At 42.9% G+C, this 72,089-nt stretch overlaps 1 protein-coding gene across 1 annotated transcript; it reads right to left on the reverse strand.

The window, feature by feature from the left end:
- Positions 1–28,119: 28,119 nt before the first annotated feature.
- Positions 28,120–34,973, reverse strand: BNC1 (basonuclin zinc finger protein 1). The gene is made up of 5 exons (XM_075006928.1): positions 34,965–34,973; positions 34,690–34,792; positions 34,300–34,535; positions 30,763–32,690; positions 28,120–28,801 (listed from the first exon to the last, which is right to left on the reverse strand). The coding sequence occupies exons 1-5, from the start codon at positions 34,971–34,973 to the stop codon at positions 28,120–28,122; spliced, it is 2,958 nt and encodes a 985-aa protein (XP_074863029.1).
- Between the last annotated feature and the right edge of the window lie 37,116 nt (positions 34,974–72,089).

Genomic DNA, 72,089 nt, shown 5'->3' on the forward strand with positions numbered 1-72,089 from the left:
GAATGGATGTAGACAAATTGAAGAGCGTTCAGCAGAGGGCAACAAAAATAATTCGGGGGCTGGGTCACATGACTTATGAAGAGAGGCTGAGGGAACTGGATTTATTTAATCTTCAGAAGAGAAGACTGAGGTGGGGATTTAATAGCAGCTTTCAATAGGTGCTGGCAATCTAGCCAGCTTTTCTATCCCTGTGCTAAATATGGAAGACCTGGTAAAATTACTCATTGGGTGTTCAACTGCAATCCATCAGAACTGTCTAGGACATACATTCAAATTAACATCAGGTTGGCTGAGGACCTGTTTGAAAGAAATACTGAGAAACTGGAGTCCTTTCATTTACCTGAATCTAGCTTGCCTGTGCAATATTACTTCACCCCCATTGAGAGTATGCATATGGTGCAGTCTTTAATTACATGATTATGCATGATTTTTTCCATATTGTCCTCCCCACTTTCTCACTCAGAGTGCAAGATGGATGGTGCTCACTGCATGGGCCGGTATTCAATAGCTCTTTTAGTTCTCATCAGTCAGCATGTGGCTCCATGCAGTATTCACTCCACACTCTCCAAACCCTGCACTGAATTCAGAATTATTCATTTCCTTATGAGTTTTTCTCTGATGCTTATCAATATCATACCTAAATGATTCTTACTCTGCACAAATGTAGTATCACAAAACCCCAGTTTTGAGATGATGGGGGTATTATCCCCATTTTACAGATGACAAACTGAGGCACATAGTGATCAAAGTCTACTACTTGATTCTTCAGAATATTTAGCATTATGGAGCACTTCATATATTCAAAGACTTCACTTGCAGGTCTGAGTGCTCTGCATGTCTGCCAACCAGATCTCATGGTCTCAGGTTAGGCACTCAGAACATGAAGAATACACAATTAGTTACACTTCTGAAAAGTTTGGCTTAAGTGACTTGGGCAGCATTAGATAAAAACTTGATGGCAGTTCTCCAGGGCAGCATTCCACTGCCTTACCCACGAGACCTTGCTCCTTCCTATCCCTACAATCCCATGCCTTATTCATTACACACATTCCAACATCTGCAACAAATGAACCATGGGTCCCAAACAACAGTCTCCAAGGGGTCTTTGGAAAAAGCAGCATGTGAGCATATAATTAAATACTGCCTCATAATGCACATGCACAAAGGGACTGAACTGAAGGTGCAGAGTCAACATTAATTCTGGCATTTTTTAACTTCTGACTATTTTGTGAAATGAATGCTCTTTTAATGTAATTTATTCTGACGGCAATAATTTTTAATAGGGCATTATCACTGTAAATTTGTTGAGACGCACATATCACAAACTGGTAGCTTTTGCTAATATACCCAGATCGAGTCACCTGTACTATTGGTATTAGCTTGTGGGATCGATTTTGTGCAGCCATTTTCTTTCCCTGCTTCCTTTCTTTTAACTTTCTGATTGGTAGAAGCATCATTCATTAGCATGTATCAGAAAGATAGCTGAGTTAGTCTGTATCTTCAAAAACAACAAGAAGTCCTGTGGCACCTTATAGACAAACAGATATTTTGGAGCATAAGCTTTCGTGGACGAAGACCTGCTTCATCTTTGCCCACAAATGCTTATGATCCAAAATATCTGTTCATCTCTAAGATGCCACAGGACTGATTGTTATTCATTAACATGAACATTTTCATCTGTCTTTGTAACACCGTTCGGCAGAACACCTCTTAAAGCAATCTCACCGACAGCCACATGACCCTCCACACGTGATGTTAGAAAGCCATAGTGCCTAAGAGAGAAAAACTGCAATAATGGTTTCTCCTCAGAAGAACATTTTTGTTAAATATGTCATCTAAAGCTGTGGAAATGTACTAGGTGAGAAAAAGGTTGAGAACTGACAGGACAAGCAATTTACTGCCAGATTCATGACACTTGCCCCATCATATGTTCCTCTCATAAATACTGTTAGAAAGGATTTCTCTACATACCTTATGGTAAATTCATCTAAGTGCTTTTCTGAGGGCATGTCTTCACTGCTGCAACCCGGGCAGGGTCGATCTCCCAGGGTTTGATTTCATGGGCCTAGTGGGGATACACAAAATTGTTGGCAGTCAACCCCTGTGCGCCTCAATATCAGAAGAAGTGAGGAAAGTCATTGGGGAGTTTCCCAACCTCCCTCTGTGAGAAGGGCCAGATAAGTCAGTTGGAGAAAAGTCATAGCTAGAATTGTGTAAATACAATCAACTTCAATGTCTAGTGTTGTCCTGGCCTAAATGTGATTGAATAAGTGAGTATGTCCTGAAGTGGACAGCAGTACAAATTTGTTTAAGAAGTGCTGTAACTTCCCTTTTATGTCACCCGACTGGCCAAATGAGAAGACGGGGCATTGGAAGAAATTGTGTGGTTCACTTATAGCCCCTCAAATTATCTTTGTCTCACTTAGACCGCTAAACTATATTCAGGACTAAAGGTCTGAGATTTCAGACTAACTCACCTGCATCCATTCCTAGGCCTCCAGCATCCTTCATCCGGTTCTGCACCTCATCCTTTGTCTAGCACCCAGTTCAAGCTGGCTTTGGATTTCGGTAGCTGCCACAATACAGATGTTGAATTACACTAATTAATGATGATAATTCCATCTGCTACCTGTTCCTTGAGCTTGTGTCATCGGTGTAAGTTTAATATAGCCAATATGGAATTGCTGGAATGAAATCTTGGCCCCGTTAACTTCACTGGGGCAAGGACTTCATCCCAATCTTTCCTTGTCAATCGTCTCCAAGCCCCCATGAGCTATTTTTGTGGACAAAACTCAATAACTCAAGCCTGTGACAAGGGTGTCATCCTCATCTCCTCCCATCCCCTTGCCTCATACATCCAGGCCTTGCCCAAATCTTGCTGCTCTTTAACATCTAACCTCTCTCTCCATCTGGTCCCTTATTTCTGAGTACTGTAACCTCCTCCCCTCTGATACATCACCTTCCTGTAGGGCACACAAACCACAGTTGCTGAGATCATCTTCCTCGCCCATTGTTGTGCTCACTACAGTCACCTCAGAATGGTTTCCCCATAACCACCACATCAAGGTTAAGCTTCTTGTGATGCTTTGCAAGGCCCTACATAGCTGTGCCGCTTTTCTAACCATTGATCTTATTGTGCTGCAGTCGCATGGTGTTTTCCTGTTTGCCAGCATCCTTTTTGTTCACTTCTCCCAGAATCATCTCAGGATTTTCTTCCACACTACCCCTCTAGTAATGGAATGTCCTTCCTCGTTTGCTCCTCAAAAGCAACACTTTAAATCCCTTTCAGAGGCATGGTTCTGCCACCACACTTGCTAGCCATGTCTATCTAGGGTTGAAGTATAGGGGACTATAGGGTGTATGAAGACTGGAATGTGAGCTGGAGGTTCATGGGGCAGGGAAATAACAGTGGATGGGAGTGTAAATTCACATGTATTACTAATAACAACCTACTATATATTTTAAAATGTGTCTGTTTATCTGTCAGTGCTACATTTGCTTAAGAGCTCCTCTTAAACCCAAAGAGCTACAACTATTACATTTGGTATGCAGCTTCCTCTTGCTGCCCCTGCAATTCCCCTACACAATTGGCCCTTTCCAAGACACTGGGGCCATGAACCCCGGCCCTGCCCCCCCATGTTGATGCTGGGGCCACAAAACCACCTCCCGCACCCCCAGCTCCCAAGCTGCTTTCCCCGGAGCTAGAGAAATGAGCTAGAGAAATGAGCCCCGGCCCTAGCTCCAGCACTGTTGCTGTGCCAAAGCCAGTGAAAAAATCTGTGGCCCCAGCCCCCCCCCCCCCCCCCAGCTGTGCTAGGGCCAGGGAAAAGAGCTGCAGCTCCAATCTGCCCCCACTCCCCCATTCTTACTCAGGAGGGGGAGGAAGAGGGGGGAGGGGACCCACCCCAGCAAGGACCCAGCCACAGCTTCTCCTGAAGTGTGGGAAGGTGCCTCCCCTCAGGAGCTCCAGCTGGAGCTGCAGAAGCCAGCCCAGTCCAGCCCTCCCCCTGGAGACAGTGGGACCAGGAACTGAGACCCAGACGCCGGCAAGAAAATGCCACAGACCAGCTTCACCTTCACTGCTGTGTCCACCCTGGTAAATTTCCCGAGCCCTCTCAACGCACTACCATAAGCCACCTGCTCCGTGACCCCCCCACCCCACACCGTGACCCCTGACCAAACTGTCTGCCCTCAGCCCCCTGCACCCTCCCCTCGCTCCACTGCCTTCCACCCCTGCCCTGAACCCCCTGTAACAAAACCTCTACTGTGACATGTGCACCGCCACCCTGTGCCCTGATCCTGTGACATATGGCAAACCCTCTGCCCTCATTCTCAGCCCCCCCTCCGCACCACACCAACCTCTCCCCGTCTACTAAGACCCGCTACTCTCCTAGCTCCTGCACAGCTCCATCCACATCCCCTGGCCACAGACTGCTCCCAACACTGCTTCTAAGCACCCCCTCAAACCTCTGCCCTCAGTACACCCCCACCTTCCCTCTATCACACTCCCCTCTGCCCTAAGCTGCCCCCACACCAAAACCTCAGCTGTGACATCTACCCCCTCCCCCGCCCAGACCCCCCTCACTCATACCAGATGCTGTGCTCTGAGTCCCCACCATCCTGCCCTCACTCCAGCACCCCCACTCCTTGTCCTGAGCCCCCCCCACACCCCACCCCTGCCCTCTCTTCTCCATCCCCATGCCCTACCCTCAGCCCCACCATCCAACATGCCCCCTGCCCTTATCCCCCACCCGGTGCCCCCACTGCAGCACCTTCCACCCCCTGCTCTGACCCCTCATCCTCCCTCCTATGCCACCCACCCCTACCATCAGCCCTCCCACACCCTGACACTCTCCTGTCCCCCTCTGTTCTTTCTCGCAAAAGTCAGAAAGACTGCAAATGTTGCTTACCAACAAGCCCTGTGTAATCTGTGAATCACTCTCCGACTTTTACTAATACAAATGTTTTTTTTCCTTCATTTTCCAAAAATACAGTTATTTGCATAAACCAGATACATTTTCCTTTCACTTTCAAGAGGAAAGAAATGCCTCACTTCGCTTAAATATCTGAGTGCCACTGGGTCAATTTGCTAGTTACTACAAATATGTAACTAACATGATATGAATCCATCCGCTCCCTGATTGCTTTTCTGTAGACTGTATCCCTTTCCGTTGCCTGTCATCCGACCTTGTCTTTCTACATTTGCACACTCTCCAGGGCAGGGATATTTTTAATATTTGGAAAGTTAGATTATTATAAATAATAATAAATAAATCATCATCATCATCAGGGCCACTGCACATACAAGCAAAGGACCAATGCACTCCAAGCCCTTTCCTGGGAGTGCATTGGTCCTGGGAGTGCAAGAATATGATGAGTTGAAGGTTACGAGCCCTGTGCTCTTCCCGGTTATGTCACTTTAACTCATTTGGAGACAATTCTCCCGCTCTACTCTGTGCTGGTTAGGCCTCAGCTGGAGTATTGTGTCCAGTTCTGGGCACTGCAGTTCAGGAAGGATGTGGAGAAATTGGAGAGGGTCCAGAGGAGAGCAACGAGAATGATCAAAGGTCTAGAGAACATGACCTATGAAGAAAGGCTGAAAGAATTGGGCTTGTTTTGTTTGGAAAAGAGAAGATTGAGGGGGGGACATGATAGCAGTTTTCAGGTATCTAAAAGGTGTCATAAGGCATTGGGAGGAACTTGTTCTTCCTTGCCTCTGAGGATAGAACAAGAGGCAATGGACTTAAATTGCAGAAGGGGAGGTTCAGGTTGGACATTAGGAAAAAGTTCCTAACTGTCAGGGTGATCAAACACTGGAATGAATTGCCAAGGGGGGGTGGTAGAATCTACATCACTGGAAATATTTAAGAAGAGGTTAGATAGATAGCTTTCAGGGATGGTCTAGAAAGTGCTTGGTCCTGCCATGAGGGTAGGGGGCTGGACTCGATGGCCTCTCGAGGTCCCTTCCAGTCCTACTCTTCTATGATTCCATAATAAAGTTGCTCCTGATTTACCTCAGTGTGAAGCAAGACAAACCCAAGTCACCTCTGTAATTGTTGAGCTGTTAGAATAGAAATGTTACTGAATAATGCATACACATTTGAATAGATTTTTCAGAGACACTATCACCAGTAGGAATTGTAGATGTTGCTGGAGAAGTGAAGGCATTACTTTTTAATTAGAATATGATGAGTTGGTGAGGACACGGCTTGCCATTAGCCGTGGGTCACTTGTTTAGTTCCTTTTTTCCTTCCTTGGTGCTGATCGTGGTTTTGTTTACAATTAGATGGAACCTTCCTTATCAAAGAGAAACATCGGCTCCAACCTTTCCAGAAAAGGTCCCAGGGCTGTAATGTTTCAGAATATGCAGCCGTCCAATACCCATCGTCAGCAAAGGACTTTGCAAGAGGCCGCCAGGCACACACATAAAATATTTAATCTAGTTACTATGAAGAAAGTCAAAGAGAATATTATGAAATGAAATGTTGGAGAGAATTGACAATGACAGACCTTGTAAAGCTACAGCTACACTGCAGCCCTGAAATAACACAACTGCACACCGTGTCTACATAGCCCATCACTTTCAGAGGGGGTATGTAAATCTGTGGGCTTGAAATTGCAGATAAGCCAGGGATTTAAATATCCCGCGTCTCATTTGCACATTCCTGGGAGGTGTGGCCTTCAAAATGGGGTCATTTAGAAAGTGAAAATGCTGTGTAGACGCCAGCACTTTGAAAGGAAACCCTGACTTTGAAATTCCCTTATTCCCAGTTGAATAAGGGTCTACTTTAGAAGCGCGAGCATCTACGTGGCAATTTCACTTTTGAAATCGCCCCACTTCGAGGGCCCCATCTTACTGAAATATGCAAATGAGGCATGGGATATTTAAATCTTCAGCTCATCTGCCATTTCCATCCTGTAGATTTACATACCCCCTCCAAAAGGGAGCGGGTATGTAGACACAGCCCAAGTGCAACCCAAAGAGCACCAAGCTATTTTGAAATAGCTTTTCTTGATCCATAGAACTATTTTGAAATAGGGCCATTGGAATCCATTATGGCTTATTTTGAAACAGTGCTATCCCATGTCTTAACACTGCCTATTACAAAATAGCAAGCTCGAAATAGGTGTTATTCCTGTCACTTTGAGGGTTACTAATTTCAAAATAACGCACCCACTACTTTGAAATTATTTCAAAATAGTGTATGCATAGTATAGATGACAACTCAGTGATTTTGAAATAACTGGGTAGTGTAGCCATAGCTTAATATGCTGGCGTTTACAAACTGTGCCCTCCCACTGGCACCAGTCCTGCAGGCTTGAGTTAGGCAAAGCTCCCATTGAAGTCTTCAGTGACAATTTTACCTCGCTGGACACTGAGTAAAAACTTCAGAACTGGGTTCAATGCTATTCCACTCCACATCTTTGTTTGTTATTTACTATCCTGCATCCACAGGAGTTGAAGGACCTTGTAAAGCCCAATCCAATGCAGGCTAAAATACAAGTGGATGGTCTCTCTTCCATAGCCTCTTATTCCATAGAACGCAACTCCCATTGACACGTCTCAGACTGCCCACACGGAAGAGAACAGAGGAACTGGATGTGTAGCACAGAGGGCACACAGGCTGCACCTATTAATTATCCCCACCTCCCCATATACTTCCACTATGAGTAGGGGGGTGGGCCTACTATAGTCTAGGGGTACATCTTCACTACAGGGAAGAATGATTTAGTGCTTCCCTACCAGGTGCGCTAAATCCAACTCCAGAAGATCAAATGTGCAGGGTTGACAGATGTTGAACCCAGTCCTGAAGTTAGGAGTAAAGGAGCGAACACTTCTTCAGTGGAGATGACATGGAAGTTTGAATAAAGATATGTCATCTACAGCTCAGTAATTAACACAGCTGGGATTGCGTACCTTAATTCAGCCTTCCGCTATGGTGTAGACCTGCCTTTGGGCTTCTCAGGCACCTCGGAGCAAAAACTGCCCTGTGTTGCAGCTTGCAGCAGAAAATATGCTCACTTTACATTCTTGTGCAGGAGAAGTCTCCTGAATCGTGTAAGTTGTGTAAGCTGAATTGTGTAAGCTGAGTTGGTTTATATTGCACATGAGCAGTTCCTCCCAGAGTACTTTCACACAATGCACAATCAACCCGTGGAACTCACTGAAAACAGGAATTTACAAGGTTGCCAAAGAGATTAGCCATATAGGCAGATAATAGGAGTATCTACAGGTTCAGCAAAGCACAGTCACCTTTTCAAAAGAGGAATAGAAACCCTTCTCCTGCCAGAAGAAACTCCCCTTGGAGGCACATTATTCCATAATTGAAAGCTATGGGGTTTCTTGTAACTTCCCCTGACAAGCATCTGGTATTGGACACAGTTAGAGTCAGAATACTAGATGTGATGAACCACTGGCCTGATTCATACTGACAGGTCTTCTGTTTCTCATTTAGAGGATGGTCCCTAAATATGCAAATCATGGCCAAGTTCATTTAAATTTCGTTTCCAAGGATAATAAAGTGGTAGTGAGCCCTAGCACAAGGGGCTGGGCTAAATGAGCTCTTGAGGTCTCTTTCATCTCTGTATTTCTGTGATTCCTGAAACATTTATCAAAAAGTTCTGGTTACTCCCCAAACCAGAAGCCTTATTTTTCAGCCCTTGCTCAGTAGTATTTTGTATTCTGTGGCTATACTAGTTCTCCTTTCAGTCAATGCTCGAACATACACAGCAGTCGGAAAAAATCCTATTCTGCATAGTATCCTCCTTCCCAGCAAAATGTCTTGACTCTGATTTTCTGTACCAAGAGAAGGATCATGATTATGCTGAATGAATTGGAACTTATGTCCATAGGACAGGGGACCATTTTAAAGATACAATACTGCTGCTGGGAATCAATTTCCTTCACATGCCAAAACTGATCAATCCAATACATTTAGCATTCCACAGATGTTATTTCTCAATGCATATAAAAGAGTGAATATGTGTCTAACCATTGCTGGAAGAGTGGATTTTCACTGTCCGTCAGCATCCTGCTTTCTGCCTCTTTTTTAGGATGCATAGATTGCAAACAATCATAGCTTAACCATCCAACCAAACTTTGCTTTAAGGCAAATAGCCCCACTTCCCAAGAAGTCTGTCCCACTGTATCAACCTCACTGAAACTTTAATGATTATTCTTTATACATGTAGCCACCAGCATGTTCTGCTTACAGTTCATTTCACACTATGGAGAATTGCTCTGGGTAAGGAGTGGATGTGATAACCAGTTTGGGAAAATGTGTTAAGATGTCATTTACTATATGGGCTGAAAATTACTGAGGAGGTCTTACTAGGGATGCTGTTTGGGCCTGATCCAGACCCCACCATTATCATGAGCATTTGGGGAAAATAATGAAATGCTGCTTTCATTTCTTCTCAGCAGAGATCCCTGGATCCCATTGTCATGAGACGAATAAAAGACTCTTTCAGACTGTAGCTACTGAACACTAACTAATCCCCAGGAGCAGAACTTGCTTCACTCTCATGAGCAAGGACTGCTTCGGAAAGAGGTTTCGAGACAATGCAGCATGTTCCCCTTTTTGTGATCCAATGGGGAAACCCAACAGGCCAAATCCTGCTCTCACCTGTCAGGCTGCACTGCCAGGAGAGGCTGGGGGCACCTTGCCAGCCATGCATCAGAAATTAAAAGCACTGAAGTAACAAGCAGACTCAGAAATCCGAAGAAGGAGGCATCCTGCTTTGCAGGCCACAGAAGCTCAGGGATGGAGATTGCAGATTATTTATCATTAGTTACTGCAGGTTGTAGTTCTGAAGTCACCCAGCACTTTCTGCAGATAGCAATATAATGCGCTAGCCAGCTAGAGGACTGGGCTCACCTTCTTCCAGTTAAACATATTCCTGGGAGTTGTGGTGTGTGCCCTCGAGCAAAATGGGGGGTGGGTCCCCTCAGGGGAGCATGACATTTCATAAGGGGCGCACAGCATGATCAGCTGCTGGGTCTCAGGGTCATCCATCCCATTAAAATGTTGAAATACGATACTGTTTTATTGTACATGTATTTACATTTATATACCAATTAATAAAGATTTTACATTCTACAGACTTATTTTTCTTACCTATGCCAAAAGGGCTTTTGTCCTTATGAATGTAAGTGAAATTTCTGTCAGTTTGGATTACATTAATGAGTGGGGTAGGGGGCTGCTAATTATAGGGACAAAAAGTGGGGACTGACCTAAAAAGTTTGCTCACCCCTGCCCATAGCAGTGGCCAGACTTCCCCTGAAATATGATGTGCTGCCGGGGTGAAACAGGGAAGTATATGCCTGCATACATGGTGGCTCACTAGCACACTACAGGCTTGGGTGTGTGAGTTTTTGCCACAAGCCAGGTGTGAGGTTTCTGTTGCCATGGGCCAATTCAAGCATAGGGTTACAGTAACATGGAAAAGCTAAAGGAAAGTCAATCCAGTCTAAACTGGAGCATTTACTTAGTTTGAACTCTGACAGAGAAAGGTCATGTGAAGACTGTTTCGAGAGCCTTCAATTAATCCTCCCTTGGCTTGTGACTTGGCTCCTCAGGAGGGCTTCCAAGCCCTTACAGCTCCGCTTGTAATTAGCAGGCACCTGAAGTTTCTTGTCGTACCCAACTGTTTCCAGCAGAGGTCTCTGCCTACTAAGAATTAAAGGGTGGTTGGAAGCACACAGGGCAAAAGTCCTGTTAAATCTTGCCTAGTCCGTCTTCCCAGGTTAAACAGCTTCTGTGAGTTGAATATAAATTTACCAGGAGAAGCAAACACAGGATTTCATGTCTGGAGGTGCCTGTAGTTTAAAGTCAGGAAACACTCTGCTAGGAAATAACACATCGCAGTTATCTGTTACATCCACTGTGACAGAGAAGCTCCCTCCTTGGGGATGGATGCATTACAGATGCATTGTGGCTAGGTTTGGGCCGGGCAATAGCGGCCACATGCTGTTGCAGGGAGAGAAAGCAACACACAACACGCAGTCTGGGGTTTGAATTTCCCCATTCTTTTTCGGTTCCCAGAGCAAATATTAAACTGTAAAGTTCACACTACTGGGTGTAAAGCAAACAGGCTCTTCCAAGGAAAACCAGCTACCCCTCCTTCTCAGGGGAGAAGCCAAACCCCACAACTGGGACAGGAGGAAGCTGTTGAGAAACAGGGATATGAAGGGAAACCTACGCAGCAGCTGGGCACCCAGAGCTGGCTCATGCCAGCTGAACTGGGCTAGTTGCACACATGTGTGACTTCTGGGAGGACCCTGCAAGGTGGGAGGGGGAATGCCTTTGTTCCAGCCCTGGCTTGTTGTTTGGCCATGAGCAAAGGCGTGGCATTCTGTGCCTCAGTTTACCCATCTATAAACTAGGGGTAATTCTACTCACTCATCTACTTCATGGAGTGATTGGGAGAGAGGCTGGAAACACCATTACACAGTTCCTCCTTTCTGTCTGATCACTGATTGCGCCTTGCTTCATCTCACTCTGCTGAGAAGTCCTAAGAACTTTGAAATGGAGGTGTTGACTGTCATTGCTGACAGCTTAGATAACATCTGTCAAGTGGCACCCCAGGGTCCTTTCCCATCCCACAGGGAGAGATTAATTGTCCCATTGTCAAGCCCTTTGCTAGCTATGCACCTCCAGGCCAGAGGCTGTGGTACACTGGTGTGCCATGAGAACTGTCCAAGTGTGCCATGAAATTTGTCAATTGCCCCTCACTGTGTCTCTTTGCAGAGCCACCATGAGGGGAACTGGCGACCCTGCAGGACCCTGTTTACATGGGGAGGAGTGCAGCTGACATGCTGCTTTCCAGCCCGAATGAGCTGGCAGGGAGCCTGCCCCTAGTCCTTTCTGTCACAAGAGGGAGGAAGTGCGGCAGGAGCTTGTTGGAACTGGGACATGGTTGAACTGACGTGTCTTGGCTCCAACAGGCTGGTGGGGAGGGAGATCCTGGTTGCAGTGGTTACTTGCTTACTCAACATCCCTAGCATGGCATTGAGCAGATTTTGTCTGCGCTCACTGTTTTAAATGGTGTAATCTGTGGTGGATTTGAAACATTAATGCATTTGATCCTTTATCTTGTTGTAATCGCTACTGTGTAGCAAAATTCTCTAGTTAGACTGTAAACACAGTAAATGCAAGTAAATGTGACATTTTTAAGCAATCAATTCAGCTGAAAAAAGTGGGTGTGACGTGGAATTGTTTGTCTCTTTGAAGTGTGCTGTGTTATTGAAAAGGCTGGGAACCACTGCACTGGGCTACAGCCTGGCATGCATGTAGTGGTACAGGACTCCTGTACTATGGTGAACCAGCTGTCCCGAGAGTCAGCAGCACAAGGAGGCAACTGGCCCAGGAGATGTCCAGCTGCAGGGAAACTGGAAACCTTGAGATCCTTTTGTTGAGTTGGGCTCACACATGGGTGGATTTAAAGTTGCTGAGGGCCTGTGCTCAGCTTCATTTAGGGCCCCCCTGGGGATCCAACCAAGAAAAAGAACATTCACTCTTCCTGCCCCTCACATTTTTCATGCTTTTTATTTCATCCTCCTCCTATATAATTAATAAGAAGTAAATGAAAATAAAGTCAGTTACAACTCGTTTTTGTAGTCTCTTTTTTCCCCCTGCAGAGCACTTGAAAGTTGCCAGGGGTCTTGGTAGACCACTTAATAATCTTTCCAAATATCATTTGTGTCATTAGCAAACTGTTGTGAACAGATTTGGATAAGAGCACCCTATTAAAAAAAAAACATAACTTTCTTCATGCCACCTGAATGGAGTTCTTGGAGCACAGTTTGAGAACTTCTAGTCTGGATCAAAACTTGTATTCGTGTTATGTGAACATGAAAAACGTAAAAATAAAATGTATAGCTGATGCCTGAATGGAAAAATAAAAGTTAACTTCTAGTGAAGAAGCTTATTTTCAGCTTGAAAAAAATATTCAGATACCTTTCTTTCTCTACTTTTTCTTTACAAATTCATCAGTTAAGTCATCGTAAATAATATTTTGTAAAGAAGCACATTCTATTGTCAATATTGCTAACTTTTCAAATGTTCCTGATTCATATTTCACAAATACTTCTAACTTGTTTCAATAAAGAAAAAGATTGTTCACCAGAAGCACCTGTGACAGGTATTTTTAAAAATATTTTCAAAAAGGTTTCCACATTTGGAAAAGTTGCCTCAAATTGTCTACACAAATCACCTGGTGCTCTTGAAGCATACACCTCATCATTTTCGATAAAATGAATGAAATGCTTCACTTCATCTTCAAAAAGATTTGTGTCTATGTTCTCTCAGTAGAATTCACTAAATTTCTTACAGTATTGGCTTTTAACCTCTTCACCCATACTTTTGTCAAAAACATGCAAAATAAATCAACAGTTTTGTTTAGAGATTCACCTCTATTCTGCAATTACACTATTATCGTGTCACACAGAGCAATGATAGTCTCAATATGATCTTCTCTTTCCCTTTTAAATTGATTTCATTATCTCTAGTTTGATTAAAAAATAACTTCCTTGGTTTTTTATGCTTCTCAGATATATCAGAGAACCTATATTTTTTGTTGACGTTAGTGCCTCTGCTTCCATATAACTATAGTACTTTCTAACTTCTAGAGCAAAACCTGTAACTGAGGCTAACAATTGCGCTGAGTTTAATAAATTTGTACCAAGTAGAGTACCCCACGAGTCAGTTCTGGGGCCAGCTTTGTTCAACTTCTGTATTAACAACCTGGATGAGGGGATGGGTTGCAGCCTCAGCAAATTTGTGGATGGCACTAAATTATCAGGAGAGGTTGATATGGTGGAGGACAGGAAGAGGGTCCAGGGAGACTTAGACAAATTGGAGGATTGAACCAAAGGAAAGCTGATGAAGTGCAACAAGGACAAGTGCAGAGTAGTCCTGCGCTTAGGATAGAGGAATCCCCAACACTCTACAGGTTGGGGATTGATGGGCTAAGCAGCAGTTCTGCCAAAAAGGATTTGGGATTACAGTGGATGAGAGGCCAGATACGAGTCAACAAATGTACCCTTATAGCCAAGAAGGCTAATGGCACAGCGGGGTGTATTAGTAGAAACACTGCCAGCAGATACAGGGAAGTGATTATCCCCCATTATTCGGCACTGGTGAGGCTGCATCCCGAGTACAGCATTCAGTTCTGGGCCACCCATTACAGAAAGGGTGTGAACGCACAGGAGAGAGTCCAGTGCAGGACGGAAATGATTTGGGGGCTGGAGCACAGGACCTATGAGGAGAGGCTGAGGGACTTGGGCTTATTTGGTCTATATAAGATTGAGGGAGGATTTGATAGCACCCTTCAATGACCTGAAGTGGAGTTTCAAAGAGGATGGAGAGAGGCTGTTCTCAGCGGTGACAGATGACAGAATAAGGAGCAATGGTCTCAAGTTGCAGTGGGGGAGGTCCAGGCTGGCTATTAGGAAAAATTATTTCACAAGGGCTGCATCTATACTACAAGCATCTGTCGACAGTAACATCTCACTTTCAGCGAGTGGAAGAGGAGGAGGGGATTTTAGACCTGATGACCTCCTGAAGTCTCTTCCAACTCTCAGATTCCATGATTCCATCAATTTTTGCAGTGATTTGCTGACAGTATTAATTCTTTGAAGTGAACAATTCCACAAAAATAGTAAAAACACAGTATCATATTTTTCCAACTTTTCTGCAAGGAAAGCAAGGATTTTGCTTGAGCTTTTGAACATGTTTTTTAGAACTTGATGTGGCTATGTCTAATCAGGTTCTCTTTATAACATCATAGCTCATTTCAAAGCCAAATCTGCATCTGCAAGAGCAGACTACCTGATGTCACAAATTATTTTGACTGTCAAATGTTTTTCATTTGCCTGTTCCAAGCACGATTGTGACATACTCCACTGATACATAGAAATCAGAAAAGGATATGTGTTTTGAAGAATGCAAAAATGTGTAGCTCCCTCACAAGATTCAGCTGTAGCATTAGAGTTTAAATGTAAGGAAAGGCTGGAGCATGGTATCAATAAAGCAGAGGGATTTACATTGTTCAGTCTTGCCTGCAGACCTGAATACTTTCCTACCATATTTGTAGCCTTATTAAAGCTCTGCCTGCGACAATTTTTGATGTACTAACCTAAATTTGCAATGGTTTCCAAAACCATTATGTCTATATATTTAGAAGTGGAGGATTTTAGTGAGTCAAAACAAAGCAATTCCTCTATAATTTCACCAATGTCAATCACCCATCTTAAAATTATTGCTCATTGGTCTACATATCTCATACCTGAATATTACCTGGCATTACTTCATCAGTGAATTGGTTTCTGAGCTGCTCTGCCATCAGAGTAATGAATTCGCTGTAAGTTTGGTGCGTTACAAAGGTGATCTTCTCTGAGCTACAATACTGATACATTTTCAAATGTTCAGTGAGAAAATTGTTAAATCCACTACGATATTCAAGGCAGGTGAAAAAATTACCTTTTTTGATTTGACACTGATGACTCCTCATGTCCTCTTAGAGGTCATCCCAAAGAAGACAGAAGTTTCACCATGGCAACAATGTATCTCAGCACTTTGCTTCAATAAGAACACTCCTTCTCAAACTGAGCAGGTAACAGAACGAATTCTTCTGGGTAATTTGCATCTTTGAACAAACTTACACACAGAATTAATATGAGAGTTGGAAGTTTCAGGATCAGCAATATCTCTTGCAACATTTCTCCAGTTAGAGTGCCCATCAACAAATGTTTGTTTTCCTTTACTAAAGTCAGGAAAAATTGCAAACATGACAGTAGACTGCCTTTGTGGCTTTAAAAAAAAATCAACCAATTATTCATTTCTGTGTTATCATTTTTCTTCATCCTCAGAAAATGGGACTCATGAAAACCTCTAAATTGCATTCATCCTACAACCTCATACTCTTTTCTCAGATTTTTCTTGTTATCTATGTTTTTGGGTTCATTTACTAAGAAATATTCTATCAGATCCAAAGAAATAGGTTTTGATCATAATGCAATATCTTCTGGATAGGTTTTTTCCCACATTACTTTGACAAAGTTACCAATATTTTCTTAGTTCCATTGCAACTTTGGTGTCCACCCATTCAACTTTTGTAATCGTCATGGTATCCGAACAACTCAGCAAGTGGTCAGATAATTGCAATGCTTCCTCACCCATACTTTTTGATGAATGTCCTCTATTCAATGTCAATATTTTTAAAATAAGATGACAAATCATGATTTCTCTGTGGTCTCAAAATGAGAGAGATATGCCCCACCAGTGGCACTAGTCTCATCTCTGGGAATGGGGTGAGACAGGTTCCTATGTGTATTAGCCTTAAGAAAGGGACTGCAAGAAGTGCCCTGTAGAAAGGGATTGCAGATCCTGTTCTGGCTCGTCCCCTCCCAGCTTCCCTGGAGCAATCCTGGTCCACAGTTCGAATGATCCCAAGCTGTAGTGCTTCTCCCTTCTGCCATCTCTGAAAATGAGAACTATTACTTATTAGCCACTGTATAGCCACTTTGGGGCAGTACGGTTCTACTCTCCCTCTTAGCTGGAAAAAATATATGAACCGTGGATTCCCCCCAGGAACCAATGTCAGCAGGGCTGCAGGCGTTACGTGAGAACAGAAGCTGGGACTGAAAGGATTCAGCAGCCGAAATTCCCAGTCATATGTGATCCTGCACTTTCAGCTGTATATTGCAAATAGTCAAATTTCCAGAGGAACATCACCAACCCAATGTGTTGAAAGGGGTAAGTTATGAGTCAAAGACAATGCCCTGGTCAGAATTTTTAGAGCTACATACATTAAAACTTTTCAGTACTTCAGAACTTGCAAACAAAGAAGACTCATGCATATGGCACCTGCCACAGATTCGTTCTAATTCTGTTATTATTTAGCTGTTTTACAATTCTGTGAATGTGATTAATTCAGTTACATGCAGGTGTGTATTCATGGTTTGCAACCAATTAGCGGGTGTTACACCAGAAGTCACTGGCAATTTCATGCATGGATAAGTTGTACAGACAGAACCGAAAAATAAGTCTCTCTAAAGCTATTAAAAGATACTTGGTACTTTAAAACAAGGACAGTGAGATTTTTCAGAGCAAGGGGCTAACGGGAAATGTATAGGGCTTGACTCTGCACATGTAAGTATCTTTATCTACACCATAGTATACTGGGCTTGATTAAGGATCACTTGCATCAGGAGGAGGTTGCAGCAGCTGGATTTTCACCATTAATCAATGCCCATAATTACTGAACAACATCAATAGCAAAATAAACAGAGCGATTCAAATTTGTCAGTGTAATCAAATTATAAGGGTGGTGGTGGAGGAATATAAGGTTGCATACAACTGTACATCTAAACAAGCTTCGTTACTTAAATTGTGATGTATTGTGAGATTGGTAACACTCTGTATGCTAAATATTGCAAAGGTGCCCCTCCCACTAACACTGATAAGGGTACGTCATTTTCACCACTTTGAATCCTCCTTCCCAGCAGGCTCTGAAAAAGTTCTTATGACTTACACAGGTGCAACCACTGCTGGAATACTGCGTCCGCAATTCAAGAGGAATGGCAATAAATTGGAGAGGTGTCAGGGAAGAGTCACTAGAATGAGTAAGGGATTAGAAAATGAGTCATATAATAATAAACATAAATAGCTCAATGGATTCAGCCTACCCAAGAGAAGGTTAAGGGGTGACTTGATTTCAGTCTGTAAATACCTACATGTGAAAAATATTTAATAATGTGATCTTCAGTCTATGAGATAGAGACATAATGTGGCTGGAAATGGACTCTTGGCAGATTTGTGATTTTTAACATTGAGTGTAATTAAACTTTGGAACAAGGTTATGATTTTTCAATACTGGCAATTTTAAAATCAAAGATTGGATGTTTACTAAAAGGTCTGCTCCGGGAATTATTTTTGGGAAGTCCATGGTCTGTGCTATACAGAAGGTCAGACTAGGTGATCATAAATGTTCCCTCTGGCCTTGGAACCTATGAGTCATTGAAATGTGACAAATTACATATTAGAAAACAAATATTGCTGTAGAGAGGTGGTATTGGACGCTGATTAGAACAAAGGACTAGGCAACAGGGATCAGACTTGTAAAGGTATTTAAGTGCATAAAGATGCAGCTAGAATCATAGAATTGGAAGGGATCTTGAGGAGGTCAAGTCCAGCCCCCTACTCAGAGCAGGGCCAATCCCAGCTAAATCATCCCAGTCAAGATGGGACTTAAAAACTTCTAGGGATGGAGATTCTACCACTTCTCTCGGTAACCCATTCCAGCGCTTCACCACCCTCCTGGTGAAATGGTCTTTTCCTATACAATCCAGATAGGTGCTCAGTGCCAATTTCAAGATGTCTAGGTGCCTAATTCCCATTGATTTACGCACCTTGCTGCTTTTGAAAATCATATTAGGAACTTATCTGCAGCTTTAAACATCTAAATTTCCTTAAAAATTATTCCCCAGCAAACCGAGAGGATCCACAATTTCAAAATTCCCCATATATTTCTATAAATAGATGGATTTCCATACACAACAGATGATTATATTAATATAGGAAAATATTTTCTCTACCCTGAAAGTTTTCATAATATGCTCTGAGGGTTTTGGCTTATTTGCAGATAACTACATAAATAACTAGGATTTTTTATAAACCAGTAACATTTACCAAAATACATATGCAAATACCTTGAAAAGCTAAGATGCAAACTGAAAAAATCCAGCAAACTCAAATCATAAGAGTGTAACTTGGCTGCACTGTCCACCCATAAAGAGCCCCCCTTCCCACTTGCCAGCTCTGGGAATATGGGCATTAGAGTCACAAAGCTTATGGCCAGAAGGAACCATGTGATCATCTTTTTGACCTCCCACATATCACAGGCCACTAAATACCACTCAGTAATGGAAAAAGCAAAGTACTCTCTTACCTGCCTGCTGTATCTTATTGGGAATCAACAGGATCCCTTCACATTGGTAGTGGCTCCCTTATTCAAGGAGAGATCTTACCTTTAGACATAACCCCAGGGTGTGTGGATAATGCTGAGCCACCTGATGTCAGCTTAGTGGGAGGTCCGAGAGACACCATGCCTTGGGGAGCTCCCTAATCTGCAGGGATACCATACTCAACTTCACTGGCTGGTGCAGGGAGGACAGGGCAGAATTTGCCTGGAAATGTTTACTCATGCTGGCTGCTCCAGGTTTACCAGCACAGGTCATTAGTTGTACGTCTGTTGCATCTTTTACAAGAACCAATGCTCTTCGCTGCAATAAGTGACTCACAATGAAATATGATCCTTCACAAATGGAGAAAAATGTAGGGAACCCAGGGGGTCCTGTGGCGAGATGCTGTGGCCTCACCCTGACTCAGAAGCAGAGGAGACCACTCAGAGACCCTGGCGGGTGGGCTCACAGCCAGAACACCTGTGCCCGACCCCTCAGAGGGTGGCTCCTGGGGCCAGAAGGCTAGGGGCAGGGTTCGAGGCTCATTAAAGGCCTGACCTCCAAGCAGGGCGGAGGGCTCTGACCAGGCTCCTGGGTGCCAGGACTGGGGAACCTGCCACCAACTGGCCCACCGGTGAGAGCTGACCCCCAGCAGCTGAGACCAGCCTAGGCAGCCACCGCCAAGCCTGCCGTTGGGCCACTACCCCGACTTCCCGATCTACCTGGGCCCTCGCGCCTGTGGCAGTCCCCCTCCCCTGAGGCCCTGCCTGGACCAGAGAGACTGCCTGTGGCTAATTACCCTGGGGTTCCAGAGGAGCACGGTCCTGGAGTCCTGCCTGACACCCACAGCACTGAGGCCTCCAACAGTCTGGAGCCCATGGTCCTGACATGGGTGGGCGAATTGAACAACGTGGAGATGTCCAACTGGCCGGACCTACCAAGGGCTATCTTCCTGGAGGAGACCCACCAGCCTAGACTGGTGGACCAAGCCGACTGGTACCCAGCGCCGATAGAGGTCGAGGTAGGAAGTGGCCCGGGGAATGCTTCCCCTGAGCCCATGGTGGTGTGTTGCAGCCTGGATCCCCACTACCAAGCTCAGGGTGAGAGCAATCATTAGGGGCCTCGGGCTGGGGCGCAGTGGAGTGGGAGGTCCTGCATTCCCCTACCTCCCCTCCTTGGAGGGGCAGCCTCTCGCCTCTCCTAAGCCACCCCGTTTGGTGGCTAGTTGTTTGCCTGCTGCCCCACCCTGAACTGAGGGCTGGGCTTCCTAACTGTGCTTACCTGCTGCCCTGCCCTGCCCCAAGGGCCAGGCCTCCAACTGTGTGTTTGCCTGCTGCCAGCCCCGAAATGAGGGCTGGGCTCCCTAACTGTGAGCTTGCCTTGAGCCGTCCCTTAAAGGGGACAAGGACCCAGGGTTGCCCAGTTGCAGAGGAGGCAAGCTGTGGTGCCCATTCCACCGAGTTAATAGGCACTTTTCGCAGACAAGGACAGCGCCATTGTCTGCGCTTAAAATAATTTCTTCGTGTGCTTCTCAGAGGCTTCAGTCCAAAATTAAGCAGTTACTTTGAGCCCTTTTTCAGCCTTGAGAGAAAAGCTGGAGCTTTCTACGGACCAATTGGTTGAAGATAGCTGAAGTCATGGACAGGAAGTACAGAGAGCTACAGTGTAAGCCTTTATGATATAGGTAAACATCTGGAAGTCTCCACAAAGAGATCAGATATGTTGGTGATGGGACCACATAGCTGGAATGAATTAAATTTTTTCATCCCATGCTCATTGCTATGGTGTGTAAATGTACAATACTGTAAAAATGAAGAGAGTCTAAAATATGGCCATTTTAAACAAGTATGGATGTACATATGCATTGAAGAACAAGGATAAGGCAAAGGAAGATAACAACTGCTTGTGATGCAATGCTCTGGAAATCTCTCTTCTACCATTTGGAATTGGAGCCCTGACACGACCTGTCTTGCTTTGTTCATATGTAGTCAGGTGAGTGCAGTTTATGTGACTGCCGGGACCAACCAAAGCGAGGGCCAGAAGGGCCATTTGGCCTTGGCCTCAAGCTCAAAGTGGGTCTTAAAAGCTATGTCTACACTAGAGAATTTTGATAACAACCTCACGAAGTGTCCACACTAAAAATTTGTTCTGTCAACAGTAAATTGACAGAACTCAGCACTTTTGTCAACAGCTTTCTGCCTGTTCCCCAAGAGGGGGAACACCCTTCTCGACAGTATCTGTTCACCAAAAAAGCAGTGTGGACACTCTGGGGGTCACTCAGTTAGCAGACAAGTCTTGCGGGACACTGGGCAGCCCTGTCTGCTGAGCTTCCAGCTGGTCGTTGTGTTGAGAGAGCAGGCGGGTATTCTGTAAACTAGAACCAGTTAAGTAAGAATCAAGCAGGTACTCTCAATTCTATTTGTGACCCAGTGCTCATCCTCCTGGTCAGTGGGGCTGACAGCCACCACAGGCCCTGGGGCAAGGTGTGGATTGCCCCAACTCTGTGCCCTCAAAAAGGGCAGGGCCAAGGGGGGAAGAGGCAGGGCCAAGGGCAGACAGACCTTAGCACCACTCAAAACACAGTTTGCCCTCATCCCCCTCCCCTGCCCTCAGAGCAGCACCAAGTGGTGCTCTAGTGCCAATTCAAAGAGTCCTAGAGCTGCCGCCCCTTCGACCTGCCAGGCCCAATGCAAATTTCCCCTTTGCCCCTCTTTCCGGCAGGCCTGCCTCAGGCCTTTGAGAGGCTGCAGGCCCAGAACCCTGGGGAGTTCTCTTTCCAGTTGTCTTGTTTCACTTGAGGATACTTTTTGTATATTGCATGAAACACTTTAATCTTGATTTGAAATGCCTTCAGACTCCTTTTGATGTTGTCATGAGTCCACGTGCTTGCTCACTCTGTTTATAAGTTTGTAGAGCTGATTTTTTAAAGGATAAATGGTAGTTGCAAGAGGAATAATTTTGGTGCTTGAGAAATGCCTGTACAGCTAATGACTGCAATTCATTGATGATTAGAATTTCAATTGCAAGTACAAAAGGGGAAGCTGATTGAAGATCAGAATGGGATTCTCTTTTCTCCCCTGTGCAACTGGCCAGGTACCTTATAGGGTATTTGATTTTCCTTTAAAAATCTGTTAACAGCTGGAATACCAGACTAGGTGATAGTAGAAGTCGGTTCTATTCAGGCATGTTCGGTAGGGGTTTCCGATGGGCACTTGTCTGCACACTGGTTCCACATTAGGGAGTACACATGCTGATAATAGAGCACGTGCTGGTGATCTTCTACCCTTATTATGTATTTTCGGTACATATTTACGACGTTATTAAAATGCAGGATTTCAAATTGTCTTTGGCATGTTTTAGTAAAAGGCTCTGCAGACTTCTCAAGGTTTGTGACATGAATTTGAATGCAAAAAACACATGCTTGATTTCCCCTGAGCGTTGTTAACAGTTATTACTGACCTGGAAATGATATCACTTTCCTTTATCTTGTATGAGTATTTTTTGTCTGGATTGTACCAGATGTGCAGTACTTGAACACATCCATAACACATGCAGTTACTTTGCAGTTATTTATTTTCATGGTGCAGCTCCAAACACAGCTACATTCATCTGCATGGTGTGTTTGGGCTTGTATGCTTAAAATGACTGACAAATCCAGTAACACACACTGCATGGTAACAAATCCATCACCATCTAGGCACTACACAGGTGTCTGTCTTGTGAACTTCACCACAACAGTGGCAATAGAACTTAGATCTTCCTTCTCCCAGGACATAGGCACTGACCATAGGATGGGAAAGAGAATCTCTATTAGCTGACAAAGAAAGTAAGGCCTGATGTGGGCAGCTCTGAAAGCACATAATGGAGATACACATCACATCTCCTAGAGCTGGACAGGCCCTTGGGAGGTCATCTAGTCCAGTCCCCTCCTGCCCGGGCCATGCACCAACCCTGGCATCTATTTACCCCAGTCCCTAAACGGCCTCCTCAAGGACTGAGCTCACAATCCTGGGTTTAGCAGGCCAATGCTCAAACCACTGAGCTATCCCTGCCTGTCTGCCCCCTACAACTTTGAGTGAAGATGTAGGGCTGGAACCCTGAGCCCTGCTGCTGGAACCCTGGGCTACCTCAGCATTCAGGTTTACTGGTCAATTGGACACAACCAGCCCTGATTCCTCCCCTACTCAGAACACTGACATACACATGTGGGTGCTCAGCTCATTACACTGTTATAGGCACAGCAGAAAGATTAACAAACTGTACCAACTGCTGCCTCGTAAAACTGTAACACGACAAAATTATTTAACTGTAAGTTTAACGGCATGATGGGAAGGGCTGGTAAGGTAAGATCAAACTTTCATTCCTGCTTTTAGTTTTCCCACTAATTTCCCCTGATAGACCCACTATTTAAATACTATATCCAGCACACCAAATCCCCGCCCCCCAAGCCAGTATCACTGGCGCCCCTCTCCCTCACATTTCTGCCATTAGTCTGAGTCACTATAGGGGCTCGTCTGCATACTTGGCTCAATCTAATTCTTGACCTTCCTCCCCACCCCTCCACTCTCTGATTTGCTCACCTTGATTATCTTTTTCTGATTTGTCCTCCTTGCTTACTGTTTTTGGTTCTCTGTGCCTTAAATATTGAGTCTGTTCTGGTCTGGCTATGGTCTGAAGAAGTGGGTCTGTCCCACGAAAGCTCACCTAATAAACTATTTTGCTAGTCTTTAAAGTGCTACTTGACTGCTTTGATAGTGTATAGACTAGCAGGGCTTCCTCTTTGTTACTACCTCTTACTTCAGTTACTCAATGCAATTTTAAGTAGTATTGATGTAAGACCCTAAAAACAAGGAGCATCCTCCCCGCCCCACCTACACATTTTTCCAGAACTTCTGAATCTGGGCCTCTTCCTAAGGGAAATTCTGGTTATGCCTTTGTTGACAGATAGGTGCAGAGTGTTTCTCCTTTTCACAACACTGTATTGAAGACTCAGGAAAGACATGTCTGTCACCACGGCCAGAGGTTTGTTGCAGTTCTTGGGCCAGACTCTCAAGGAGTAACTTCAGCTGAACCACACCAACAGGAGATCCCGTCTACTTACTCAGCAAGGACTTTCGCTGGCTCCTCCTATGTACACCAGGGCAGGTCCACACTTACCGGGAGATCAGCACTGCAGCAATGAAGTCCCCAGGGCTTGATTTGGCAAATCTAGTAAAGACTCATTAAATCAGCCCCCAGTTGCTCTTCTCATTGACTCCAATACTCCACTGGAGCAAGAATCAAAAGGGGAAGTTGATGGGAGAATTTCTGTTGATCCACAGCGGAGACCCCAATGCGACTCAACCTAAGGCATGTTGACAACAGCTACACTATTCATATAGCTGGAGTTGCATAGTTTAAGTCAACATTGGAGTACAGACCTGCCCTTTGGGTGCACACACTGTCGCAGCTGCACCTACTAATATCAGGAATTATTAAACCCTCCCACTCCCCCTCAAAATAAAAGCCCCTCCCTTTCTCTAAGCAAATCAGCTGTTCCAACTTAAAGCTTGGCCATGCAGTAGTTTTCCTGAATGCTGCCTCCTCGCGAATCCCAGAGTAGTGACAAGATCTAGTTTAAGTAATTAGAGGCAATAACACAATGGAACAGATCCAGAGGAAGGAGTATTTGTGTTGTAAAGTCTAGTATGTCTAGGCCCAGTCAATTCCCATGTCAAGCTTTGATCCAGCAAATGTTTACAACACATTTCTCTTTCCCTTTGAGCAATCACACTAAAATAAAGAAGACTACTTATGTGTAAATTTAATCATGTTTGTAAACATTTGCAGGATTGATTGAGCCCTAGTTCAGTGGAAGGATTTCCATTGATTGAGGGGTTACTTTTGAGTCAGGCCCCAAAAGAGCAATAGCAATGTATAACTTCTATGAAACTGTGTGAACAAGCCCCTAAAATACTACGACTATGTCTTGCCATGATGTTGTTTCCCTGAATTCCCTGCTAATAAGGTAATAAGGAATGCCAGCAGTTCTAAGCACGATATATTTCTAAAATAGAAAGACAGCCGTTTTCTTAGCACACGGGCAACGTGCATCAGGTGGCATGCGAACACGATTCATCCCCAGATTTGGTCCACTGGGTGGATCATTAGCTTCCCCTGCCAGGTACCTACAAGGAATGTGATCTGAACACTGCTCCATGCCCCCCAGCAATGGCAGTGTGGAAACTAAGTGGTCACATCTACATGGGCAGCCTCTGTCAACAAAGGTCACTATCAACAGAGAAATCTCGGCAGTACCTCTGTCGACATATCACATCTACACATAAAAGCGGATCAAGAGAGCAAACAGCTCTGTCGACAGCAGCCAGACTGCCCTACCATGTGCCAACAGAACGGCCGACCAGAACCTCTGCAAACAGGGCTGCTCAGGGAATTGGAAGCCCTCTCTGCCGACAGAAGTGTCTATATGGGCACTCTGATAAACCTGACTGGGAACAGGGATATCGCTGCCAACTAAAGAGCTGAGTTTTGTCGACAGAAGCTGCCCATGTAGATGTGGCCACTGAGTTTAAGAATTTAGGCAATCTTTCATCTTGTCAAAACTGTGAGAGTAAACAACAAAGAGTCTCAAGAAATATAAAAGCTTTTCTCATGTATAAATATTTAAGGTAAAGGCCAAAATATTGAATTCAAACAACATTCAGTGCTGAGTGCTTTACCTCCACGTACTGTAGATGCAACAATATTTAAACAAATTGCACATTACAGGATGAAAAATCAATATATAATCTGGTAACAATTACCTTGTCACTTATAATGGCTCGTTAAAGTAATTGGGCTTCCTTTTTGTGGTAGCAGTTACAACAACTGTCAAACCAAGGTTCTTTTAGCTGAGAGACTATTTTTAAACAACCCTGTAAACACAAAGTGGCAGAATGATAATTTTCTAGTTACAGAAACCTATTTGCTTTGAATCAAAGACATTATCATATGTTTTTATTAACACGTACAAAATTTTTAGGGTATACAAATTAAGTTACCATTTGGGAAATGGTGACAAACTAAATAACCAGGCATTACAGTATTCATTTACATCACACTTGGTTTCAAACAGATCCTTAATGATTAAGCCAACATATCAAATAGTTGCTAATAAGTCATTTGTGCCATCAGAAGACCGGGCGGAGGGTGTCTTTTGTAGCATTCAAAATTATACCATTGGTTTTTTTTTAAGCTAAAATTCCCATCCACATTAATTCCTGCTTAAAAATTGAGGGCACAATCTGGTCCCAGCCTAGCAACATTTTTTCCTAACTGCTTCAAGCCCAAATTGTTTTAATATCACAGAAATCTACCGTAAATATAAAATAAGATTACTGTACACAACATATGAAACCCATTTTCAGCAAGCACAAACATGTACAACACTGCAAATGTCACTTTTTTTCCTTGTGTGCATACACAACCAGATTTTCAAAAGAATTAATGAAATATTTAGTTCACTTTAGCTTCCTTTGTACAATATAAAATGGTTACAATACCATAGTATATTTTAGAATAAGTTAAACATCAAGACATATGGCAATAACTTTGCACCAGTCTTTCTAAAACCTAAATCCAGAAATTCAGTCAAATCTTGTTCAGTCACAAAAATGAATAAAGACCAAGATCCAGATTAGTCCTAGAAACCACAAATACTCTAAACACTTTGGTATATTATGTACAAACTGTGCTGTCATCATCACGCTTGCCTACTACAATTCATGAAAACTTGACTCAAAATGAAAAAGCTTGCCATTTTTTCGAAGTGTTTTTTAAAGCCTGCTTTAGCCTTTCTGCTATTGAAAAATGATTCAGTAAAGCACATCGTTGTACCACATATACACATACAGCCTTAGTATGACATAACTACAAATTAAATATTATCAAAGTGTTTTCTTAAATACAATGCAAATTAGTCTTTTTAAGTGCATAGAACATAATGCAGAATACTGTTAATTACAGTGACAGGTATAAGGACATTAAATATTTTAACTGATCTCAAGCAAGGTTCTAATATCAAAAAAGTGTGTGAATCAGAATAAATGCACTCTTTTTCTTACTGTTACACAGATCAGTGTGTTCTTCCCATAGATGAGGAAAAAACCCAAACAAACAAACAATCAAACAAACAACAAATCAACCAGACTGCCTACTGCAGATATTTTAAACTTTTTCCCTCACATTTGAAAAAAAAATATAACTTTAAAATTATAAATAATTTGGAAGAGTTTCCACCAATATTCCATTTTTTCTGAAAGTAGAGGTCAAAATGTATTAAAATAGAGGATTTACTTTTTTTCTGCTTCTTAGATGTGTTTGCTGCTGTTTGGGAACCAATACACTTAACTTTCTTCTGCTGATAGATATCATGATTTCTCAGATTTCACCAAGACACTCTCTTGAATGGAAATAAGTATTTCTTGTTCTAAATCTAGTTCTGGTCTACTCTCAAAGGGCCAGAAAATGCAAGCATTGTCTAAGTACAATTCCCACAAAATCAAAGAATGAGGACTATAGAATTTGTAGAGGATTTGCATCTCATTCTACATTCTTCTAAAATTTGCATTTTGGCTTTTGAAATTCAGTGAAAACTGAACTGAAAACAACCATAATTTAATACTGCAAGTGAGTTTTGGACAATGGCCTAAGGAATGAAATGACAGTCTTCAACGCCTCAACCCAAGACCCCTCCCCCATATTTATTGACACCCTAGAAAACTAATCCCATTTAACATGTAAACACAACAGAATCCATGAAATCGAAGTTTTCTACTTTGAACTTCAATATCAAAAAGGACTTCAATTAACGGTGCCACACTCACCCCAATGCAAATACTGATTTCTTTTCCATAAAAAAATTGATGTTTGATGTTATTTAACATCAAACAAAATAATGGTTTAAAGATGGTGGCACTACATTTTGCTCAGTGAATGTGCAAAGCATCTGTGTAATTGAGAGAAAAATTTGACCCCATATGTTAATGGAGCTTGTTTCACATGAAATGGGGTGTTTTTTTTGTTTTGTTTTTTGTGTTTTGTTTTAAAAATTATTTCAATTACTTTATCTGAAATGATTTACTTTTAGTAAAAAGTCAATAGAGATTAGTATGATGTTACTGGAGGCTCTTTGGTGATCTGGTTAAACTTCTGTGTAAGTTGGGATTCTGACTATGCCTATTTCGACTACGAACAGAGGAAAACATTGTGTTGCAACCTGGGACTTTACATTTGTGGAGCTGGCGGAGATGCACAGTTTTGTAATGAGCCCTGTAGGTGCCTTTATTACTGTAATTTTTTTGGCATATATGACAAGTTATTGGCAAACTGGAAGGTAAACTTGTAAAACTTGGATTCACCTTCTCCATTACAGTACAGTCCTGGTAGAGCTCCTCACTGGATATTAGGCTTGGTCCTTCACAGCTTTCATCACTGTCCTCCAAAGGTATGGTGCATTCTTCATTTCCTCCATCAGAATCCCAAGAGGAATGGGCACTGCTCTCAGATTTAATGCTGGAAGTAGTGCTTAAATCCAGAACGGCACCATCATTCATCGGATCATACCCATAATTCTCAGAACAGGGTTCTCTGATTTTGCTCAGTGGAAAAACCAAGCTGCCTGCTCTGTTCATTCCTTTGAAGATAACAGAAGTCTGTTCAACATGTTTTAAAGACACATCTTGACAAACCTCCTTAGCCAGGTCTTTTAAGAGGTATGTTGCGTTGAAATGGTTGTCCTTGAATTCCAGTGTCTCTTTGGTCAGAAGCTTATGATGAAGATTTAAATTTGAACTATGTCTAGAAGAACAAAGAGAAGCTTAGCAAAAATGATTTTTTCATCAATACCAAACATCAACTCTTTGAAAACTATTAATTAGCAAACAGTACCCAATATTTGGTAGCCAGTGTGAAATGCATATGATTAATCAGGTGCCACTAGAACATTAAAAGAGATAATTCATACATTGGGATAGGTCTTTGGCTTGACTTAGATTATTCTCACTTGTTCCTGTGTGAATCGAAAATAACTTCCTGGAAGTCAGCAGCCCAGATACTCTCCTACGCTTCACTCACATACCAGACCTAATGCGGGCTTAGTGGGGTTACAGAATAGCCTGGATGACCTCTTCCTGAAGGACTCACATATCAAGAATGGATTGGGTAATGTTAGATGAGCTGGATAGTTGACTATGAACCTATGTCCCCACAGAACAAAGAAGTGAGAGAGACTGGCAACTGGACCTGTTCCACAGTCAGAAAACATAGGGCTCAAGCTGCTGAAGACTGCTTCCTTCTACCGTCAAACAGGTGCTGTGCTGCAGATGCACCCCTTATGCATGTGTCTCCCCGACGAGCTCACTTCTGCATTCAACAGAATGCTTTGCTATGTCCACAACACAATTTTCAAACAGGCATCACTTTGCTCAATATAAATCAACTTTCTTGATGTACAGGCAGTCATTGCTATTTTTCACTCATACCCTTATCTAACAAAAAATGGCTGCAGGGGCGTCATCCAGACTAACAAGGAAAAAGCTTTAAACAGACAGTTTCCTCGAAAATGACAGTCTCACAGCAGAATATGGAGTTCTGGTATCTTGTGTCACTACACATTCCATCCAGGCAGACTTTCTACAATCTGGGCCTACAGCCTGAGTTACAGCAGTGCTACACAGTGGTACCAATCCAATGAGTCAAGGTCATAATCTTTAATTATTTTCTCAGAGGGATACCTGTATTAGTCTGTATCTGCAAAAACAGCAAGGAGTCCCAAGGTACCTTAAAGCTAACAGATTTATTTGGGCATAAGCTTTCATGAATAAAAACAACTTTTTACCCACAAAAACGTATGCCTAAATAAATCTGTTAGTCTTTAAGGTGCCACAGGACTCCTGGTAATTGTTAAATATGTTACCACATACCATATCTCAATAAACTATACAAAACTGAGGATTTCAAAATTACAGTTAAGTGGCTCATATGGAGCATTTTCAATTCTTGTTTTTTCTGTTAACTTATGCATATGTGGCCTGAAATCTATGGATTTACCATGGCTTAGAACAGAAGTAGCATCAGTAACTTGGGCCCATGGCTTCACCTTTTGGCTAAGACCAAGCATGAGCTTGTTATTAAAGACAGTATTATAACACACACACACACACAAAGGGTAGTTAACATTGCATGTTCACCTTTAACGTTTGCATATACTGATATTGTAATGTGCAATATTAATTTTGCAGTAGCTCGAGAGAAAAATCCCACTGTTCTCCATATTTTTTTACTCCCCACTTGGTTTAAAATCTTCCAGTGAGACTTTAGTCGTATAAAGCAAGGACAGAGTGAAAACTGAGCAAAGTTATCATAATTTAGCCCCCTATTTTTTGCATTTATAAAAACACTGAGATACGCAAAAGTACATATTAAACCCACAAATCCCCAAGTGTGTATCCTGGAAAATGGTTGAATTCACAAATGCGTGGCTTTTCACTGATATTCTAAAGTAGTTTTTCAGGTACTGCAATCTTTGTCAGTTATGAAATTTTCAAGGGTTTACTTAAATCCTTGTAGTCTAGTGGAAAGAAATATTTCTTTCAATGGATTTTCATTCTGTGAACACGCTGATAAATTATCATACCCGTTATAGAGAGAAACACAAAAAAATTCTGCAGCTCCATATTCTACAAACACTTATTTAAATTTCAGATTAGGTCCTCATTATGAGGGTAAAATAAAGAGAACTCTGCTTATAGTTGTCTTACCTGTCTCGACTTCTACGAGAAGGGAAAGCAGCATTACAGCCCTCAACTGTGCAAATATGCATTTCTTTCAGATGTACATTTTTATAATGCATTTTTACACTGTAAGGGTTTTTAAATGTCTTCTTACAGATGTCACAATGAAAGCGGCTTTCTGCCTTCTGAATCCCTAGTACTTGTTGGCTGATATGATCCATATCTTTAGAGTCTTCTAAGCAAGGAACAGCAGCAGCCCTGCTTGAGAAAGCACTGAAAAGGCCCCCAGTTAGCAAGTGGTGGTGTAATTCAGCGCAATCGTTATTAGGAATCCTGTGCTTTGGCTGCTCTTTAATATAAAGAGAGGATGTAGTCACTGGTTTTATAACATCACTGTGTTGTTGTTTGGGATCTTCACACACAATTTCACTGGAAGCTATTTTTAATGCTTGCTTTTCTTCTGGCTTAACCTGTCTCTTAGAGTGATCAAATTCATTTTCAGAGGGTTCCTTGATGTATTTGTTATTTGGCTCAATGACAGAATCAAAATATTTTGGGCCCTCTATCCCAGAGAGAGAGTTCCATGAATTACCTGAATGGGGGTGCTCTTCCACCCTGGCGCTCATCTGCTTTTCTATCCTATGCTCACTGGTTTCCACCTCTCCATCACTTACCACCTGCAGAGGTGTATCGTCATCGGAGCTGGCAAGGCTGCTGTTCTCATTCACTGTTTCAACAGCTTCTTTCTCTATTTTGATGGGCATGCTTGATTTCCGGGATTTCTTCTTGGGTAGCGCATCAAAAGGCAATGCGTTAGCCACCAGCTGCTCAGGTACTGATGAAGAAATGAGAGGTAGAGACGGGAGTATGCCTGGAGTGTTAGCAAGCTCAGCTGGTGTGACTGGACTGCGATAAAAAGGAAGAACTGGCTGAACTGTCTTTAAGTTTGGAAAGAGAACACCGTTCTGTCCAATACTGGGAAAACTGGGTTGTACCTTTGAATCCACACATGAGCTGACATAGCTGGTAATGGGTCTGCTATCAGGGGTTAAAATGGTAAAGTCTGTCTTTTTAATATCTTCAGGCCCAGCGACAGTCAAACCATTCCTCAGGTCTTTATCTCTGTTGTTTCTGTTCATTGGCATATGGAGTCTCGGGTTGGGGTTTGCACTATGACGATTTCGACTACGCAAAGAGCTAAATACCATATTGCAGCCTTCAATTGTGCATTTGTGTTTGATCTTCAGATGCACGGCATTATAGTGGATCTTCAGCGTTCCTTTGTCATAAAACGTCTTTTCACAGGCAGTGCAGAAAACGCGTCCTTTCCTTGGCCCAATGCCATTTTTTTCAGATGATTTCACTTTATTTTCTGGAGATACTGGTGTCCTTTCAAGCTTTGTTACAGTATTATGTGAACTAGAATCACTTAAAGGGGCATCATCTTCAGTTTTAGTCGTGCCATCTGGGCTATTCATGTGCCTCTCATTTTCAACTTGAAAGGAAGAAGAACTGGAAGTTACGACACTGCTTTCAGAAAATAGTATCTGAACATCTTGTTTCGTTTCCCTGCTGCAGTCTTGACTTTGGTCAAGCAAATATCTTTCTGATGGTGAACCTATTAAAGGTGGAGGCACTGGACTGAAAAACTGGAAAGGCAGCACAAAAGCCATATTATTTACAATGTTCTCAAAGTGATGAATGTTGGCAGGGCTCATTTTGTCCATGGATGAAGAAAGACTAGGGCTTCTTTGATTGCAACTTTCAATAAATGCCCTAATATCCAAATTAGTTGTTGTCGTAGGTACTATAATGGACTGCCCTTGTTTCTCCTGAATTGCCATTAGCTCTACAATGGATTTAGTCTCTCCAAAACGAAGAAACTGCTGCAGAGTAGCCAGTTCTTCTTCATTAGTCATTATGCTCCAGTGATCCAGCACCTTTCCTGAAGCATCCTAAAACAAAGCATATTTAAAAGAGTGATACATTCATTTAAACATATTGGAGACTGCCCTTTCTCAGGGATCAGAAATTCTTCTCTAGCAAGTTTGTAAAATTACTCTACTTACAGACAGTTTGATGGCAATTTTGTGATATTGTCTTTTGAGTTTCAACACAGTGGTGATTTTATTTCTTTCTGAACTAATAGTAATGTTGTCTAACAAGCTATTTTGTAGTTTTTCACAAAAATTAAGACGCGTGGAATCTGAACAACACTTAGCAACATGTGAGTACAAAGAGTGGTGATGGACCAATCAGACCAATATTTAGCTCCACATTTAAGTCAAGTATTCTTCCACTGCAGGTTTAATAATCTTCCAAGCAACTAAGATCAGAGAACAAATGAACCTGTATTGATCTATCGCCAGTGTTCAGAGAGCACAGCTGTAATTACACTAGAGTGTTGGAGTTCTTTCAAACTCCAGCTATGCCTAAATCTTCCCAATAACTACAATAAATATTTTATCACAGAACATGTATTTGATGGCCTACTGAGATTCTTCACAGTGCATGTAAGAGTTTCTAAGATGATGAACGTACCATCATAAATTTTTCATGTGCAAGAGGTTCAAGGTAATTGATTCCATATTTTTAATCCTAACACTAAAAAGCAAGATTATCAAGACCATTAAATATTGATTTGTGTCATAATATAAGATCATAATGCTACTTTACATAAAAAATAATTTCCAGACAGTATTTTCTGTGTAAGCACCCAGGGCCAACTTCATCATTGGTTTAGCTCCACTTCAGTGTAGCTTCCACTGAAGTCATTGGAATTGCACTGCAGAAGAATATAGGCCATGGTGTTTAAATGTTGACAGGTTAACTTGTAAATGCCTTACCCTACAGTGCAAAATTAAAATAAAATTCATTGTTAAACAATACTTTCGGTCAGTTCCTGAGGCCTTTACTTAGACTGCTATTGAATTCCTTCCCCACAGGCTGGTAAATTTCAAGACACACACACACACACACACAGGAATAATAACTAAATAAAAACCGACTCGTGGCCCTGCTCTTACAATAGTAAACTTGTAGGCTGTTTCTACACGTCCAGCTTCTTCCAGAAGTGGTACACTGATGAGCCATCTGGAAGATGATAATGAGGTGTGCATGCAAATTTTCTGTGCCTCATTAGCATATCGGCACGTGGTTCAGAGTCCAGAAGAAGCTTTTCTGAACTCCAAAGTACACGTGCAGACGCACGGCCCGTGGAGGGTTTCCTTCCAGAAGATCCCTGTGGGCCACGCATCTGCATGTGTACTTTGGAGTCCAGAAGAGCTTCTTCCAGACTCTGAACCACGTGCTGATATGCTACTAAGTTCTAGAAAATTTGCATCCACACCTCATTAGCATCTTCCAGAGAGCTCATTAGCTTGCCACTTCTGGAAGAAGAGGCATGTGTAGATGCAGCCCTAAAGTCTACGGTTGACTAAGTTCCCACTGAATTCAACTAAAAATAGATGACACAATGTGGTCCACAGGTACCAAGATTAAACTGAAGGGCATTGCTTTGATCAACTATTTTTTTCTGTATCAAGGAGGCTTTCACTATAATACCTGTAGCACGTATCCACGTATATAATCCTGCAGCGTCCAATCCAGTGCATGGAGAATCTGTATTACCTCTTCTTGCTTCAGGACACTGAAGAGACGATCTAGGAGGATTTTGAGCCGGACAGGAATGGCTTGGGTTCCATACAGCATGAGGCTACTGATATCAAAGACCACATTAGATTGCACTATCTCTACCTGGCTTGTTGGATACAGGTTGGGGATCCTTAATTTGCTTAGGGCTGGAAATAAAAGTAAAAGAAAGTAGAAAATACATGAGTGACAAGAGTTATACAAAACTGAGTGTGATGTGTATTAAAAAAAATCAAAGAGTTGAAATACTATGATGAGGAGAACCATGCAAGAACTATGACAGATTTACAAAAGGAATATTACCATGCGCTACCCATCCATGTCGGCACTGGTTACACTGTCGTTGGTTTATTTTTCCAGGCTTGAAACACAGACAGCTACAGTTCACCAGAGTGCATCGGATAGCCTGGAAATTATCAAAACAGGTTAACTGGTCACAAACAACATCTGGAGCATGAGCACTAAATTTATATATTCATACAGACTTTTTAATGAGGTATAAATACATATGAATAATGCATATAGATCAGGAATGAATACACATATCCATCTAGCCAGGTGGATATCCCAATTACCACTTCAGCCATGCTAGTTAACAGGGCTGCTGCTGTCCACTGGCATTGCTGGTCATCCTCTAAGGCAGCAAAATATTAAGCTGGTTGGTGAGTAGCAGCAGAACTTCTAGTTCTGTCCCTACATGTGTCAAATAACTTAAATGCACCCTTAAAGTAAATTCTTGTTGTCCATGAGAAAACTGCTATGTCTACCTGAAGCTTGCAATCCATTTTTCAGTAGACTTTGAAAAGAGAAATGACAACAGGAAGATAAAAAGTTCTGTTCCCTGATATTATACCACTGGGCCAATAATGGATTTTTTGATTTAAAAAAAAAATCATTTGATTCAAATGAGAAATTTAGTTTAGACCATTTAAAAATATGTTTGACTTATAAAATTAAAAGAAATTCTAATATGAAAATGTATTTTAAGCCAAACTGACATCATTTTTAAAATGTCAAGACATTTTTTGATTTTTCTAATTTTAACCACAACAATTAGGCAAAACTGAAGTGAACTTGAGAAAAGTTTCAATGTCACAGAAATTGCATACATTTGCCAAAAAGAAAAACAAAGTTTTAGTGAAAACATTTCACCAATTCTAGGAGAAAGTTAATAATATTTAGTGCAATCCAGTGCATCATATAAAGAATATAAGTTGCTCTACAGAGCATCTTTAAGATCAAGGGATAAAAGTTATCTCAGGCAGGGATTATTTAGCAGTATCCAAATGGCAGATGTACTCTCTCAGGGGCAAAAAAGTTCTTCATTCCACTCTCAGTAACAACACTGCAATTTAGAATAAATAAGTATTACAAATCCTCATTGATAGAGCTATAGTGGCTGCATTTTGTTTATTCCAAGTATTTGGATTGGACAGGCTTGATTAATATTAGGCAACGTAAGCAAAATTTTTCACTGTTATAGGAGAAAAAGCACAGATTAGTAAACTGCTGCACAGTTTAATGGGTGTGCCCCTTCACTTTCACTGGAGTTATCTATGAAACAAATCCTACGTAGTATTCTGATACTCATATGCAACGGGCCAATGGAGCTGTGTTTCCTGGAACACGTACTTCCCTCTGTACAGATACATCTTGTGCAGGAAGTGAACAGACAACTTTGAGGTCCTGGTTAAATCTCCACAGGGAATGCTACAGAGCATAGCATTTGTACGACCAAGTACTTCTTAGCTCCGTAATTCTCAGTACAGCACTTAGTAGCCTGAATATACTTTTTACATGAATGAAATATTTATTAAGGAGGAGTTAACATGAAGGAATTCATGTAGCAGAAAGTGCATTGGAATATAAAACACTTCATAGTGACTGGATCTAATCTAGACCATGGCTGAGTTATTTTTTTAAATGTTGTATGCAGTAAATGCAGAATATATACATTAAATCAAAATAAAAAAGCAGTCATGTAGCTCTTTAAAGACTAACAAAACAATTTATTAGGTGATGAGCTTTCGTGGGACAGACCCACTTCTTCAAATCATAGCCTTACTGTTCTGGTACGGCTATGATCTGAAGAAGTGGGTCTGTCCCATGAAAGCTCATCACCTAATAAATTATTTTGTTAAGTCTTTAAAGAGCTACATGACTGCTTTTTTGTTTAGGTAGAATACAGACTTATATGGCTACCTCTCTGTCACTATAAAAGCAAAATAAGTTAGTATGAAATAAAAAAGAAGGAAACAGTTATCCTGATGTCGTACATCAAAACAGGGCATTAAGAGCTGCAGCCAGAGACACAGGGAACGGGAAGAGATTTATGAAGTTTTCACAGCTCTTTTAAAGCATGTTCTGATTTTGGTTTGGGATACGGCTTCTTTAACACTGAATCGGAAGATGAACAGCCTTTCCCTGCAACACAGAAAAATGCAGCTCTTCCTTACAATGACTTGTGGAAATCTCTTGATCCCTGTCTCTCACTCCAATTACAGCCCTCCAGATGTATGTATATTATGCTCGCAGGCCGCATTTCTTATTGCTGTTTTCAAAAAAGGCATCCCAAGGATTGCACACGTGGATTCATGTGGATGACGATTTTGAAACATTTTCAGCGTTTCCTAGTTGAAAGTGCTTCCTTTAGAATTCTTTACATGCATATAGTGATTAAGTGGATTTTTCCGCAGGCTTCTAAAACAGTGTTAAAAGTTCAAGGCAGTTTTCTTTCAACCTATTGAACTTCCAATAAGTCTGGCATTCAGTGGCCAAACTTTCTAATCAGTTCTCCTTTCTTGCTCCACTTTTCAAGAGACCCATGCCTGAGAAAATATGCAGACTGAAAAGCAATCACTTTCACAGGGCTATTTCACACAACATCTGCATCTCAAGCCACCATCCTGTGAAGATATATAGACAAAATTACTTATGTACAAAACTCTTTGCAGGACTGGGGCCTTGGGTACACCTCATCATGGAGGAGCTATTTGTGGCCATCCTCCCCACTTGAATGGCCCCTACAGCCTGGAACTATGCCAGCCACCTATGCTGAATATTTGTGCCCTTCAGCGGATACCAGAGACTGCTCTGGGTTCTTCAAACTTTAATAAATACAGCAAGTTCCAATTTTGCCTATTATATGGTCATAAATGGCCAGCAGATGGAGAGGATGAAGAGACCAAATACTTCAGCATGTCAGAGCCTGAGACAGAGCTCTTTGCCCTGTGTATTTCTCCAGCCATTGAGTCTCTTGGAAAGGAGAGAACCCTACCTTAGAAGTTCACATCTGGGGCACTTTAGGACACATCTTACCTCACAAGATCAGTGAGCATGCAAACACCTAGGTTCTAGTGACTACAAGGTGAGATTCATTCTCATCTTTAGATCTGGAACAAGTGGCAACATGGCCATTCAGCCGACAATCATTTTTTTTTCTTAATCCCTTAAAGAAGCCATCAAGATAAATTTTGAGAGCTCTGTAAAATCGTAACAAAACACATCAGCCCAGGAGGCATTTTGAACTGCTTCACTTTAGTGCATGATATATTTTGCCTTAGAAGCAGAAATATTTTACAGGAGAGTAAAAAGCCATACATTTCTTTTACAAAGCTCGGCTGACGACTCATTTCCATCATGAGATGTCAAACTATAAAGTGTGGTTCAATTCTTCTACCTCACTGGGCCATAATACACTGCAACTTGCATAGATTTCACCTTCTTCCACAATGCTGTTCTGTGATTCCCCTAAATTAGATCAGGATTTCACATATGTTTCTGTAGCAGCCCCTCCAAACAGCATCACAGCGCTACTACTTGTGCTGCGAGAAATAACACAGAGATGTACAATAAAAACTGCTATCATTATGGTAAGTTAATTGAGGTTATTTCACAAGCTTTCACATTCTTTTTTCTTCTATTGTATTCTATATGCCATCGATCTCTAACTGTTTTTCAATTCTTTTTATACGTAGTTAACTAAGATAAGGGCATGTAATACTGCAGTTCATAGGTTGCAATATTAAATGCCCTCATCTTAGTTAACTTCATATACGTATAACTACATATACACATACCTTTCGTGTTTAGTGCATGAATCTGTTTCGTTTGCCCTCTTGTCTTTACTATGCATATACATATCTCATAGAACTGGAAGAGACCTCGAGAGGTCACAGAGTCCAGTTCCCTGCCCTCTGGGCAGGACCAAGCACCCTCCCTGACAGGTTTTCTTTTCTTTCCTTCTTTTTTTTTTCCCCCTATTTGCCCCAGACCCCTAAGTTGCCTCCTCAAGGATTGAACTCTACCCTGTGTTCACAAGGCCAATGCTCAAATCACTGAGCTGGTATGTTGTGAACGAGACACAAGAAGTCATTCTTCCGCTCTACTCTGCACTGGTTAGGCCTCAGTTGGAGTATTGTGTCCAGTTCTGGGCGCCGCATTTCAAGAAAGGTGCGGAGAAATTGGAAGGGTCCAGAAAAGAGCAACAAGAATGATCGAAGGTCTAGAGAACATGACCTATGAAGAAAGGCTGAAGGAATTGGGCTTGTTTAGTTTGGAAAAAAGAAGATTGCAGGTGGGGGGGACATGATAGCGCTTTTCAGGTATCTAAAAGGGTGTCATAAGGAGGAGGGAGAAAACTTGTTCTTCTTGGCCTCTGAGGCTAGGACAAGGAGCAATGGGCTTAAACTGCAGCAAGGGAGGTTTAGATTAGGCATTAGGAAAAAGTTCCTAACTGTCAGGCTGGTCAAACCCTGGAATAAATTGCCTAGGGAGGTTGAATAGTAACAGAGAGGAAGCTGTGCTAGTCTATACACTATCAAAACAAAAAGCAGTCAAGTAGCACTTTAAAGACTAGCAAAATAGTTTATTAGGTGAGCTTTCATGGGACAGACCCACTTCCTCAGACCATGGCCAGACCAGAGACTAGGGAGGTTGTGGAATTTCCTTCTCTGGAGATATTTAAGAACAGGTTAGATAAATGTCTATCAGGATGGTCTAGACAGTACTTCGTCCTGCCATGAGGGCAGGGGGCTGGAGTCGATGACCTCTCAAGGTCCCTTCCAGTCCTAGCATTCTATGATTCTATATGTAATATGTTTTCAAGGAAAAAAAACTGGAAAAAGGAGGCCATACCTACTTACATACATGTAAAAATAATTAGAAGGGGGAATATAACCCCTCCCTCCAAATTAATAATATATTTTCAAAAATCCAGCTATTGACGCTTCTTGGAAACACACTTAGATGTGGCTAGCTCATGAATTTGTTCTTTGTCCAAGAGCATTCTTAAACCAGGTTTTTCTAAATTCACTTTCTTATATTCCTAATATTGATAGGAATATTGGTAATATTGATAGGACCCACCCAGAACAAGATGGCACCTCTGAAATCCAAATCTGGTGAAGTCATCACTGACAAAGCCAAACAGATGGAGTGCTGGATCGAGCACTACTCCGAGCTGTACTCACATGAGAACATTGTGGTCGACTCAGCTCTCGATGCCGTCGAACTCCTACCAGTAATGGATGAACTGGATCAGGAACCAACTGTGGATGAACTGAAGAAAGCCATTGACAACATTGCAGTAGGAAAGGCTCCGGGCCAGGATGGTATACCACCAGAGGTAATCAAGTGTGCCACAGACACTCTCCTGGAACTCCTGCATGAGCTACCCTGCCTGTGCTGGAGAGAGGGAGAGGTTCCACAGGACATGCGCAACGCTAACATCATAACCTTGTATAAGAACAAAGGAGACAGAAGCGACTGCAACAATTACCGTGGAATCTCCCTCCTAAGCATCACTGGTAAACTGTTCACTTGCGTCATCCTCGGCAGACTCCAGAAGATTGCTGAGAGGGTGTATCCTGAATCACAGTGCGGATTCCGCGCAGCAAGATCTACCGTCAACATGGTCTTCTCTCTGAGGCAGCTGCAGGAGAAATGCAGGGAGCAGAGGAAGCTACTCTATATTGCCTTCATCGACCTAAACAAGGCCTTCGACTTGGTCAGCAGGGGTGGACTGTTCAAACTGCTCCACAAGATAGGTTGTCCGTCATGGTTACTCAAGATGATCCAGTCTTTCCACAAAGACATGAGAGGAACTGTCCAGTATGATGGCACGTTATTGGACGCTTTCAGCATCAGGAGCGGCGTCAAACAAGGACGCGTCCTTGCTCCGACATTGTTCGGGATCTTCTTTGCACTCCTCCTTAAACACGCCTTTGGATCTTCAACAGAGGGCATCTTTTTGCACACAAGATCTGATGGGAAACTGTTCAATCTTGCAAGGCTGAAAGCTAAATCTAAGGTGCAGGAAGTCCTTATCGGAGATATGCCGTTCACAGATGACGCTGCTGTCGTGTCACACACAGAAGACCAGCTTCAGAAGCTGCTGGATCGGTTCTCCAAAGCTTGCAAGGACTTTGGGTTCTCCATCAGCCTAAAGAAGACAAATGTACTTGCTCAGGACATTGCTGAACCTCCATCAATCAGCATTGACAACTATACGTTAGAGGTCGTCCACGAGTTCGTTTACCTCAGGTCCACCATTACTGACACCCTGTCCTTGGAGACTGAGCTAAATAGGAGGATCGGTAAAGCAGCCACAACTCTGTCCAGACTCAGTGAGAGAGTGTGGAATAACAACAAGCTGTACACTCACACCAAAATGCAAGTCTACAGAGCCTGCATCCTCAGCACCCTCCTTTACGGCAGTGAGACTTGGACCCTGTACGCCCGCCAGGAAAAGAGGCTGAACGTCTTCCACTTGCGCTGCCTCAGGCGCATCCTTCAAATATCGTGGAAGGACAGTGTGTCCAACACTACCGTCCCTGAGCAAGCTGGAATCCCAACTATGCACACCCTCCTCAGGCAGCGGTGGCTCCGCTGGCTTGGCCACGTCCACAGAATGAATGATGGAAGGATCCCAAAAGACATCCTGTATGGCGAACTAGCCTCTGGCAAAAGACCTCCCGGATGCCCCCAGCTGCGCTACAAAGGTGTTTGCAAGAGAGACCTCAGGGAAGTAGACATCAAGCCAGACAGCTGGGAGGAGCTGGCAGACGATTGCAGGAGATGGAGGCAGGAACTATACAAGGGCCTTCAGAAGGGCGAGCTGAGGATCAGACAGCTAGCAAAGGAGAAGCGAGCCCACAGAAAGCACAGCAAGGACCTGCCAGACACCCATTACATATGCAACAGATGCAGCAAGGACTGTCACTCTCGTGTGGGTCTTCACAGTCACAGCCAACGCTGCAAATGAGGATGCCAAACGGAACTACGAAGGGCGTGTTCCATAGTCTACATAGACTGAAGGATGCTACTACTCATATTGATACAAAAATCACAGAATGGCATGACCTGGATTTTTTGGACATTTCTTTCACCATCTTTAAAAGGGCTTTCCAGTGAGGAATCTGACTATGGCCCAATGATAGTGTTCCCTCATCACCTGCTCCAGAAGGGAGAATGCCTCCAATCAGACACCCCATAATACCTCTGGGGTACAGAGGTGGTCTGGCAAGGTGATGATTCATTGGACACCCTGACCTTATAAGTAGAGTGAAGGATTGCAGAAAAGGCAGGATTCTTGTGCAAAAAGAAAGTTGATTGGGGCAAGGAAGTCTTGTGAGGGAAGTCCTGAGGGAGGACAGAGAGAAGCTGGCAACCTTGATGCAAGCCTGGAGAGAGGCAGAAGGACCTTATGGTTTATGGTTGATTGGAGCTTAATTAAGGTTGTCAAGTGTCTCATTTTCAATCAGAACACCTGGTCAAAAAGGGACCCTGGAGGCTCTGGTCATCACTGCCAACCAGGCCCTTAGAAGTCCAGTCAGCAGTACTGCAGGGCTAAGGCAGGCTCCCTGCCTACCATCGCTCTGGCTCCTATGTGTAGGAGCAGCCGGGGATGCCACACAGTGTCCCCACCATGAGATCCAGCTTTGTACCCAATGGGAGCTGTGCTGCCTGTGGAAAGGGCGACACACAGAACCTGAGGGTCACGTCTCTGCTTAGGAGCACAGGGGTGAGGGGGAAGGACAGGACAACAAGCCACTGCTTCCAGGAGCTGCTTGAAGTAAGCACTGTCCACAGCCTGGACCTTGATCCCCTCCCAAGCCCTACCCCCAACTCCGATCCCCCTTTTTACCAGCTTGAGCACCTTCCTGCACCCAAATGCCTTACTCCCAGCCTCACCCTAGAGCCACACCCCCAGCCAGATTCCTCACCTCCTCCTGCACCTGAATCCTTAGACAGTGCAGTGAAAATGAATGAGCATGGGAGAGCGAGGGACAGTGGGATAGGGGAAGGAATGAGTGGGGGCAGCACCTCAGAGAAAGGGCAGGGCAAGCGCATGGCCTTGGAGGAGGAGTGGGGCAGGGAATGGGGTAAGAATGTTCGGTTTTGGGTGAGTAGAAAGCTGGCAAACCTAGACTTATTATATTGGACTTTGGATATCCTGGAAGGGGATGGGAGTGGAGAAATCAGCAGGCTATTCAAAAGAACACAAACATTAAGGAGAGGTAGGTGCAGAACAGAGTAAGTAGCCAAAGGGGACAATGAGTTGCAGATCAGTGGCATGCCATGCCCAGACTGCCAAGGAGCACTACATAAATGAGAAGGAATAGAGACAGGCCTCAGCTGTGCACGCACATAAATGCTCAGTGTGCTGGCAAATGCAAAGAAAAAAAGAGAAAAATGACACATTTGTATTGCAGTTATTCTAGTCTTTGAATTATATGTAAATACATGAGGTACTGCATTTTCGGAAAGGCGATTTTTCAAGCTGTTTCCTTTAATTTGAAATGTTAAAAATGTAGTTTCCAAATTTATGAATAATATATTTGGTCTCACTTTCTGCTTAAGGAGTGTTCTATAGATTGTTCCTTTTACTTCTCCACGCCAACAGACTGTGTACGAATGACCCATTCCAACTTCCTCTGGGCACTTTTCCATATAACTTCTAAATATCTACAGCGAAGAGCAAGATGTAATATGGTCAATTAGATTTTAACCTGATTCAACCAAGATTCAAGATCTCAAAAATTTTTCAATCATTATTCAACCTAGTAAAGAAATTTATGGACACTGTATTAAGATTAGTTCTAAATTTACAAATGTTAACAAAGTTTAATGACCAAATAATTAACTAAAGATCTAGAATGATACACTGTAATTTTATAAAGGAACAAATAATTACAGGGCTTTAGAATATTTTTGATATATATTTGCTTGATATGCTTTGTTATCTCACCAACCAGAATACACACAGGGAATTTCTATCTGTAGAACAAAAAATAACTTTCTACATTTTATACATGCAAAAATTCAGAATCCTAATTAGAGAATTGGAAGCGCAGCTGGAAATTAAAAGGGAAAAATAAGTGTCATCCTTTCACTCAGATCTCTTAATATTTTGTTCCCTTTTTCCAGACATACAGAAGATGTTTAAAGTCTTCTGGTCTTATCAAGGGTATTATCGTTGCTTTCCAGTTACTCCCTATTTCCTAATCTCATACTTTTCAGAATTATCATCACCCACACAGATACTTTTATAACTAGTATTGAAGATTTAGCACCAAATTTGTACCTGGTTATATCAGCACAACTGCGACGAAGTCCACAGACTCCCTATATTCAGGAAAGGTATAAATTTTTTAACAAACTGAATATTCAAAAGCTAGCTAACAACTTATCACTGAAATGGCAGAGATCATTGCCAAAACAAGTTAACAGACTCCTGACATGGCTTTGATTATGCTTTGTGAGGCTACACTCATGCTCTCTTTTCATACTTCAGCCTTCAGCCTCCATCGTTAAAGAAAGGCACAAAATAACAAGTTCATCTTGATACTCAGCAAACACCTAAGATTTGTTTCCTGAAGTAAATACTAGTTGTTTGTGGGCTCTGAGATCACCTTGCCATAGGGGTGAGTTTAAATGGCTCGAAAATTATAGGCATAAAAACATATTGGTGTGTATGTGTGTGTAGTTGAGAGGAGAATTTTTGTTTCTGAAGTCCAATTGCATATTCAGAATTAAAAGCTAAAACAAACCTAATTCAATGAGCTGCATGGCTGAGGGACAGATTCCCAGCCCAACCAACCAGGCTACCTGCAGTGGGTCATAGTTGCTTGTGTAGGCATAGGGAAAAATAGCAGAATGGAGGTTTCTCATTTTCCCATACAAGTTAGCCGCCCTCGGGGATCTCTAGAATGCACAGAATGCCACCACCATAGTTTAAATCCTTCTTAGGGAAGCTGTGGACATCCATCAAAAGAGATCTTGTCTTTGGCATAGAGCTGTTTGGGGAGCTCTAGACCATGGGTGTCCAACCTTTTGGCTTGCCTGGGCCGCACTGAGTGAAGAGGAATTGTCTTGGGCCGCATATAAAATATATAATATAGTTAATGTATATAAATCACATAATAATGTTAAAAGTTTACGATCTTGTGGGGCCGCATTACTAGCTGTCCAGGGCCGCATGCAGCCCGCAGGCTGGACACGCCTGCTCTAGACTTTGAGTCTGTATCGTCACTACTATCATCACCCAGATCGTGAACAAAATGGTGTGGCAGATGAAGCGCCAAACCTTACACGCCATCCATATCACCTGGTGCCGCGGATTAGTAATTTGCTCCCTTAGTTTACAGCCGTGGTTCTCAAACTTTTTGGCCTGTGGGCCACCCTGCTCAATGCAAACTTTTCAGTGGACCACCAGCCAACCACCCACGATGAAAAAATGCATTTGATTGTCTCTAAATACCTTCAATACTAAATTACTCATATTAAGTTACAGGAGCATGAGAACACATACAGGTTGGTTAGATAAGGGGGCATATATTTAGGTCTTATTGGGTACCTCATGTCAGTTTACCTAACTTTGTTTTAAATCAAGCAAAACATTAATTTAGGTCCAAAAACAGGTTTCAATATCATCTTTATTCATGGGAGGGATAGGGAGTCACTGACAACCAGGGAAAAAATAAGTTGGGGAACCACACAAAAGGGAGATGCAAAAACCAACCCCCCAACCTGCACTGATGTGGACCCCAGGAAACACCTCATTCCCCTTATGCTCCAGCCCCACAGCAGGTAGGGGGAGGAGGACCAAGGTTCAGGGCTTCCCAAAGGCCCAATGAACTCTGCTGGGGTCCTAGGGCTAATAGATTTTGTGGGTCCCCCAGGCTCTGGGGTGAGGCCAAAAAAGAGGGTTTCAGTGCGTGTAAGCATGCTGCTGGGGAGCAGGATAGAGATGGGGGTGCAGAGTCTGGTCAGAAGGTGAGATGCAAGAGGGGGCTGGAATGGGGGGGTGCAGGGCTTTGAGAGGGCCCCCGAGGGTGATTACTTGGGTCCGTCTCCTCATTGCTCCAAGTCACCACTCCCTGCTGCTCCCAGTGGCTGCAATTCTGGCCAATGAGAGCAGTGGGGAAAAGCCTCTTGTGAGTGGTTTCCTGAGTGGCTGTTCTCCAGCCAGGGGGAGTGGGAGTGACAGTGTGTGGAGCTGCTTCCTCCCACTGCCAGCCAGATCTGACCCATGAGGTTTGGGGCTCTCCCCACTCACAGGTGGAAGCTGTAACTCCAAACTTGCAAGGCGTGTATGTGCGGGGGTGGAGTGCCAGCATGGGCTCCTCATCTGGGGATCTGGGGGGGTTGAGCCCTGAGCTCATGGCCTACTTGCAAGGCAGCTGCAGACCACTGGTAGTCCACAGACTGCACTTCGAGAGCCACTGGTCTAAAGGGAGGTTCTTGGTGGTTTTTGCATGAACTTTCCCTAACGTGAAAGAAACTTTCAACATGTGAAATATGAATTTCAGGTGCAGTCTCCTGTGCACCCTGTGCAAGGGTCTCCCAGCCACTGGACACAATCTCCCAGAAGAAAATCCCACGAGCTCTCTGGAACATTCTGTGGAGCTGGGCTCCATGGTGCACAGGACATGCACATGGTAAGTGGCAGTGAACTGAAAGTTCCCCAAATTCTGTGCAATAGAACCTCACCAGTTGCACTGTAAGAGCGACCTCTGTACCTGTGGAGGAGGGGCTGATGCTTACAACAGAGATATGGGCTGGCCACTTAATAATTTAGCATCTTTTTGTTCTCCCTGTGGCTAAAATTTGAAGGGTGTCAGACAGGTTGTACCACACAAAACAGGGATTCTCTGGCCCAGCAGGACCACAAATGTTACTGGAGCAGAGAGCCCTGGGTTGGGAGTTAATTAGGCTAAGGGCCCAGGAGCCCACCAACAGCGGGCCTGGCAGCCTTGTGCAGAGCAGTCTGGCAGGGGCTGTGCCCCCAGGGCTGAGGCCACTTTGGCAGCACAGCCAGGGCAGCATTGGCCACCCAGCAGAGGCTCAAGCTGGCACCCTCAGGACCAGATCAGGGCTGCATACAGCAGCCCAACTGGGGCTTGAGCCGGCCACTGTGGGGATGGTGGCTGGGGCTGTGTCCTGGTTGTGCTCTTGGACCAGGGGGCCTTGCTGGGGTAAGGGGACCACTGGGGCTGGAGAGGCGGGGGCTGGAAGCAGGGGAGGAAGCAGAGCTGGCGGAAGGCTGAGCCAGCAGTCTGGGGCTGGAGGCAGGGGACCTCCCTTCACCTGGCAAATTCTATCGTTCGAGGCAGGTCAGGTCCCAAAGGGGCCAGATGAGGGAGGTGCAACCTGTACCTTTATATTAGGAACTGGATAATAATTTGACCTCTTGATAAAAAAGATCCATGGAGATTAAGTTCCCTTTTTCGGCTTGTAAAAATAACACTACAAGTAAGATGTATACATGGCTATTAGGAAATATTTTCTAGCTTACGTCTGTGAAACTATTTGCAACATTAAAGGATGGATCATTAACACTGTAAAATGTGAAAAGCAAAGGTCAATTTTGATTCAGATCTGATGCGCCTCTCCCGCTGATTAAGGCTACACATATGGATATGAAGCCAAAATTGGGCCTCCTGTCTAGTTTTATTGTCCTGTGTTACTGATAACTTACCTTATGACCATTGAAAAGTTTAAAAATCAATTATTTAGAGCTGTTTACTTTTACATTTCACTCACTTTAGACACTCACTGAAATTAGAAACAAGCACAACTCTATGAAGTATTTAGCCCATTTTCTTGCTAATGCGGAGCAAGTTCCCTACAGCACACTTGCCAAAGGTTTATCTTCCCCACAAGGCTTCCACTTGGATTTTTCTTCCCCACAGATTTACAGGTCTCATTGCAAGAAAGCGTTTACAAGTGCTCAACCTCCATTTTCCTTATCTGACTTATACCTCCTTATTATTACCATAATAAGACTGCTTCCTGCCAGATAATTAACATCCTTATAGTTGGAGAGTCCTGTCTTATCTGCTCTTCCTCAAGCTTATGCCTAGAACTGGACAAACTATTTGTAGGGAGTAATGTAAATAGATATACCCATTTTTCTATTAGTTAACCATCTGAGAACAGACTTTAGTAGTTTAACTTGTTTCCTATCATTTAGTCAACACTTTGTGTGAAACTGACCTCTGTGAAGAAGGCCACAATGAAGACCATATACTGTTCTTGTATACTCTTTACATGGTACATAGGACTTGTGCTGGTCTTCTGCACAGGGGTAAATTTTACCTAATATTGCAGCCCATGCGTTGCTTGTGAAATATTTGCTCAATCTATTTCATTGAACACCTAAAATGTATATAGTGGGCGACTGGCCACTTAAGTCGCAGGGGATTTTTGTTGCTCCCACACTGGACGGCTGAAGCTTTTCTATATAAGGAAAGCAATCAAAAAAAGAGTTTGAGTGAATTGGCAAATCTCCATCAAATTCATGGCTTTATGCTGATTTACACTAGTTGAGGATGTGGCCTACCAAGACCTGACCCTGTGTTACTCCTCTGGACATGTTTCTTGTAATCCTTTTTGGGATCCTTGGTTGAGATTTTCAGAACAGTGCTTGGAATATAGCTACATGTCTGCCCTTAATGAACGGCCAATGAACAAGTTTGAGAGTGTTTTGTCCTGCCAATATACACATGGATATTTTGAAAATACAGCTTTTGAGTAATGCTCTTTATGATAAGAAAACATTTTTACAAGGACACCCAATGGATTGCATGATCCAAGACCTCTCTTCCATATTGAACTTCTATGAATATCAGTTCCAGCTGATGCAGGTCACTTCTGCACACTGCTCAGGAGCAAAAGGTTTCAGTGAAATTCTGGTCGCCTGTGCAAAGGACTTTATGCAAGAGAACAGCATGTAGGACACGAGTGGAATAGACTCCTCCTCAAACCAGAGGCAGGCCACAAGGCACATGCAACTTCAATCACTGACTTCAGTGGCAGCACAGGGCTTTGAAAATCCCACATAAGTACAAATACTGTTATGATACATGGGTGACTACAGGTGGGTTCCTAAATCCATTATTAAGCTCTTAAATACATGACCGCAATTTCAGAAGTGCTGAACAGTCAAGTTCCCAATAAAGTCAAAGAGAGCACAAACTACCTGAGCAAAAATCTTTCATGTAGGAAGGTAACTATGGATTCGGAAGTTTAACTGCAGGCATTCAAGTTTGAAAATTGTGGCCAGTCTCATGGCATCACTGAAGTCGGTGTAAATGTGCTATGCTGGGAGATTATACCTCTAAGGCCCACACCTTTCATTCTGAAACGAATGTGAAGATCTCAGTGTTTTCCAATTCTAATATACTTTATAAAAGAAGACTGCAGAAGACAAGAAAATATGGTTCATTATCTGAAGCCCTAGTTCACGCATTCAACTACAGGCAATATTGCGTATTTAGAGTCAGACACTCAAACTTGAAGTCCCTTTATCCACCCATAATTTGAGGAGCCATGTACATGGAGGTACGTTTTACATAATTTGAATGCCTATGGCTTCTGTTGACATGAACAAGGTATAAGTCGGTGCTGAATTCGAGTCCAGGTATCTCACCTCTGAGTAAAAACGGATGCTTAGATACTGAAATGCTTAAATTGCCTCTGCAATATTTTGTCACCATACAAATGAGGATGCAAAGAACATCCAGTTAAAGTCAGAATTAGTACTGTCTACACGTTTTCTATATATGAGCCCAATACTGATGATTTTATTTAGTCAAATCATACAAATCACACATATGCATTAACTTCAATGGTTGAGAACAGACCTCAGACTTAAGGGCCCACACAATCACTTTGTTAGCCTCCTGACAAAACATTGCATTGAAAGCAAATATCCACAACAGAGGATTATGCAGAATAAAGACTTTCAAAATTTAATATAAGCATTCAGTCTTGCTTAACAGCAATATTGGTAGCTGACAGATTGGTGTCTAAGATTGAGAGCCTCAGCCAGAGCAACTCAGAGTAAGCAAATGGAGGATTTTCTCAAAAAGGTAACAACATAAAGCCAGACCTTAATGATAACATAACTAGTGGGATGAAAAACACTCTTCATGTAAGTCATTTACCCTCCAGGGCCCCTCAAGGCAACTTCTGTTAATGGCCACTGTCAAAATAATTACTAAGACAAAAGAAAGCGTGCAAGCATGCACACACACACAGACAGCAATTTTTAAACAAAACACATTGGACAGTAAAACCCGTTTGATGTTAGACAAGGTGTTTATGGATATATGATCTTTGCAGTTAGCCTTACATATTTATAAACAGGTATGCATTGAATAGTTGTTTTCTCAAATCGGGCAAATGATTCACATGTATTTGAAACGGGAAATTAGGGTTAGAAATTGTCTCAGTGTCATCATCTTGTGAGTATTATTTATGCTTAACCCTACATCCAAACTGAAATTATTTTCATATATACTGAATCAATAACAATGTTACAATGCACATTACATAACTGTCCACAATACTGGAATGTACAGACTGCAATATCCGGCAAAATTTAACAGATTATGTAATACCCATTACATGAAATAGAGAAACAAAAAAGCAGTCCAGTAGCACTTTAAAAGACTAACAAAACAATTTATTAGGTGAAGAGCTTTCGTGGGACAGACCCACTTCTTCAGACCATAGCCATACCAGAACAGACTCAATATTTAAGGCACAGAGAACCAAAAATAGTAATCAAGGTTGACAAATCAGAAAAATATTATCAAGGTGAGCAAATCAGAGAACAGAGGGGCCAGGGGTGTGGCAGAGGGGAGTCAAGAATTAGATAAAGCCAAGTATGCAAAAGAGCCCCTATAATGAGCTAGAAAATTCCCATCCCGGTTCAAACCACATGTTAATGTGTCGAATTTGAATGTAAAAAGAGTTCAGCAGCCTCCCTTTCCAAACCTTTGTGAAAATTCCTCTTCAGTAAAATGCAAACTTTCAGATCATTAACAGAATGGCCCACTCCATTAAGTTACTATAAAAAAGAGAAGTTTCTTTTAAAGTAAATGTAGAAGGCAACCTATTTCTGGTAGCATAGGAAATTTCCTCATTATCTACAGATCACTACATACTCACTGGATAAAACATCTGTACAGTAAACCTGCAATTTAACCAACTCAATTAACTCCCTGGGGGAGAAGGGGTGTCTGTTAATGCCCAAAATTCATTAAATCTGAATCTGCAGGACTGGAGGCACTTCGCAGCATACACTAGGGACTCCCACATTCAAGACATGGGAGAAACACAGTGGGCGCTTTGCGCAGTTTACAGAGCAGAGAGTCTAGGCTCACCTGCCACGAGCTGCTCACCTACCCAAGGCTGGGCACTCCCACAGAAACTTAGTAGCTACAGAGATGCCATGATAATGAGGCAATTTAAAGCAGGCTCATGAGGCGTGTATATTCAGCACCTCATTAGCATAATGGTGGTCACATGAACATACTTCAAATTGCACATTAACAGTGAAGATGGGGGCAGCTTCGAAATAAACGCCCCACTTCGACATTCCTTTACTCCCACAGTACTAGATCGGAGTAAGGGAATGTTGAAGTGGGCTGCTTATTTCGAAGATGTCCCCATCTTCACTGTCAATCTGCATTTCAAAGTCTGTTTGTGAGGCTGCCATTATACTAATGAGGTGCTGAATATGCTCATTAGTGCCTCATTAGCCTGCTTCAAATTGCCTCATTACCATGCCACCTCCCACAGGGGAGTGGTAGTGTAGCAGCAGCCAAAGTTTCCCTCCTCCTGCCCTGGCGGCTCCAGCAGCGGCTCTGGCAACTCTGGTGAGTCACTGGCATTTATTTTGCAGGGGATAGTGTCCGTTATTTCTGGGGGATAGTGTCTGTTATTTCTGAAGTCTGTTAAATCAGTGTCTGTTAAATCGAGAGTTTACTGTATAACAATAAAGCTTTTAGTTAAGGATTCTGAACTAGGGACTGCTCATTGAATTTGAACAATGTGAAAGTTATTAAAAATAACCTGAGTGCTTCTCATTTAATGTTTATATAATATATGATGCTGCATGCATATAATTTGCACATCTTTATGTGTAGCCTGCATACATGCATTTTTCAACACTTTGTTACAAATTGAAGCTACAGTTCCATTCAAGTTTAATTAAACAAAAATAAAAGCCTATGTTAACATTAACTTAATGTTTCAAATTTACACACAATAGTTAGGAAACAAAAAATGTAAACGATATTAGGTAACCCACATTGTACATAAATGCATAATTGAGAATGAACAACATCAGTCTTACTAATATTCAGAATTTCTACAGATGAGTAACGTAGGTGAGTTAATGTTGCTAAGAGAATTTTAACGTTTTTCTTTCTTCACTTCGCTGTTTAAGTCTGCAGCCATAATATTGTATGGGCTTAACTTTTTGTATTTAACTTTTAAATACAAAATAAATTTATTAATAAATAAAACATTAAAAGAAATAAATGCTAACCATGCTCCGCAACAAACATACAATTTTGCTTTATGTATATATATAAATTTTAAATTCACACTGTGTGAACAAACACACAAGATGCTATCTAATATGCTACAGATTGATGCAACATTTTATTCAAATCCACAGCACATCAGGCAGACATACAGGCTATGTCTAGAATCTAGGCTTTTGTCGACAGAAGTTTTGTTAACAGAGCACACATCCAGACTGCAGATCTATCATCAGAGTTCTGCCGGATGGGAGAGTTCTGTCAACAACCCTGTACATCTTGTTCCACAAAAAGAAAGGATGTCTTGGCAGAGGGTGTTTTTCATGATATTTGGTCCCATGTGGATGGGCCAAATGTTGGAAAAGTCTCTCCCAACAGAACTGTGGGCAATCTAAACATAGGAACAATGTAAAACTAAATAATTTTTCCCTCAGCTTCAGTGAAACAATTTTTAAATTTCTTCTAAACACTGTAGTTTACTTTCCAAATATGCACTGTGACTACTTCTCAGTGTGGGCTAGCCACATGTGAAATTTCAAGCATTAAAATTTGGCCATTTGTAGTTACTGATGTGTTTGCTAAAAATGCCTTAAAGTGATTTTAAGATAGAAAATGAATATTCATGATTCATATTTCTAAAATATCTATGGAGATTTCTCCCCCCTCCAAAAAAAAATCTTCTCTAGGCATGGACAGCATTAGTCTCAAGAGAAATTTTGGAGATTAGTTATGGGCTGTAATGAAAGTTGATTTACAACTATACCTCTAGCATTTGCTAGGACAAAAATGGTGCAGGCAGAGAGAGAACATAACAGAAACAAAGGGCCTGAACCTGCACCTTGAAGCCAATTGGAACAGGGTAAGGACCAGACTGTCGTCCTTACTCACTGTGTGCTTTGCCTGAGTAAGGACTTCAAAATTCAGTCCTGAATTTCAGCTTTTTAAAGGCATGGTAACATTCAAAATATAAGAAAATATATAGCAACTGATTTTAAAAAAATAAAAGATGGTGCAAAAATCAAAGAGCAGAAATCTGTTTGCATATAATGCACTCATATTATTCAGATGAAATACTGCTACTTTATTTCCGAAAATATCACCTTCATCCATGGATTATCTGATTGGAAATTAAATGATATTGTCTGTACATGAACAGAGTTCTTTATAATATTGTTCAATGTTATTAAAGTACAAGTTTGCTTTATTCAGGACATTTGATGCCAAAAGACCCAAATCTCATCTTGCTAGAGTGAGGGAATATTTCACCTCAATTTTCAGTAAGTGCAGAATGTGGTCCAAATCTAGGAGAAAACTTTTCTGTTGTCTTACAGATGCACATACTTATGATTCCAGTTAAAATTTGAAGGAAAGATGCAGGAAGGAAAGGTGTAATAGATTAAAGAACTTGGAAAACAATTAAACATTCTTGTCATGGTTTGTGTTCCCATAAGTTTTACATTGGGTGTTCAGGGGGGAAAAACTCCTCATGTATGGGATTGGAAATATCTTTCACATCTGTTCCCCTATTGCTAAAATATAACTCTGATTATAAAATACTGTATTTGTTAAATAATGCCAAAGATTAAGTCTAATCGAAATGCACAATTATAGTATTTGTTAGAGAAACTTTGTGGCATGATAAACCTAGAGGCATACAGGCAATGTAATAGGACAGGGTATGCTCTCTGAAAGTCAATTAAATATACTAATGATCTTTTCCAGTTGAAAATAAAGGGGGAGCATTCTTCAGTGTATTCTATCCACTTTCCGTCACCATCAAAATAAAGAAAAGCAATCCACAATACTGAAAGCAATTAAAAATATTCCTGGCATCCATCATCCCACTGGAACCAGAAACAACGCTGGGGCTTCCCCAATTCACGTTCCCTGAGTGTGTGGGGATGAACCCCAGTTTCAGTATTTTAAAATCTGACTACAGAAATATTGAGACTCTTACCTGAACCAAGTGCCTTGCACTTTTCAGTATACTGAGATATATTTTTGAAAAGATGTTAAAAATAGAAACGTATGATCTTTTTTCCACCTAGAATTTTATCCTTACAATTAAAGGCTATTAGCTGGCATTCCCTTTAACCGTCAAATTCAGACAGTGGCAGTTTCATAGCCACAAAGAGAAGCAGTAAATGAGAAGAACATGTTACTACACTGCATTTGAGAAAGTTTGGCTCCAAGCTATGCACTGATTAATATCAGATCTCCTTCTTTACTTGCCTCTTGACAATCTTGTCACATCTGGCTGACAAATCCTTACAAGCTTATCCAAATCAAGGCAACCCAGATCATGCTCCAGGACTAGCTTGAAGGAAGCAGCAACACCAGCCATGCACTGATGTGCCATCATGAAACTAATGAAGCTGACTTCACTTGCAGACTGCAGGAACACGAAGAAACACAACATGCCTGAAGGTTTTGCAACATAACACAGATTTAGCTCACCGAAAGATAAGGCAAACAATCAGCTCCTGAGGTTCAGGAAGCCAACTAGTGAAATGATTTTTTTTTTTTAAAAAGGATTTATAAAACACTTGAACAGCAAACTCAACCAAATGAACACAGCACAATTTACCACTCCAGATCAGCTGTGCAATTTTAGTGCTTGTTGCCTTTCAAATAAATGTTTTGTTTTAATTTAAAACAATAAAAATAGTTACTCAAACCCAAAATATCACAATTACCCCACTGTTCCTAATTATCCAACACAGAAGCAACATTTTTAAAGCAACTGTCACTTATTACCCACTGCATTTTAAAAAAGGATAAACCATAATCTGAATGTATCAGAACCCTCTACATGGGTTAGCAATCTGCCGACTCTTCATTTTTAAAACAAGCATTTGTTCAGCTGGAGGCTAGCATATCTGACCAATTAATAAAGCGGAAAGTAAACTGTTTTCTTTAGACACAACCAAAAAATAACACTGGGTTAAATTGACAGTTAATTTTTTTTTTCCCATGGTGAAAAATCTTAAGAAAAGAACGTCAAATTCTGATTCACTACTTGAGTACTCTAATTACTTAAAAAAAATCAAAACACCTGAAATAGACATGCAGACTGGATCTCCAAGAAAAAAAAAGATTACTGCCTTATTTTCCTGGATGGTGAATAGTAAGCAGTGAATTGAATATAAAGGGCATACATTAGACTCCACTTTAGAGCTAATTCCACTCGGACTTCATAGTGAAATGATATTGTTGTCTGGTCTGCAGTGCATTTATACATCACAGTAACGATCATGTATTTGCTTAAAGCACTTGACTCAGAATACATTTCAGTTGCAGTTCACAGATTTTGTCGCTATTAATGTATATTCCAGACTTTTACAAAAACAATTCTTAAGGATTTATTATTTACAAATGCCACTACTTCAATAGGAAAACAATTATCCAAACAGCAGTTCTGTTTCATTACAGCTTTCTTACAATCTTCATTATTTATTTTCACAGAGCCACACAGCTGTTCTCTGTGCATATCAGGTGGAATAACAGGATTCTGTAAATAAACTAACACTTCCATAATTTCTTTTAATAATTAAGGCAGAAACGGAAAGCACAGCTCAAGAATAAATAAAGCCAATATCTAAATCCACACCTAAATTGTCGTTTCTACTGTACATAGCCACAAGTAGAAGTTGCACTGAGAAAATATTTATTCTTTTTTAACTGCAAACAACTTTCCTTACCTCAGACATTCTTACTCTGCATATGTTTCCAGAGCTATAAAACAGGTTCCCATTCCCTCAGCGAGTTGTACAAAGAAGTCCTGGAAACACTCCTGTCTGTACAAGTACTAAGGCAGAACCATCACACGCCTCTTTACTCTTGTCTGAATCTGAGCACCTCCAGGTCTGATGTATGCTCAGACTGCGCACAAGGGAGTGAAATAAGATCCTCCCCCTTGGTGTTCTCCAGACCTACAATACTAAGTTGTGTCTGCCTCTCACCTCGGCAGCGAGCTCTCACCTCAGTGCCCCAGAGTGGTGTGTTCCAGCATGCCCCTCCAGTCACAGGGCAGCCCCCTCACAGCTGGCTTGAAGAGGCCATGACACTCATCTTTCACAGAGATTTGATCAAAAGGAGTCACAGAGGCTTGGGGCACTCCTAATGCAGTGTGAGGAGATTCTACCTCTGCTCTGGCAGCCTAAGTAAATGCATTAAATCAATGTTGCTGACCCAAGGCCTATTACTACTTTTTCCTTAAAAATGTACAGCTATCTGCAAACAAGCTATTCATTCTTTAAATTCATTATTTTAACACTAACCTCCCTCCAAACTTGGAAGTTTGGATTTTGTATTTATTACTTAGCATTTTCAGGTCTTAAATGTTAATTCATTTTTGATAGGAATATTTGTAATAAAACATTGTATTGATTAAAATTCCTCTGTCGGCTTACATTTCAGTGAAATTAATTGAGTTTTCTTTCTTTTTATAAACATAACATAAATGTTTAAAAGACTTTGATAGAAATATACCAATTGGAGACTTCTGTGGATGAAATATGAGTAATGAAGAGGAGCAGAGAATTAATGACCAGTAATTGGGCCAGAATCTGTTCAGTTTCCCACATGAAGGGGTTGCACAAAAGTGACTTAAATGTGAATTTGGTCCAGGTTCTCATAGTCACCCCATACCTGATAAATTCCCTTCCTTGAGCAGTTAGAATTCCAACTGCCAAGAAATAGGATGCAGAAATAAATGAAAAATCAAATCAAATTAAATCAAATAAATAGTCATCCCCTTTCTCTGGGTCCTTGTTCTGCCCCTTTTATATTAATTAGTATTTCTTATTGGGCTGTTGGAACAAATTATGATATACATAGACAATGTGCTTTGAACTCAATGGCAATTCTTTATGAGCATCTGAGGATATTTGTTATCCCACACGAGAGCCAGCAGGCAGTTGAATGGTTGGGGAGAAAAGTCAGCAAAGGCAATTAATTGCTGACAGGAATTTTCATCCTTTAATTATATTTGCTACAGGTATAAACGCTGCTTTGCAAACAGAAACTGATTCTGAGCTCACATTTTACTGGTGTAAACTCAGCATAGCCCCCTTGCAGTCCATGGAGTTATACAAGCATAAAACCACTGTGAGATTAAAATCTGTCCCAGAATCTCACAGTGAGGTGCACGTCTTCCCTACGTCTCTGTTTCCCTGACCCTGTTATGTTTCTCATACAGAACGTTAATAAGAACAGAAAACAGGGAGGGAGATTTAGTTTCATACCCCTCCAAACCTGCTGGACATTTCTGAAAAAGAGCAGCTGTGTCTGAACGGCCAGCTTATTAGAGCTACCTAGGTACGTATGCTGCTTGTCTTCAATTCCCTGGCTCTAAACAGTCTACTATTCCAGTGGTGCCCAACAGAAGTTTAGGGATCGCTGCAACACTCCCCATCTCCCAAACCCAGACAATCCCCCCGCACAAACAGCCATCAACTCACCCGATCCACTGCCTCTGGAGCTGCTGAGCCGCGCTGGGCTGCTGAGGTCACGCTGCCACTGGAGACAACAGGCCATGGCCACCAGGGCCACAGGAGCTGCATGGCTCCAGGGCAGAGCTGCAGGAAGAGCCGTTGCTGCTACCGCCATGCTCCTGTCCCACCAAATGGTGGGGTCGTGCGCGGAGCGGGCAGAGGGTGCTCCACATGTGCAGCTCTAAGGAGCTGCATTTTGTTACACCACAGTAACCAACAGCAGGCATGTTGGACACCATGGGTCTGTTCCTCTCTACCTATCTTTTCTCATTCACCAGCAACATTTGGACTTCTGCCTCTGCTTGTCCCATAATGCCATTCTCCACACCCACTTGTTTGGAAATGCAACGAGAAGGTGTTTCTCCAAAGCTGCCCCTCACCCTTGGGAGTTGCTCCTCGTAAACCTCTTCAAAACACACACCTGATCTTCCTTCCCCTTCTGCCTCAAAACCCCCTTGCCTTGAGACCTATAAAAAACTTTGACAATAGTTATGCGACTGGGGTGCTGATATTACTGCCCATCATGCTGATCAATATTGTTCCATTGGGTATGCCCGCACTGCAGTTACATGGCCCTGGCTGGCCTGTGTAAGTTAATTTGGGTTTGGGCTTTTGGTCTATAGCAATGGTTATTAGCCAGAATGGGTGGGAATGGTGCTCCTAGCCCCTCTTTGTCAGAGGTTGGAAATGGATGATAGGAGAGGGATTGCTTGATGATCACCTTTTGAGTTCACTCCCGCTGGGGCATCAGGCATTGGCCACTGTTGGAAGACAGGATACTGGGCTACATACACCTTTGGTCTGACCCAGTTTGGCTGTTCTTATGCGCTGTGGGACTCTAAAACTATAGTGTAGACTTCTGACCCTGCAATGGGGGAGGGCGTCCCAGAGCTCAGGCCCCACAGCCTGAGCCCAGCTGTCTACATTGCAGTTTTATAGCCTGGCAGACTGAGATGTGCGAACCAAGTCAGAGGATGCAGACCAGCCTGAGTGCTTAATGTGGTGCAGACATCCCCATTGTTTCTTTGTATTCCTCCCGCAGTGTGTTGTCTCGTCATATCGTAATTTCTTTGGGAGTGGGGACTGCCTTTTTCCTCTATGTTTGTACATGACTAGAGCTCCTAGCTATTATGGTAACACAAATAATAATAAATTAGTCTTCTACTGCCATGATTCTACATAGAGATGTGTCTGAAAGTTCAACCCTTCAGAGAATGCCTTTTGACAGTTATGTCTTTAACTTTGTAAGCTGTGTGGGGAAACCAGTTTCTTAACCAATACAAAAGAGCAAACAAAGTTGTTGTCAGCATCCTATTAGCTACCTGACTCTTCAACAGCTGTCTTTTAACAGGTTACAATTCTGTAATGAAGATGAAGCCCAATCACACACTTTTGTGTGAGACCTTTTAAAACCAATGGCCTCTCTTATGAGTATGAATTTAATTCTTAATAAACAGCAGTTCAGAATGTCATATCAGAGGAGTGTCTACAGACAATTATTCACCAAAACCTAGGAGAGTGGTTTAGGGTTCTAAAAACTGCCAGATAAGCTGAATTTATTTCAAAATGGTAAGCAATTAAAATTTAGATCTGTGACAAGCTTTTCTCCCCTCTTCACATGTGCTAGTGACAATATTAATTGATAGATCAACTTCTATTGGAATGACAAAATATTAACATTTATAAGAGTTTCTTTGTCATGTGTTTCATGAGACGGACACACTTGTTTTTGCACAATGATTATCCAGCTCTGTAATGACTAAAACAAACGGAAACTGGGGATGGAATGAGAGACCAAAGTGGATATAGCTGTGTAGGGAAACAGTGAAGGTATAAGGCAGTGTGGTCTAGGGGACAGACTACTAGATTCAGAGTCAGGAGACCTCCATTCTAATCTTGGCTCTGCTACTGACCTGCTCTGCTGTTTAACCTGGGGTAAGTTATTTCACCTCTTTCCTCTTCTCCCATTTTGTTTTGTCTATTTGAATTGTGAACTCTTTGGATGTGGAGCTATTTGTATGCATGCAGCCTCGTCTGGTGGGTTGAGCTCTTTAGGTGCTAACATATTACAAAGCAGTGATAATAGGTATAATAGAGGTAAAATGGGAACGCCTTTCTCTCCAGCCTGGTATCCTTAGCCTCTGCCCGAGCCTGTTTCCCCTTGTACTCTAACCTCTTCCCTATCCATGTCTCGGCCTGTACATTCAATGCAGGATAGGAGTGTCTGAGTATGTAGGTCAGAAGGTGAAGTGCTTCAGCTACTTACTTATCACAAAGGGAAGAACTCCTGTCTGAGAGCTGGCAAACGGCTGCTGCTTTTGCTTTAGGGATTTTTATTTTTTAAAGATATCATCATTGCTTTTGGGACTCTGTAGCTACAACAGGCCCATCACCCGAGGCACCAATACCCTGGAGCTTGCGGGTTCTGGAGATCAAGGTCCAGATCTGAATTTTGTGGCTTGATCTGCTGCTGATGGAAGAACAGTCACTAATGCTTTGATTACATTGGGGGGACAGGACCCTTCTAACTGCTGCAGCTACTTCCAATGAGCATCTATTTTCGCATCTGGGCACCATCTCTCTCTCTCTCATTCCTACTGCTGTTTGCTGAAGAATGATGTTGACCTTTGCCTCATGCCTGCTTGACCTACATTCCATCACATGCCCGGCCTCCCTCTTATTTAACTCAGTGCTGGCAAAGACCCTGGCACTCATTTTATGGTCTGTTGCCTTGGGGAGTTGTGGGGGTTAGAATTTCACCTCAAAACAGCCATGAGGACCAGCGGTCAGTTGGTAGAGCAATGGGTCACCTTCAATGGGTCTCCTTAAGGGCAGGAATCTATGACAGGGATAAGAGAGTTGTCACATTACAGTATGGTTCACTACTAGGGAGGACAAAAAGTGGATGAAAGGGAATTATAATAGTGCACAGAAGTAAAGACAGTGGAGAGTATCTTCTCTGACAGGGATCAATAGCAACAATCTCCTGCATAATAAATTTGCTTGTCTAACCCTCCCTCCTCACCAACAGCACACAATGGACACACTCCAAAGAGGCAGCTGTACCACTTTTGCTTGCAATTGTGTGAGATTTCAAGTGAAAGTGCCCTCCCACCCCACTTCAGTCAAGAGCAAAACTGAACTGCTTCCCTAAAATGTGGCAGATAGCTGATATGTCAGGGGTACAAACTTACCTCAAGCAAAATGGTGACAAATTTCAAGCAACATTTTATGCAAAATGCGGATCAGTCCTTTCACACAACACTACTCAAAATATGAACTCCGTGCCCTGGGCTCACTCTGAAAGGGACTGGGATGTGTTTGTTTTTCAGGTGGAAGGAATTCAGTGACATAATCTGCAGCAAAGAAGAGAAGGTGTGAGGGGGTCTTTGAACCATGAAACAGAGAAACACATTCACCATACTAAAATACTGAAGGAGAAGGAGTGTAAGGTGAGTGACAGCCCAATAAAACAGAAGGACTTTTTTTCCTGTGCTAACTAGAATTAGGTCCTTGGCTTTAAACAAGGGCTGGGTAAAATTATTTGGCCAAAACTTATTATTTTTTTGTTTAAAAGTATAACTGCAGGCTTGTTGATTCTGAAACAGTTCATTAGTTGATTATGTTTTTTGCTGAATTGCTCAATTTTGGGGGTTGGTTTGGGAAAACAAAACAAAGAAAATTCCAAAAAGTCATTCTCATTTTTTTTGAAAAAGTTTTTGTTTCAAAAATTTTCTTAATTTTTTTTTTCAGTTTAAGCTAGAAAACTCAAATTTCAAATGAAACATTTAGTTTTATGACAAACAAAACATTTTGCTCTGCCCATAAGGATTTCCTTTTTGGTGTGAACTGACAGCAAATGCAAAAGTCGTTTCATTTAAACGATTTAATTTTAAACCCAGTTAGGGACCCATGTTTAAAAAGGAGTCAGAACACAATGGTTACTAGCAATCTGACTAGTCTGCATACACCAGAACAAGGACTCACGTGCCAGTTTTGGAGAAGATACCACAGTTTAAATTAGAGATGGGCCACGTCTAGATAGCAAGGATTTGTCAGCAGAAGTTTGTGTCGGAAGATAACTTGTGACAAAACTTCTGTTAACAGAGCATGTCCAGACAGCAAGGTGCACCAAAAGAGCGATCTGTTCTGCCGACAGAGAGTAGCCAGACAGTCTGGCTGCTCTCTTGACAAAACTGCCACCTGGAACAATATCAGTCAGGGTTGCCGGTCACCCATTCCTTCTGGGAGCCAGTGCTGGATCCTTGCAGAGACGGCCACTTAAAGGCACCCCTCTGCTCAGCCATTCCCTGTCCCTGCTGCGAGCTCACCTACCCCTGCGAGAGACAGCAGAGCTCTCCCAGCACCTGCTGTGCTTACCCTGCCTTTGGGGACAACACAGCCAGTCCCTGGGTGCCATACGGCCAGAGCTGCCCCTGGGCTTGTGGTGGCCCCACACAGACATGCAGCAGCTTCTGCTGAACTTTCTGACACCCATTCTCCTCTTCCTCACCAAAGGCAAGCCCAAGAGCGCCTTTGGGGACAGCCCCCTGGCCGCAGGACATGCACACCTGCAATGCCCCCCCTCCCGGTGCTCAGGCAGCTCTGGAGATACTGCACCAGTTCAGACTGGTGGGATTGGCTGGTCATGGAGTGGCTCCATCAGTGGCTCCAGAACTTCCGCATGCAGAAGGCCACCTTCTTGGGGCTCTGTGCCTGGCTTGTCCCTGTGCTCTGGAGACATGACATCCAGCTGTAGCCTGCCACGCACACGGAGTAATGGGTCACCATCGCCCTCTGAAAGTTTGCAAAATGCAATGAACTATTTACAGTTGGGGGGCTTGGTGGGAAAGCAGGTGAGGGACCTCAGAACATGGAGCGGATTGGGAGGCTGTGAATCTGCAGGGGAGTGAGATCGTAAGCAGCATCAGATTCAGGATCCCCTCCTGATGTGGGTTCATGGCCCCCATGGAGGCTGGGCTGGGGCCAGGGCCAGGGCCAGGACCCGGGGAGATACAAAGGAGGAGGGGCTGCAGTGGGGTCTGGGTGGGCAGAGAGAGCCTGGGGTTCATGGCAGGTGTCCAGGGCATCATGCAGGAGGACTGGCCACGGGCAGCTGGGACAGGGTGTCCTGCCAGATACTGGTGACAGTGTCAAAGTGGGATATGTGTTGGTCCCAGACCCGTGACCGCTGCTCCATGTCAGTCCTGAGCTGGTGTTCCATGGTCCCATGGATGGCTCATAGGGCGGCAATGTGCTCCTGCATGAGGTCCTCGTAGACTCTTCAATGGCTCCTCCAGCTGCAGGCTCAGCCTGGTGGTAAGGGTGAGATGGCTCTGCCCTAGGACAGTATAGGTCCAGCTTGAAGGAAGACGAGGAGAGATGGTGAGTCACTCACACAACGCAGCCCCTAAGGCCCTGCCAGCTCCGGCCCAGGGGGAACTTGGGCTCCCTCCTGCTCTGCCATGTCACTGCTGTCTGGTAACAAGCAGCTGTGAGGGCATGGGGACTGCAGCGTGCTGCTCAGCTGCTCACGCAGGCAGCTTCCAGTCACAGGATTCTCAGGGCTCCCTGCAGCTTTAAGAAGGGCCAGAGGCAGGAACCACAGCGCTGATTGCTGGGGACAAGGTGTCTGCCAGGGCACCTGCGCAGTGCCCTGGAGGCCTTTTATGTGGACAGAAGCCCCACCCAACGGACCATCCAGACTGGTGTTTTGTCGACAGATCTCTCTCAACAGCAGCGTTCTTCCTCATGACGAGCAGGGTATGGCTGTCGACAGAAGCACTGAGTTCAGGTGATTTACTGTCAACAGAAAGCACTTCGCAAACTGGATGCTCCACCCGTTTTGTCGACAAAACCCTGCAATCTAGACATAGCCATGGGCTCAGATAGTTGCTACCCAGAGCAAGGAGGGGGTCTCCTCCTCAGTGCCAGCTCTAGTTTCATTATACAATTTCTAACACTCCAAAGTGATCTAAGAGCTTAAGCCCTATTTTAAAAAGTATTGCTTCTAAGTCTCACTGACTTGCAATGAGATATAGGCTCCACAGTTCCTATGTAACGTCTGACAGTAAGACTTGGACTCCTAAGTCGTTTTTACATGCTTTTGAAAATTTTGGCTCTAAGGTTGGTTGGTTGTATATACAGAACCCAGTGACTGGTCAAACTGTGTTCACAGCTGTTGTAGCAAGAGCCATATCTAAGCTTATCCTTATCTTGATTTACAACCTGGTATACATGGGGCTCAAGAACATGAGAAAAGTAAGGAGATCGTTTAAAACTTAGTTACTTTTGTACTCCCTTCTAAGGCTCTGATTTCAAGCAATCATTTGCTACACTAGTTATCTTCACTTCTGATTTGTATTTAACCTGTGAGTGAGTTAGCTATTGTGGCACTGAAAGATAGTTCGGATGTAGTGCCTATTGAAGAGCTAGTATAGGGTTTGAACCTGCAGTTCTTTGGCTAACTTGAAAAAGTCCTATAAATTACAGCATGGCAAAAAGTCATTTTTCAGTTCTCTGGGAGTTTCAGGGAGAAAAAAAAAGAACAGGCTAGAGAGTGATTTTCACTTTCTCTGGCTCAGTGACTAGTCAAGTACTGTATACAAAATGGAACAGTTTCACCAGGGAAGCCTTGCCCTAAGATTTCCCATAGTTCAATGGATAGGGTTTTCTCCTGTGCAGTAGGACACCTAAGTTTAAATCCCTGTTCTAAATCATGCTGAGCAGGGAACCAAATACAGGTTTTCCACATTGCAGGTGAATGCCATAACTAATAGAGTAAAGGACACACAGACTATTTCTCCTGCTGGTTTACGATGGACAGGAGAGCAGAAGTTACACAATGGCATTTTTAGGAAAACAGAAAGAGGAAACTAAACAGATGCTATGTGCATTTCCCTTTAATGTGCTGTTTTAAGAGCTGCCTTTTCACGTATCTTGTAACTTAACAATTTACAAAATTTAATTGCTAGCACTTTTACGGAAGAATCTACTTTGTTGTGTTGCAGCTTCCAACAATATGTGTCTCCTGCAACAAATCAGTTTTGATACTGACATTTCCCATAGGCACAGCATTTAATCCTCAAATTACAACACAAGTTTTAACAGGCAGGATTTGTCTGTCGGTAAGAGTTTAGTAATTAACAAAAGAACTCCCTACTCTAATGGTCTATCAAAAATAAAAGTTAAGTTACAGTAAATCAGGCAGGAATACAGTTGGGACAGACCCTAGCTTGGTCATACTTTTTGAGGAATTTAATTAACAGCAGCCTAGACAGAATGCCAGAGACACTAAATTTCATAAAAGGAAGCGTCACTAACCACGTTTATCTCTCCAGGCCAAAAGGTGTGACGCTGGGCTGATGGGTGCGTCCAAGTCTCCATAGAAGCTTTGTCACAACTGGGAGCAATCATGGTATGGGTAATTTTCTTTTTTTTAAAAAATGTGTAGTTTGCTACCCTGAAACATTAATATTGATATTGCACCAGCAAAGGTGATGCAATCCCAGTCAATATATCTTACAAATCAGTGGACACCCTTGCCTACAGAAACAAACTTCTTATTTTCACAGCCGCCAGCACTTCACTGGGATTTTCACTCTGCTTAGTACCAGTTAGTGGTTTTATTACACGTTTAAAGCATGGAGTGTAACAGCCAGTGAGTAACATGCCAGCAACGCTAATAGTGGCAATTTTGCTTGTTTCATGGGAGTGTTAGAATATTACACAGATGACTATGATGTGTCTCAGTGGCAAACTGATAGAATGAAGGAGATGAGTATTTTGCCTGCCTAAAGGGTTGCCAAAATTCAGTCATAAAATTATATAGGTTTTCTTCTAGCTACAGGTTAAATGTTTGTTAAGCAGGTAAGAAAAAGGATGCTGTTAAACATTCATTTTAAAATGAATAATTTTGGTAGAAAAGTGTTACTATAAGAAAAACTGACAATTGCAGCAAGTTTTATAAGCCTTTTCACATTTTAATCTGGATTAGTCGCAATGATCACATGAATCATAGTTCTGATTTTCTGACTGGGCAAGCCAATCAACTGTTTCATTTTTTCAGTTTACACTATGGATGAGCATTTCCAGCTCCCACACACAATGCACACCAGCTGTGTGCCTTCCGATCAGGCTTTGTGCTTACACCATGGCTATTGGTCTTTCTTCCCTTCTCCACAGCAAGCGTCTATCCAGTTACATCTTTCCACTGGCTGGGCAGCAGACATGTTTAGAAGTTTTATACATACCGATAGCGCAGTGACATACAGACTGATTTTTTTCAAAGGAGCCTAAAGGAAAACAAATGGGGAATAAGGGAATTTCAAAGTGTGGGGTTTAATTTGAAGCACCCGCATCTATACAGCCAGTCTGTGTTTCAAATGCAGCACTTTCAAACTGCGACTGTCTTTATGCTAATGAGGCACTGAATATGCATGTCAGTGCCTCATTAACCTGTTCCGAAGTGCCTCCTTAGAATGCCCCTTCCGAAAGGGAAGAGCGTGTGTAGACATGGCCTTTGTGTCAAAATGTAGAGTGTTTTTCTAAAATTCTGTTGCACACAATTGAGTTTATTTTATTATCATGTTGAATGAATCCCATCAACAAGTTACCAACAACGCACTGACAACAGTCACTACGGGCTCCACACGGTCAAAACTGAATTCAAGATCTTATGTCCCAAATTCTTCTCTTCACATTGTGAGTCACTGGGTATACCAACATCGGTTTTGCCTTCCTATGCCATGTGCCCAGCCTGATGTTTCTTTCACCCTAATAAAAGGTTGCACTTCCCTTACCTGGCATTCTCAGGACCTGACAGGTACCGAACAAGAGTATTTGCTGGATGAGGGGGGGTCCAGGGCTTCAGCAATTAGGCAGCCCTGCACTCCAGGATTGCTACAGCCCCAGCCTCCAGCTTTTCTCCTGTGGGGCTCTAGCCCCAGCCCAGACCCGCCAGGGGCTGCCACAGGGCCCCAGCCAGCCCCTGCTCTGCTACTGGCCGTGTAGGATCTCCAGCCCCCAGTCTGCACTGCCATGGCAGGCAGAGGCTCTGACTCCCTGCCCTGGCAGCCTCCTGTCCCCCATGCTGCCATGGGAAAGGTGGGGGCTCCAGCTCCCAGACACACTGGCTCCTGCACCGGCTGCTACTCTCTGCCAGACCATGGATGTTGCCAGAGGAGACAGTACCAGATTTTAGAGGTATAACCTGTAATTCTAGAATGTGGCCTTTACTTTCTACAATAAAGCTAAAACTCTGGTTCTGGCCTTCTTCGTCTACCATTATGACCACTGCATCTCTCTCCACCAATCCGTACCTGCTAAGATCATCTTCCTTTTCCATTGCTAAACAGATCTCCTTTTCTGAATCATTCCACTGGTTCCTTGCTTATCTCCATATCCCCAGACTTTATTTGTCTTGTTATTCTTTTTACATTGTGTCTTCTGTTAAGAAGCAGTTCTAGCACAAGAGGGCATTGATCTCAACTGGGGCCTCGCCCTCTTTTGATATGAACATGACAACTCAAAAATATGCCCATGCCCATTATTATAGAATCTCAAAAAAAAGCAGCTTTTGAAATTTTAGAACTGGGGCGGGGGGAAAGGCCCACAAAAATTCTTCTATTTCTTTACATCAACCCTTTTATTTACGTCAAGAAAGATGACTTGTCCATCAGTTTCTGGTACAAGCTTCCATTTGTTGTCTACTACTGCCTTACTGGCCTATCTGTTCATGCTGTCTCTCTGGATTCCAAACTTTGCTTCTTGTGTACCCCAGCCAGGCCCTCGCCATGGGGCAGCAGAGACGCAGGCTAAACACATGGAGTCCTGCTCTGTTGCATATTTGCACCCTGATTCCAAGCCCTGCTTCCTTCCCATGTTGTCAGTCTGTGACCGGTCGTCATTTGACTGTCTGGTCATTCTGATTGCAGATTTTTTGGACACAGGCAGAACCTTCGATACGGGTGGAACCTGTTCTCTTAGATAGCGGTAACATTCTAGATTTCTATACTGCAAGTCTGTTGGTTGGAGATCGTACACTTGCTGAGGCTGGTATTAAACTTACACATTTGAACATGATTCTCAGCAACCGGATTTGTGCATTCAGTGCTGGAAGCAGCAGTTAGTTTTGGAGCTGAGGCACCAGTGAGAGGGCTTGGAAATTGCATTGTGCGGGTGGTAATACATGTAAATTGCTGTTGTGAACTGTAATGCTGCTGTACCAAATGAGAAAACTTACCTGGAGTCTGTGATGGAAATGGCCGGGGCGATGGGAGGTGCACGTGGGGGGTGGGGAAGTTGCACGAGACTGCTGGGCGATGGGAGGTGCATGTGGGGAGTGGGGGAGTTGCACAGAATGGCCGGGGCGATGGGAGGTGCATGTGGTGGGGGGAGGTGCACGTGGGGGTGGGGGAGTTGCACGAGACAGCTGGGCGATGGGAGGTGCATGTGGGGAGTTGCACAGAATGGCCGGGGCGATGGGAGGTGCATATGGGGGCGGGAGTTGCACAGAATGGCTGGGACGATGGGAGGAGCATGGGAGGGGGAGTTGCACAGTGCACTGGAGTCCCAGCTCTAGGCTGACCACAACTCCCTACGGATGGATTTTCCTGCCGGGTTTGGAATGGCTGAGGTCCAAGCAGCACCTCCACTAAACCGGCACTGTGGGTCTCCTCTGCTGCTCTCACCGATTCTGGAGCCAGCTTGCTGAGAGAGCAAATAAAACATTTGTTCTGGCCTTCATGCCTGTGGATTCAGGCTAGGCTCCCTCTGACTGCGTATGGTCATTTGTAATAGAGTAAGGTCTCAGAGTGTGTGACCCTGCTCTTACGTGGCTGACCCATTATTCATACTGTATACAGTAAACCCTCAAGATACGCCAAGGTGCAGTGGGAAGGAGATCCCCTTGTCAAAGGGCAACAGAGCTGGCAGCAGCCAACTCCTCCCCTGAGTGCCACCGCATGGCCTGGCTTCAGCCACCGCTGTGCGCCCAGGCCCCAACCTCTGCAGACCCGGGTCAACTACACCCCCTCTTCCCTTCCTGCAGCCCTAACCCATCCCAGGCTTAACGCCCACCGCCACACCCCCCCCCCACCACCCAAGCCCCCAAGTTACACAAATTTTGGGGTACGTGAGGGTTGCATCAAACACAACCCTCGTGTATCTTGGGGAATTACTGTACTCTATTCCCAGTGCAACCACACTATCTTCATGTGCTGCTCCTATATACAGCCTTGAGGCCCTATCACTGCAACTCACTTCACCCTTGTATAAACAATGCCTGAGATACAACAGAAATCCAGTTGCTCTCCTGCTAATGGAACCCTTTTAGCTACAGAAGTCCAACACCTCTGATACACATGGGGAAGGGCTTTGCAACGAGCAGTTGTTTAGGGTAGAATTAAGTAAATTATTGAAGCTGCATGTGCTTAACAAGTGCTTCCTCCTTCCCAACTCTACTTGTAACAAGGCCATACTGTCGTGTAGCCGAATTGTGATAACAGATTAATACTGCATATTGGCCTTAAAGTATGACTATATTGGTCACAAGATGCTTAATGTATGACTATATAGAGTTAGTTTAAATGAGATCTTGTAATGAAAAACAAGCAAGCAAGCAAGAACAGAATGGCCCAAAGAGAAGTCACTTCTCAAACACTTGAGCTGTTAAGAGATAACCTCAGATCTTGAAAAGGCCTGGGAACTGAAAGATCAAGAAGAACGTGACCAATGTGAAAAAGACTCTCTCAAGAAGAGAGGTGGAAAAAGAACTCAAAAAACTTATTTGTTACTTGAGTAAAAGTGCAGAGCTTTCACTACTAGATACTTGAGTACAATCAAGATGTGACAGGCGTGTACGTGTGTACTTTTACTTAAGTAGTTTTCCAGAGGGATATGGGTGACTTGTACGTAAGTTCATTCCTCCTCCCCCAAAATTGCTGTACATTTATTTAAGTGACTTCTTGGGTCATTTTATCACCTTTGTTTAAGGAGCGGTGGTTCAGAGGAATTGGGCCCTCGACTGGGAGACAGGCACTTGCTAGTGTATCTGAAGAAGTTAAGCCTGCATAAGTAACCAGCAGAAACAGTAAACGGCAAAATAGATGTATACATGGACCATCGATTTTCCTCTTATGCTTCTTCTTACTGTTAAAATAAACAATACGCTGGTGTTTAAGGTGGCCATTTCAGTACCAAATACCATTAGTCACAGACTCCCAAAGAGAACAACAACTGGGGTCTGTGCACAGTCAGACTGGATGGTAAGCATGGATGACTCACTAGGTTCCATAGCCTTGGAAGCAGCAAAAACAGGTTAATTGTGGAATTCCACCTAGGACAGGTAAAGACATGATGTCATGACACATTGGAAAGTCTGTTCGTAGCCAAAAATGGGACAGAGGTGAGGCTAGTTCTGTAACTATGACACAGTTTAACTGCGTTTTTTATGTGGGTCTGTGAATGAGTGAAATATATCCTCTATCAGAAGCACGCAGAAAGTGATTAAAAAAGACATGCTGATTGTACTGCTTTAGTCTACTTTCCAGGGTGATCCTTCTGTTGTACTTTCCTAGCTGGTGCTTGTTGGAAGGCGTAGCCACTTCCAGGTCATGTTCTCAGACTCCAACTCATGCTGCTAATCTGTGTACATATTTATATATTTTTGCTGACAAACACTTCCTCAGTTTCCATCTTTCCTTTTCTATTCTTACCTACTTGGAGGCAATGAAAACAGTTTAGCTCTGGTGCCTTTTTTCACAGCCTAGGACAAATTCACACCTCCCTGCTCAAATTATCTGCATGCAGCCCTAGCTACTGAGTTGAATTCAATTTCACTTGTGTAATACAAGGCAGAATTTGTTCTGCTGCCACTTCAGCTTTTTCCTATTATAGACCTATGCAGCATATTGTATTATTACTTATATGGAGCCCATAAATATGTTAGGCACTTTCAGGTATGTATGTTGACAAGTCTGTGCCTCCAGAAAAGATTACAATGGCTTCTGTTGATACATGCAACCATATGCCCCACAACGTTCTGTTTCGCTTTTCTGTTGGGGTACAGCAAGCAGCAAAACTATCCCTGTTTTGAGCCCTCTCCTTTTTTGATCCATCATAAAATGGCATCTTAATCTGTCTCCCAGCAACCTGTCTTCATCTTTCCCCATCCCGGCTTTCCTCTTGGGATCCATGTGTTGCTGCTCTGCTGGGCACAATTCTATATAATTATTTAACATGATGACTGAATACTTAATTGGCATTCTGATTTTACCTTTTGTTTCTCCTATTCATAATCTCCATACCATGGGCTACAAACAAAAAGATACTTTGACAGACAAGGCAGCTCCAAAGAGGTTAATGGGAACTCAAGACTACTTTTATGGTGCCTTTTTCATTGACTCAGACAAAGCCCCCTATTGCACACAATTACGAGTCTCCACAAACTAGAAAGAACCAACGCTGCTTCCATAAAGCCAATAGGAGTTTTGGAACTCATTTTAAGAAGAGCAAGATCAAACCCTAGAGCGTAACCAGGAGACATTTTTATTCGGCTGGCTCTACGTCTTATTCCAAAGTCCTTAGCTTGTCATAAATTCTCCTACATTAACTACACACCAGGATCTGCCATTCCTCTCCTTTACTCAATAAATCACAAAGGCTATGTCTACACTTGCCGCCAACTTCGAAGGGGGCATTGTTATCAGGGTGATAGGAAATTGCTAATGAAGTGCTGTGATGCACTTCAAAGTGCCCGTGGCTATACAGCATGTCAGCACTTCGAAGTTTGACACGTTGAAGTTGCTGCAGGGGAGAATTAACCCAATGAAGTGCTGTATATCCAAATTTCTGGGGGGAAGAAGAGTGCTTTTGAAATCAGGTTTGCCTTTTGAAGGAACACCATCTACAAAGCTAGTTTTCAATTCAAAAACAGCACTTTCAGTGCTCCGGGTGGCTGCCATTGCGCCAATGAGGCGCTGAATATTCATATCAGCACCTCACTAGCATTTCTGATCTGCAGTATTTACAGACCCCTTCCAAAAGGGATGGGTAGTGTAGACACGTCCAAAGTGTTTCCACTATATTCCAAACTACCTTATCTTGGCCGCGTCTACACGTGCACACTACTTCGAAGTAGCGGCGCCAACTTCAAAATAGCGCCCGTCACGGCTACATGTGTTGGGTGTTATTTCAAAGTTGAAATCGACGTTAGACAGCGAGACGTCAAAGTCGCTAACCCCATGAGGGGATGGGAATAGCGCCCTACTTCGAAGTTGAACGTCGAAGTAGGGCAAGTGTAGACGATCCGTGTCCCGCAACATCGAAATAGCGGGGTGTAGCCAGACAAAGTCTCCCCCTTACAAGC

This window comes from Carettochelys insculpta, chromosome 12, assembly GCF_033958435.1.
Source record: "Carettochelys insculpta isolate YL-2023 chromosome 12, ASM3395843v1, whole genome shotgun sequence".
In the NCBI taxonomy this organism is placed as follows: Eukaryota; Metazoa; Chordata; order Testudines; family Carettochelyidae; genus Carettochelys; species Carettochelys insculpta.

What these genes read in the sequence shown, in the direction of transcription:
- BNC1 (XM_075006928.1), bottom strand. An exon ending in ACATGGATGGGTAGCGCATG is followed by an intron (nt 34,536 to 34,689) that starts GTAATATTCCTT and finishes TTTTATTTCCAG; the next exon opens with CCCTAAGCAAATTAAGGATC. An exon ending in TACGTGGATACGTGCTACAG is followed by an intron (nt 32,691 to 34,299) that starts GTATTATAGTGA and finishes GCTTTGTTTTAG; the next exon opens with GATGCTTCAGGAAAGGTGCT.